This window comes from Nicotiana tabacum, chromosome 1 (genome assembly GCF_000715075.1).
Source record: "Nicotiana tabacum cultivar K326 chromosome 1, ASM71507v2, whole genome shotgun sequence".
NCBI lineage: Eukaryota > Viridiplantae > Streptophyta > Magnoliopsida > Solanales > Solanaceae > Nicotiana > Nicotiana tabacum.
Genome location: NC_134080.1, coordinates 15,851,362 through 15,923,450, shown reverse-complemented (window position 1 = coordinate 15,923,450; position 72,089 = coordinate 15,851,362). Strand labels below are relative to the sequence as shown.

The 72,089-nt window shown below is 39.2% G+C and overlaps 2 protein-coding genes and 1 pseudogene across 5 annotated transcripts; all 3 read left to right on the top strand.

Moving 5' to 3' along the window:
- Nucleotides 1-15,032: 15,032 nt before the first annotated feature.
- On the top strand, nucleotides 15,033-51,233 carry LOC107762325 (uncharacterized). Of its 4 annotated transcripts, none has more exons than XM_075241207.1 (19): nucleotides 15,033-15,487; nucleotides 21,999-22,220; nucleotides 23,375-23,470; nucleotides 24,143-24,195; nucleotides 24,328-24,424; nucleotides 25,518-25,591; nucleotides 26,260-26,374; nucleotides 27,383-27,493; nucleotides 28,467-28,543; nucleotides 29,341-29,407; nucleotides 29,541-29,606; nucleotides 30,166-30,273; nucleotides 30,414-30,544; nucleotides 30,672-30,738; nucleotides 30,824-30,891; nucleotides 30,972-31,053; nucleotides 42,401-42,448; nucleotides 50,320-50,390; nucleotides 50,483-51,233. In XM_075241207.1, exons 1-19 carry the CDS (start codon nucleotides 15,353-15,355, stop codon nucleotides 50,859-50,861), a joined length of 2,067 nt encoding a protein of 688 aa, XP_075097308.1. In that variant the 5' UTR covers nucleotides 15,033-15,352; the 3' UTR covers nucleotides 50,862-51,233. The 4 variants fall into 4 exon arrangements, with proteins under 4 accessions (XP_075097308.1, XP_075097287.1, XP_075097342.1 ...); XM_075241186.1 differs by having other exon boundaries at nucleotides 42,398-42,448; XM_075241241.1 differs by lacking the exon at nucleotides 42,401-42,448.
- Nucleotides 51,234-52,064: 831 nt separating this feature from the next.
- LOC107762329 (subtilisin-like protease) lies at nucleotides 52,065-54,408 on the top strand (annotated as a pseudogene).
- Nucleotides 54,409-55,616: 1,208 nt separating this feature from the next.
- On the top strand, nucleotides 55,617-58,058 carry LOC107762328 (subtilisin-like protease). The gene has a single exon (XM_016580673.2). It carries the CDS (start codon nucleotides 55,651-55,653, stop codon nucleotides 57,880-57,882), a length of 2,232 nt encoding a protein of 743 aa, XP_016436159.2. The 5' UTR covers nucleotides 55,617-55,650; the 3' UTR covers nucleotides 57,883-58,058.
- The last annotated feature ends 14,031 nt before the right edge of the window (nucleotides 58,059-72,089 follow it).

Sequence of the window (72,089 nt, the reverse complement as noted above, 5' to 3'; positions counted from 1 at the left end):
GGAGGTGTGACAGTTATCAAGTACCGGAGTGCGGCATAGTTGGTATGAATAATAACCTTAGCACCCATAAGATACGACAGGAATTTTTCCATTGCGAACACAATAGCCAAAAGTTCTTACTCGGTCACCGTGTAGTTCACTTGAGCATCATTCATTGTCTTGATCGCATAGTACACTGGATAAAATATTTTGTTCACTCTTTGACCCAAAACCGCCCCAACCGCAACATCGCTCGCATCACACATGAGCTCAAAGGGTAAGCTCCAATTAGGTGCAGTAATGATATGAGTAGTGGTCAACTTATGCTTGAGAAGTTCAAAGGCTTGCATACACTTTTCATCAAATATTAATTTAGCATCTTTTTCCAACAACTTGCACAAGGGATTCACTACCTTCGAAAAGTCTTTGATAAATCTCCGGTAGAACCCCATATGCCCAAGAAAACTTTGAACTCCCTTGACGGATGTAGGGGGAGAGAGCCCTGAAATTACATCGATCTTTACTTTATCTACCTCAATACCATGCTTTGAAATTTTATTCCCAAGAACTGTTCCTTCTTCCACCATAAAGTGGCATTTCTCCCAATTGAGGACAAGATTGGTTTCTTCACAATGGGCTAAAACTCTATCAAGATTCTTCAAGCACTCATCAAATGAATCCCCCACAATACTAAAGTCATCCATGAACACCTCCAAAATGTCTTCCACTATATCGGTGAAAATGGCCATCATACACCGCTAAAATGTAGTCGGTGCATTACACAACCCAAAAGGCATCCTAGAAAAGGCAAAAGTGCTATATGGATAAGTGAATGTGGTCTTCTCCTGATCTTCCAGAGCAATCAAGATTTGGTTGTACCAAGAATACCCATCCAAGAAACATAGAAGGCACGCCCAGCAAGTCGATCCAACATCTGATCAAGAAAAGGCAAAGGAAAGTGATCCTTGTGTGTCACTTTATTCAACTTGCGGTAGTCCATGTATAACCTCAAACCGGTAATAGTTCTTGTAGGAATCAACTCATTTTGTGAATTTGTAACCACGGTCATGCCACCCATCTTCGGTACACATTGCACCAGTGAAGACCAAGAGCTATCAGAGATGGGGTACACAACCTCGTCATCCAACCACTTGATCACTTCCTTTTTCACAACTTCTTACATTGCCTCGTTCAACCTCCTTTGATGCTCCAAGGAGGGCTTTACATCATCTTCCAGAATAATCTTGTGCATACGGAAAGCAGGGCTTATTCCCCGAATATCAGTTAAAGTCTTTTTCCTCTTTTGAAGCACCGCCAAAGTGGCATAAACCTGCATGTTAGTAAGGCAAGAAGAAAGAATAACTGGCAAAGTAGAATTTGAGCCTAAGAACTCATACCTGAGGTGTGGAGGCAACGGTTTCAACTCCAACACCGAAGGCTCCTCAATTGAAGGTTTTGTTGGTGGAGTCTTTCTATTCTCGAGATCCAAAGATAATTTCCTAGGCTCATAAGAGTAAGAACCCATTCCATGTAAAGCATTCACGCACTTCACTCGGCTTGCATCCTCATTGACATTAAGATTCAACAATACGGCCTCCAATGGGTCCTTCATATTGATCATTGCACTGGTATCATCAATTATCACTGCTGTGACGAGGTCCATAAAAGAGCACACCTCGGTGTTGTTGGGCTGCTTCATTGATTTGCACACATGAAAGACCACTTTTTCATCACCCTCCCCCCGAAAGGTGAGTTCCCCTGCTTCCACATCAATTAAGACCTTCCCCGTATCTAGGAAAGGTCTTCCCAATATGATAGGAACTTAATAGTCCACCTCGCAGTCCAATATCACAAAGTTAGCTGGCCAGATAAATTTGTCCACTCGGACAAGCACATCATCAATAATACCCAATGGTCTCTTCATCATTCTATCTGTCATTTGTAATCTCATGGAAGTCGGCCTTGGCTTCCCAATATCCAAAGTCTTGAAAACAGAATAGGGCATCAAATTAATACTAGCCCCCAAATCACATAGAGCTTTATCAAAATCCTCACTCCCAATGGTGCAAGGAATGGTGAATGTACCGGGATCTTCAAGCTTCGGGGCCATTGAATGCACTATTGTACTAACTTGGTGAGTCATCTTTATAGGAATGGTGAATGCACCGGGACCTCCACCAAAGGCATATTGATGGATAAACTCTTCATCATGTCAATGAACTTTTTAAACTGATTTTTATTTTTCTAATTCGCGAGCCTTTAAAGATAAGGCGAAGGTGGCCTTGGCAAAGGAGACTTGGCTTTAGGCACAACCAGCTCCGGCATGTCTATTATGTGTTATCGAGACGGGTTCATATCATTTTGAGTTTCCACCTCGACATCTTGAATATCAATCCTCACTTCTTCATTCACATTTTCATCAATCACATTTTCAACCACCAATGGAACTTCATCTTCTTGCAACTCAACATCATCATCCACAATCTGCTTTTGTTTGGAGGCATGCACATCACCGCCTCTCCCCCTTCTTGTTGTTACCTCCATAACATGATTGTTCCCACCCTTCAGGTTCACTACCATATCACTTGGTAGCGCACCCTTAGGGCGAGTATTTAAAGATTATGAGATTTGGCCTAACTGCACCTCCAAGTTCCTGATAGAGGTATTGTGGGAAGCCAACTGAGCATCCGAGTTCGCATTCTTCTTCATCATCTGTTCGAACATCATTTCAATTCTACCCATATCATTGAAAGAAGAACTGGGACCTTGAGATGGAAATGGGGGTGGATTGTTCGGTTATTGGTACATTGAGGGCCTTTGAAAGCCTTGCCCCCGGTTTCCTTGGTTTCCATTGTTCCATCCACCTTGTTATTACCACCCCAATTGTTGTTATTACCATTCCAATTTCATTGGTTGCTTTGATTGTTGTGCTGATTTCCCTAGTTGTTGTTTTAGTTGTTGTTCCCTCAATTACCATTGCTTTGTTGTTGATTGCCCCAATTGCCTTGGGGTCTCCATTGTTGTTGGTTAGAAGAATTGCCTCTTTGGCCTTGATAATTATTCACGTATTGCACCTCTTCACTTTGTTCATCATAATCATCATTTTAAAATCCACCACAATTATTATCAAATTACTTCAAAATCTCTTGGTTATGTTGCCCTCTTTGTCTTCTTTTGTTGACAAGCATGTTAACACCCTCCATGGCATTCACTTGACGTGGATTTTGAACTTGTTACAACTATGCCTTTGCTAGTTAGTTCATTGTAGTTGTCAACTCAGCTATAGCCTGCCCATGATCATGTATTTCCTTGTGTAAATGGATAACTGTGGGGTCACCCTGGGGCACATTGGCTCTACTTTGCCAAGCAGAAAAAGTGTCAGCCATCTCGTCAAGAATGTCACAAGCCTCATCATACGACAACTTCATGAAGTTGCCCCCAGCAAGTTGGTTCACTATGCATTGGTTTGTTGTATTAATGCCCCGGTAGAAGGTTTGTTGGATCATCACCTCAGTCATATCATTGTTGGGTCATTCCCACACCATTATTCTATAATGCTCCCAAATCTCATGCAAAGGTTCCGTGGGCTCTTGCTTGAACGTCAAGATCTCATCTCTCAATGTAGCCATATGCCCCGGTGAGAAATTTTTTGCAATGAACTTGTTCGCCAACTCATCCCAAGTAGTGATGGAATGGTTGGGAAGTCGCTCGAGCCAATCAATGCCCTCTATGTGAGAATGGGAAGAGTCTCAACCTAAGAGCATCCTCGGACATATTAGTTTGCTTGCTCCCCTAACATGTATCCACGAACCCCTTGAGATGTTTGTAAGCATTTTGATTTGCAGCGCCCATGAAGTACCCGTGTTGCTCTGGTAAGGTCAACATCACATTGGTTATTTGAAAATTACTCGCCCGGATTTGGGGTGGGACAATAGCACTTGCATAGCCTTGGTTCGGAAGCACTCTTGGAGGTAGCAGAGGAAGGTCTGGAATATTATCATTAACATTAGCATTAGCCTAGCAGCCTCTACGTTGTCCTTGAGGTACAAGAGGCACCTCATCATCTCCGATATCATCTATCTCCTCCCTTGCAATCACATTTCCAAGAGGGTCATTTGCGTTGTTCGCTGCCATTTGGTACCTGAGTTGTGACACAAACAAATTAGTAACAAAGATGGAAAGAAGAACAATACACAAAACTATTTAAATAGATAGCCAAAATCGTTAGCTCCCCGGCAACGGTGCCAAAAAGTGATCGAAGCCTACCCTACACTACTATTGAGTAGAGAGAGAGGGTCAAAGCAGCTTTTACCCGATTTAGGGTTGGGATCGATTTCCACAAAGAGCTAGATGTTGGAGTCGGGTATCTATCTAATTTAGAGTTGGGTATGTGTTCCAAATTACACTTCTAAACACTTTTGGGTTTTTGTTTTACTTCTACATTTATCAAACTACAACGGTAAATAAAACTAGAATAAGCTAAGAGTAAAATGTTACGGGTTAGGCACTAGGGTAGTGACTTTTGCCTAGGTGGTCAATTGATGGATACTTGATTCCAAGGCATGATTGACATATTTGGAGAGTATGATATAACCTTTGCACGATTTTACCCACTCTACACCTCTCGGTGGTTCAAGTGATTTTGCCCAAATTGACTTTCTCAAGACCAATTGGGTATGCAAATTTGCACAAACAATCAAGGTTCAAGTCGGGTATTACTCTCTCGAGGTTTAACCCTTTAATTGGGGCTATCAATCTCTTGAGTACACCCAAATTCCTTGTTGGACCAATTTCAGAGACTCAAGCTCTCTTTCTCAAGAAGGGCTCAAGTCAACTAAACACAAACTAGTGTTTGCAACCACTCATTCAGCAATTAAACATGAAATTAGCCTAAATATCAAACACTCGTAGTCAATCGAGCCCTAGAACACAAGACTTATCAATTACCCACACTAGGGTTGAGCCACAACTCTAGCTTATAGGTTTGGCTACTCATAATTAAAGAAGAAAAGAAAGAAATAGATGAAGAAAAACTCATATAAATTAATTACTAAATGAAACAAGAAGATTCAATGTTGAAATGTAGCTAAAAATACTCAAAACAGCTAAAACTATGAAGTCACGAGCACAGCTCTGAAGAGAAAACTATCTGATGACCTAAAAATGGAAAAAGAAGCTATTTATACTAAGCTAAAAAATCTGGACAACAATACCCCAATGGGGCTAGTACGGACCGCACAAAATCACGTGCGGCCGCACTAAGGCTCTTGACATAAAAATAGATCTCCTTGAACTCAGGCAATGCAGACTGCACAGAATAGAGTGTGACCGCGGAGGCTTCTAAAGCGGTCCGCATGAAATGGAGCGCGGACTGCACTAAATCGAGTGCGGACGCATTGATCCCAGTGCGGCCTCATTGCCCTTTTTCCTGAATATCATACACTCTGAACCTCACTTGTGCGGACCGCACAAAATGGTGTGCGGCCGTATTGGCCTTGCTTTGTCTGAGCTTTGTCTTGTTTTGATACTTGTGCAAGTTTCACTCCTTTTGAGCTGATCTTTGACATCTTGTCACCTTGTTGATCAAACCTACAATTAAACACAACTTATGAGCCTTTGGGACTATTTTGTACATATTTCTAATCAAAACTTAAGCAAGAAGGAGTATAAAATGTAGCAAAATCTCTAGTTATCAAACACTTCCCTTGTCGCGTGTTGTTCCCCGTAGATGGTTTTAACCCCATCCTCTATTGAAAATTTCATCATTTTGTGGAGGGTGGACGATGCCGCTCTCATACAGTGTATCCTTGGTTGCCCGAATAAGGCATTATACCTCATGTCTCCTTCAATGACATGGAATTTGGCATTTTGGGTCGTGCCGACCACGGTGACCGGGAGGATGATTTCTACTTTTGTTGTTTCACTTCCCATGTTGAATCCGTTGAGGACTCGAGTGGTGGGCACGATTTGGTCGAGCAATCCGAGCTGCTCTATCACCCTCGACCTACTAATATTGGCCGAGCTACCTGGGTCCACAAGTACACGTTTTATTTGAATAAAATTTACAAGGAAAGAGATTACCAGTGCGTCGTTATGAGGTTGAGACAAGGTCTCGGTGTCCTCTTTGCTGAATGTGAGGGCGTCCTGGGGAATATATCCCCGGGTCCGCTTTTCTCTGGTGATGGATATTTTTGTCATTCTCATTACGGATTCCTGCGGGGCATCGATACCTTTCATGATCATGTGGATGTCATGTTGTGGCTCGTTTGCCTCGTTCTTCTTGGTCACCTCTATTTCCCGAAACTAATTTTTGGCTCGATCGCTAAGGAATTCCCAGAGATACTCTTTGCTAAGTAGTCGGACTACCTCTTCTCGGAGTTGGTGGAAATCTTCGGTCATGTGGCCGTGTGTGTTGTGAAACTCGTACACTAAGTTGTGATTTCTTTGTGAGGGATCCAATTGTATAGGTCTGGGCCACTTGGCGTCTCTGATTTCACTGATGGAAAACACGATGTCCGATACATCGATGTTGAAGTTGTATTCCGACAAGTGAGGTGCACCTGTTGGCCCTGCGTTCTTATCGAATCTGGCTCTGTTGATGAGTCCTCGAGGATCCTGTCCTCGATCTATTCTCCGATCGTTGTGAGGTAGGTTGCGCCTCGGGGCATTCCTCCCATTTTCGATGTACGTCTGATATCTTTCTTTGTTTGGTTTTGGTTCCTTTGCTAGGAGCCTGTTTGGGTATACTAAGCCCGAGGGGGCTCCCAGCTGGTCATCCTCAACCCTAATCTTTGACTAATACTGATTGTGGGCGTCCGACTAAGTTACGGTGGGGTACTCAATCAGATTTTCTTTCAGCTGCCTTGAGGCCACTGAGCTTCATTCATTTAGGCCTTAAGTGAAGGCCTGCACTGCCCAGTCGTCGGAGACTGGGGGTAGTTCTATTCGTTCCATTTGGAAGCGAGATACAAATTCTTGCAGAATTTCATTCTCCCTCTGCTTAATCTTGAATACGTCGGACTTCCTTGTTACTACTTTGATGACACCGGCATGTGCCTTTATGAAGGAGTCTGCTAGTATGGCAAATGAGTCTATGGAGTTCAGAGCTAGGTTGTGATACCACATCATGGCCCCCTTCGAGAGTGTTTCTCCGAACTTCTTCAGTAAGACAGACTCGATCATGTCATTTTTTATACCGTTGCCCTTTACTACGCACGTATAGGCAGTGGCGTGTTCGTTGGGATCTGAGGTCCCGTTGTATTTTGGTAGTTCTAGAATTCTGAACTTCTTTGGAATGGGTTTCCGAAGCCTCTTCCTCTGGGAATGGACGTTGCACTAACTTTTTCGAATCTACACCTTTTAGGACCGAGGGTGCGCCCGGGATTTGGTCGACCCTGAAGTTATAGGTTTTGACCTTCTTATCGTTGGTTGCTATCATTTTCTCGCCCGACTCAATCCTTTTGGTGAAGTCCTCAAGCATTTTTATGATGGCAGGATCGACTACCGATCCGTTGTTGCTCGATCTCTCCGGTACCTGTTCGGCCGGGGGAGTACTTTCTGGTGCTATTGTGCTGGGAGTCTTCGGGTGGCTTTGCAGCTGAGCGATAGCCAGTTGTTGTGCCTGCAACATTTTAAAAATAACATGAAGACTAACTTTTCGTTCTTCCCGAGCTGGGTTTTTTGGGCTTCCTGTTGGTCGCCATGTTGTATACTCTTGTTGGTGTGTGAGGTTTCGTCGACCTGCTGTGTATCTTGCGAACCCGCGTCCACTGGAATCGGTCCAGGTGCGTTATCAGGCTTCTGTGGTGGTGCACCAACTATTGGAACAACCATACCATTTTCTCCGTGGTTTTCAAGGTTGTCGATCTCAACTCTGTTCACTGATCCAGACATTTTGACCTGAAATCGAAGATCTTGGACAAGAAAAAGTGTGAAAGATAACTTGCGTTGTGTAACGAAACCAGCAAGAAAATAATCACTATTATTAAATTTGTTGATGGACTCTAAAAATACATGATCTGTTTTTATGCTAGTTGTTAAGCAACTGATGCTATATATGCGGAGATAAAAGATAAAATGCAAGCTAATGTAGAGTTATAATCGAACCGAGGGGTTGGCGATTCGGGCCTCAGACTAACCGATGAGGGGCCTCGAGGTCGATGCCTGGGCTCGGGCTCGAGCTATCGGGGATAACCGGGAAAGGGCTAACAATTAGGATATAATTAAGGGAGGCTCTTTATGGTCAATGACAAGCAATAAATGGAGAACAAGTATGCAAGCAATAAATACGAGCAATAATACCGAGAGAATATATTAGAAAGAAAGGAGAGAAGGAGTTATTATTTATTTCGTGTAGAATAGTTGGAGTAACAACCAACTACTACAAAATGGTAAGGATCCCATTTATATAGGAGGGGAATCCCAATATAGTACGAAAAGCATTAATTACAAAGATACGGGGATGAGACGGCTAGATGCGGTACCTAATACAGGCTTTGTGTAGGCCGGCTTTGTCAGACTTAGCTGCGTGCCCTGGGAACTCCCCATTTTTACTCTAGCCTCGGTCGATATTCCCTTTAGGCCGGGCCTCGACGAGCTTCGAGGAAGGGAACTCGATCGCAGCTTCGCATCCTCGAGGCCTTGAGGTGTTCTTCTGAAACGAACTAATAGAAAGAAATTGAACCCTCCGATTTTGTCGCGTACATCTGCACTCTTTCTTACTTCTTTGCCTAGAATGTCTAAAATTCTGTCTTGTTCAATGCATGTTCTACACTCTACACTCTTTCCTGCCTACTTCTTTACTTATCATATGTTTAATCATGTTCACGACAGGCAAACTATTATTTATGTCCTAAATATTTGCTGAGTCTCTAAGATCCTAAGTGTTGCATGTAGTTTGTGACTATATGTTTCCTCTATCCCTATCCCGGTACCCTAAGGTGATTCTTATGTGTCACAACCCCTTTATCCCCATGTGAAGATCTGTTTGTTAAGTGTTCTGAATGTCTCTTATGACCAATTGATTGTCTGCTGCTTGGTACTCCTCTCAAACTGTCTTTTACCACTAAGTTATTTCCTGTTTTTGAAAAACTTTTCTACCTCTGAAGTCACCTCTGTACTATTTTCAAAACAAAGCTATGTCATACACTCTCACATTACTCCTAGAATATTAGGTTTTGCCTCCTCTGGCATGTGTACTGCCTTGAGATCCTGGAGATCTCTCTGAACTCTGGCATGTTAGAGCTGACCTTTCCACATTGCACCTAAATCAATCATTGTTTGAGAAAAGGTGTAGGTGTGAGCACTGCCCGGGATCTTTGAGGTCCTTAGGAAATTCTGACATACCTAGACATGATACTGACTATGGAACTTTGGCATTTGAGGCTATTGGAGACTTAAGAAGTCATTTGGGCCTGTTTCAGGCTCCCTATAGTTAACTTCTTCTCTTTTATTTATTTGTTTATGTAATTTATTCAGCTGGTCTGTAATAATTATTTGTAAACAACATTGGGGTGTTTAGTGAAAAGGGGTGGGTAGTTATATATATATATTGGGTAAATCGGGTAGAAACCATGCCTATAGGATCTGTGTTAGTGCATTTGCTATGTTTGCTATACTTTCACAATATTAGAAATCATGCCTATAGGATCTAAATGGCTTCAATAATAGATACCATGCCTATAGGGTTAAAATCAACTTTATAATTAGATAGCATGCCTATAGAGTGTAAAGTGATTGAGTTTCTGCTACATCATGTGTTTATATTCGTCTCACTAGAAATCATGCCTATAAGTTTGAAAATCAGCTCTTAACAATTAGATACCATGCCTATAAGAATTAAAATCAGAAATCCTGCCTGTAGAACTTAAAATCAGTTTAGTTAAACAAATCATCTTAATTCACGTTAGTTCATTCTAAATTGGCTTAATCAACTGTCCGCTTCTTTAAATGAGTTTTCAAATACTACCTTAATTCACTACCACTAGAAAGCATGTCTATAGGATCTCAAGTGTCCGTTTAAAACTGTTCACTATTTTACTGCATCAATGTAGATATCATGATCTTAGGACATCACTATTCTGTGTTTAGGCAAGCTTATAGGGTGATTTAAACTTCGCAACTCTGAAACTGTGCTTTGTTATTTAAAACTGTTCAAATTTTAACAGGTCTAAATCAGTAGGCAAGCTAAATAGGATTTTTACACTTTGTCCTAAGTCAATACTGTATAATCCCTACTCACCTAGATATTATGTTCTAGGATTTTCTCTTAAATACCTGGATGTTGTTTGAAGACGTGCATTTATTTGTTATATTTGTGGAGGTGACTATGAGCCTATAATTTGTTCTCTTTTAAATGCAGTCCTAATAGTTCTTGATTGACGCCTAGACTTTTGCCCTTTAAAGCCTTGAATGGTCAAGAACTGTCCAAAAGTAGAGGTCCTAAAATACCTTCAGGGCCATGAGGAAGGGATGAGTAGTGCACGCATAGGACATTTATCAAGGCTATTAGAATGCTTTAGGCTATGACCAAGGGGAGGGAATTGGGTAGTAAGGATATGATGACTATGCGCTAATGTCACGTGTAGCCCCTCATTGAGGAGTGTTTACCGGGCATTGTGTGGGGTGATCCTGTAAGCTAACCAACCTAGGACCCCTCTTTCCCAAAGTTTAAACTTTACCTTTTTATATATATGCAACTTGTTCAGATATTTTCTTTTTTCTGTCTCATTACTTGAGTACAAAACATACCTTTATTTGCAAGTATGTGTTTAAATCGTTTATTTTGATAAAAGGACTGGTTCATAAGTATAAGTTTGGCTGGGACCCACCATTATGGACCAAGAGGGGTGCCTAACACCATAAACTACATGAAAGCAAGCAGAGGAAGCGGAGAGGTACTTGAGAGAATGGAGGGCAGGGGCCCCTAATCGAACGCAAGGAAGAAGAGTGGGTTCCCCTAAGTAGTTGGAGGCGTCTTCTTTGAACTCAAAAACAATTTCACTTGAATTCTTCCTGTGAGTGAATCCTATCAACTAGACTCTTCCGAAATTGCGTAAGTAAAGAGAAAGAGATTCGCTCCTTCTGTTCCCGACAGGGCATCAACCCTCAAGGTTATCTCGAGCCCATTACCCTAAATCTCTGATAATGCAAACTAGTCTAAGAGTAAATCACTCTAGGTTCCCTAACGCACATAATCCGTTAGGTGGCAACTCTTCAAAAAATCCAAATTCCTAAAAGGAAATGAGTTATTACCCCCCATGAATGTCGAAACCCGAACTTCTCTCTCTCCCTGCAGAGGGAAAGGAAAAAAGAGGGCGCGACACCGAGCACACTTTGTAGAAGCGACAAAGGTCGACCAACAGAAAGGGGAGAGAAAGTGTGTACCCGATAACAAAGGGGTATGCGTAAAATGCGCAGTACCTCGGGCGGTGCAAATGAATAATGTCCTCCCCGCCGTCGGTACTATTTCAATGTGAGGAGAGATTACGCACTTGTCCTTGAGCGCCATAATCGCCGCTTCATCCATTGTAGAAGGAATAGGATCCGGTTCATCTCCGGCAGGGTTGTTAAAATCTGTCCGCGTTTTCCCCGGACGGTGACTATCTCGTCCATTGTCGGAAACCCTTTGTCTTCTACCACCTCCATTCCCTCTTCAAGAAGGGGCACGTCACTTTCCGGTACTGAAGCTTCAATAAATCTATTAGTCTGAGAAGAAATGCCAGCCATTTATCTCTCTCGATCGAAGTGAACAAGAACGGTGAGGGAAAAGAAATAAAGGTCACCCCAAAACTGTCGAAAGCAAAAGTATGAAGGGTAAGAAGAAGTGGAAATTCGCAAAGTTTATTTCTCAGGTAAATTGAAAAACGCAGTAGTCAAGTAAACAATTCCCCCTATTTATAGAAACATATGCCCTGAGCGGGAGACCCAAAGCCGCCAATCAAAAAACTGAAAGGGCACGGGAAACGATACGGTGCCTGGGAAACGTGTGTCATAATGGTGCATAATGGGTATTCATGATACCCAGAATCGATGCACGATTCAGCTCATAACTGATGTAATGCATAACCGATGATACCACTGAAGCGTCACGTCGCCACCTCGCCTTAAGAACCTCATCCAACGCATAATGTTCTGATTTTTCCTAACTCTTGAATCAACAGAGTTCGCCCATCAAGCTCTCCAAGAGGCAACCCCTAGTGACAGAGGGACTAACTGTATGGGTCAAAATACGACCATAAGATGGTTGTTCTTCAAAGGAACAATAAGGGGTCGGCCGAGCCGTAGTCATGTCCACAGGGGGCGACAACAAAGAACACCTCGGCCATTGCCGGGGTCGAACCGTCAGAAAGCTCACATCGCAGGATAGGTGTAATGTGTGGGCAAGTAATGAAGGATACAGTCATGAAAAAGTACGCCGGTTAAAGACCCTTAGACAAAAGTGAAAGTTGTCAATATATATAGAGGGAGGAAAGGCCACCAAGGGGGGATCGAAGTCCGGTCCTAGCTACAACATTTACAATCATCATCATGGAATCAACCAAGAGAGATCTCTAAGTCATCAATAACTTTCTCTCTTCACCTCTTGTGCTCTTACGAGTATGGTGCATGCCCGTCATTAAATGTAAGCTTATCATTTACATTTGACGTATGATAATCATCTTAAGAAATGTTACATGATCTTATTCTCTTCGACTTTGTATTCAATATATTTGGATCTAGAGTTAATTATGTTTGGATAAGATTTATCTTTTATCTCACTATTAATTGGTTTAGCTAAATGGTTTAACACTTTTTTAGTCAAACATAATCTTTTCCATGAAATAAATAATAAGATAATGGGATAATAAAATAGTAGAACATGGGTTGGTGGTTACAAAATATAATCTTTGGTGGGTAATTAGTGGTAGATCACATCATTAGTGGTTTCAAGAGTTACACCAAAGTAATAGCCACTTTCTTACCAATTTATAACTACTACCTCACAAGAAATAATGCACTTTAATATTAAAATGTACTACCACCAACACAATTTTTTAATAATGGAATAGTAAATATTTTAATCTACTGATTTGATAGACTTGTGCGAGTACATGTAAAGCAGAAGAGACCAGAGAGACGTTGAGTTCTTAAGTTTAAGGACTTACTTGTGAGAAAATCGTCATCTAGCTCAATAGTACCCCTGTAAATTTTAAGGATCCTCAATTTAGGAAGTGGGGAGGAGTGATAATGATATTTCTCAAGAATCATCTCCTATTAGAATCGTCAAAATGGGCTTGGCCTGTGAGGCCAGTCCAACCTAGCCCGCTACTTGGGTAGGGCTGGGTTGGAATTTTTTTAGCCCATTTAAAAATGAGGCTTATAAGCCCGACCCAAATCAGCCCGCTAGCCCTTGAGGCTTGACCGAGGCTGAGCCTGGGTCGGCCCGTGGGCCAAAAATTAATTAAATTCAATTTTAAATATTTTAAAAAATTAAAACTAAAAAAAATATTAACTATAATCCCCATTTTCCAAATTTAGATTACTCATTTATCCTTCCATATCAACTAGAATTTATATTTTTGATATGCATGTAGTATGACAAGATTGTTTTTTCTTTTGCTTAATTTACAACGAACTAGAAAAATTTTAAGTGGCTAATAATAATTTTTTTCAAAAGAAAATATTACTTTAAGTGGCCAATGATTAGTTTGGTTACTTTAATATATTATTAATTATTAAATTACTCTTCAGTATAGTAAAAGGTCAAGTTTTAATACCCAAAGAAAATTGACAACACTAGCAAATTTCATGAAATTTAAAAAATTTATGGACTATAATGATGAAATCAATAAATAATGTTTAACCTAAAGTATAAAACCATAACATATAAACTTATTGAAGTAATTCGTGAACCTAAGAAAAGCGAAAGAAAAATACTAAAAAAATATTCATGTAACGTTAGAAAAAGAAGAGATAGCGATATAGAGAATTTGCATTTCAATTACATGATTCCTTGTCAAATATCAAGATTCTTGTACACTCTAAATAAACAGAACTCGTTCATATGATTAAAAAATTGTGTCACGAAAAAATATTTAAAGATTTGAAGAAATATTTTTTCCTAAAAAAATTATAGGGTCGACCCGCCCTAACCTGTGGCCCTCTTAGGGTTGACTGACCATTTTAGGGCCCATATAGATGGAGGGCTGGCCCGCCCTAGCCCACTAAATTTAAAAGCCCACGAGGCTTAGACTGAATTGGGCTAGGCTAGCCCGTTTTGATAGGCGTATCTCCTCTACTAAAATAACAAAGGAGGACCCCATATGAGGGTAACTATGATATCTCGGGATCTCCCCTGAATTTGACACATTTTATTTTGAGGTACATATGAATTATTTTTGGTTCTAATTATCCCCATAACTTGAAAAGTTGACACCTAAGCTTTAGGCGCATGAGAATGTTGAAAAATCAAAAAAATTATCTTTCAAATGTAGTATTTTTCAACCGTTAATACTTCATAATCATGAAATAATGATTTATTTATTTTTATTGTGTATTTCTTCTAATAGCTATTTATTCTAATTGTGATTTTTTTCACGATTATATATTTTAATTGTTTATTTTTCAAATTTTTGGGGAGAAATCTATGTTTTTTCCCTAGAGCTTCAATATTTTTAATTAATAATAAATTTTTAGTTGTATATTTCTTATTATTTGATCTTTAAAGCTTGTTTGGATGATTGTTACCTATTGTATTGAATTATATTGTTACTTTAAATACAATATTTGTTATGTAATGACGAAAAATGTCACTTTATGTAACGATCGATTTTGTATGGTCGCATCGTTACCTTGTCTTTTTTCCCCACCTTGCCCTTTATTATTATTAAATAATCCTTTATCCTACCTTTTTATATAATAATTTTATTGCGTACCATAATTTTTCTTTGTAATACTGCAAGTTTATTATTGGTATTGCATGAAACAACACAAATAATATAATTTATCTAAATATTATATTCATAAAATGATAGATACGCTACTATAATAGGATACATTACCAAACAATACATAACAACCGTCCAAATAAGCTGTTACAAGCAATGACAATTTGTTTCTAAGGTTTATTTCTCCTTTAGCAACAACTTTGTCCGTAAGCGGGGCTGTCTTCCAAGTCTAAAAGTAAAAACTGAAGTCGCAAAGCAAGTTGGGTTTATTTCCTTCCCATCCCAAGCTGTGCAGAGAAGAACAACACCAGCACGATCTTCATCTCTATTCCCATTTACTGATTAGATATCAGCAAAATAGAAAAAATTCTAGTAGCTTCATTAGATTTCTTCTGTTCTCTTCTGGCGTCATATACTGTAGAGCCCTAATTCTAAGAATAGCAGAAATGTCGTGGTTGAAATCGGCGATGAGCAAAGCAGTGGAGGTTGGGAACAACAACCTTACCCGCACCGTAAAGAACTATGCCGACTCTGTCGTTCAACAAGCCGGTCAAGCTGTTGCCGAGCTCCACCACCGCATTGTAATTTCTCCACTTCCCTCTTCTCTTCTTGTATATTTATGTATTTATTTATTTATTACTACTTTTATATAAATAAACTTAGCTCACTATAAATCTGAGTATCTAGAAAAGAATTAAGACCCAAATGGAATCCAATAGAGTTTGCATGATTTTTGGTAGGTGGTGTCAATATTTGAAGAAAATGAACAAATGAATAAATTACTATAATAACAAGCGGTGTCATTTTTATATTTATACCCAATATTTTCATTTTGTATACTATCTATCTATACTTATTTAACAAAAATTTCAACAAAGCGGTGTCACGTGACACCGCATGCCACAAGGTGTATCCGCCTCTGCTACCAACGACAATTCCATCTCACTTCTAAGCACCAATGCACCATTGCTAATGTCATGGTGTTCCTGTTAAAGAAATGAAATTTGAGCCTAAGTCAACCACAAAAGCTAGCTCATAAGGTGTAAATGCTCAAGAGCATATAAGGAGTCTAAGTGCCCATCCTACAAACACGATGTGGGACTCAACACCCCCACACGTACAAGACCGGACATCTGGAGCGTGTACAATATAATATGGGGGCCCAATATCGAATTAAACAAGAAATGGGATGGGCCTGACTTTGGTACCATGGTAAAGAAATGGAATATGGTTATACCTCAACCCGAAAAGCTAGCTCATGAGGTAATGATTGACCAAGACCATATACGGAGTCCAAGTGCCCATCCCACAAACGATATGGGACTCAACACCACTTACCTCAGACAATACCTTCTTCTCGGTACTCTCTTATTTCTTTGCTATCTTGAACAGCTTCTTATGCAAAGCACTCAAACATTACCCAAATTCTCAGCTAAAACAATTGGCCGGACTAACCAGTTTCAACTCACCCAAGAACTTCAATTTAGATGACCCAAATTTGTGCTCCACAGATTTCTTGATTGAGGAACCTAAATTGTGCTAGGTATCGGGCAAGTGAGCATGCGTGATACTGTGATAGAGAATATTGAGTCACGTGAGGGACGGAGAGGATGATGGTTGTAAGTTTGAGGGGTTGAGGTAGAGGAAGAGGAAATCGAATTTAGGCTCCTTAGTCTTGAAATATGTGGAGCACAAATGTTGGTCATCTAAATTGAAGCAGAAGGGTGATTTGGAACTGGTTATTCCAGTGAATTATGTAGTGGAGGTCTTAGAAAAGATGGCTAAAAGGGGTACTGTTTGGGTGCTTTTTGCATAAGAAGCTATTCAAGAGAGTGAAGAAAGAGGAGGATAGCGAGAAGAAAGGTGTTGACTGAGGTGAGACGGAACACCATGGAATTAGCAATAGTGTTTAGAAGTGAGAAGGAATTATTGAGTATTAGCAATGAACGGAGAGCCAGATTGCTAAGCTCAAGTTGAAGCTTGAGGAAACTGAGAGGTGCATCCATGTTTTATGTAATTTGCTTATTGGTAAAACTCTGTTGAAATCCATTTTGGTTTTAATTCTTTCTTGAAAAACTTGAGTTGTTGAATGTTGCTCAAGAATAGTGCTACATTTATCTAAAATTAGGCTTGGTAATTTTTGACGAATTGGGTATTGTGGAATATTCTACTTCACAAAATGCGGGAACCAAATAACCAAGTCCTGATACTAGGGTGATGTACTGACGGGCCAACTCACCTGTGAGAAAAACTATAAAAGAAAGCTTGATTCTTGATCTGAAGTGGGTTTTCTGATAAAGTTAGAGATTTGTACGTCATGCAGGGGTAAAGATCCCTGAACTTCTATTCCTCGATATTGCATTTTGATTCGAGCTCTGTTTATAAGGACTATGGAGTTTTATGCATATCACACCTAGACGATGTCAACATTACAGAGTATAAATTAAATAGCTGGAAAGTAAAATGAAAAAATATCAACACTCGATGAGGGTGCCTAGTGGTAAAAAGTTTGAGTAATAACTCGAGTAAACTAAGGTTCAAATTGTGGGAGAGATGACACTAGGTTAACTCTTTCTATCTGTGTAAGTCTTGGTGAGTGTTTGTGCTTGTGGGAGGTAGCAGTTACTTGGTCGATTAGTTGAGTGTGTGAAGCTGGCCTGGCTCTGCCATGAGGATTCCAACTCAAGGTCTAGACTTGATAGATCCCTGACATCGCCCTCATGGGATAAACTGGTGCCGAATGTGCTGCAGATTCCTTTACCTAGGCTAACTTCGGATCATTTGCCTATTTTGCTAGATGGATGCAGAGGGAGGGGGGTGCGTGCTCTCTTCCGATTCGAAAACATGTGGTTGAAAGTGCCAGAATTCGGTGAAAAGGTGAAAGAATGGTGGACAAGCTACGGGGTATCAGGGACACCTTCATTCCGTCTTTCGAAGAAACTTAAATTGCTCAAGAGAGATATTATTAGGTGGAATAAGGAGGTTTTTGAGAGGGTAGAGGTTAAAATGGGGGAGCTTATGCATGCATTGGGGGAATTAGAAAGAGGGAAGGGGTGAGAGAGTTACATGAATCTGACAAAGCGAGATTGGGGGAGGTTAAGAGGGAAATAGTCGAGTTAGCAATAGCTTAGGTGACTAGTTGGCGGCAAAAATCGAGGGCGCTTTGGTTAAAGGAGGGGGATTCGAATACCAAGTTTTTCCACAAGGTGGCGGTTGCAAATCGAAGGAGAAACTTCATAGAGTCCTTAGTTATGGATGAGGTGAGGATTGAGGGAGATGAGGAGGTAAAATGGGCGATATTGGGGTTTTATGAGAACTTATACAAAGAGGAAGTTAGTTGGATGCCGACTTTGGGGGGAGTAGAGTTCAACCACATAGGGGAGAGAGACAGTGAGTAGCTAGAAAGGGCTTTCGAGGAGGAGGAGGTGCACAAGGCTGTGTCGAGTTGTGCTGGTGATAAGGCCCCCGGGCCTAATGGTTTCTCCTTGGCCTTCTTCTAGCTCTGTTGGGACACCAGCAAGGGGGAGTTGATGGAAGCCATTGAATACTTCCATGTGAATGGTGTTTTCGAGAGGAGTATCAATGCTTCTTTTATTACTATTGTGCCTAAGAAAGAAGGTGCATCTTGTATCAGAAACTACAGGCCTATTAGTCTCGTGGGAGTATCTACAAGATTATTTCCAAAGTGCTTTCCAACAGACTTAAGAAGGTTCTTGACGTGACTGTTTCGTCCTCCCAGAATGCGTTTGTGGAAGGTAGGCAGATCCTGGATGCTGCTTTGGTGGCAAATGAACTTGTAGACTCCAGAAGGAAAAATAGAGAACCCGACTTACTATGCAAGTTGGACCTTGAGAAGGCTTTCGACCATGTCAATTGGGAGTTCTTGGATTTCATTATGATGCGGATGGGGTATGGGGCATGATGGAGGGGATGAATCAAGTTCTGCATTTCCTCAGTCAAATTCTCTGTCTTGGTTAATGGCAGCCCGTGTGGTTTCTTTGGCAGCTCTAGGGGTCTCAGGCAAGGTGACCCCCTGTCCCCCATGCTATTCATTTTAGTGATGGATGCTCTGAGTAAAATGATGGATCGTGCGGCGGGCGGAGGCTTCTTGAGAGGATTCTCAGCTCCGATCGGGGTGCTCAGTGCCCGAAGAGTTTCTCATTTGCTCTTTGCGGATGACATCCTGGTTTTCTGTGATGCCGATATGGATCAGTTGACCTACCTGAAGCAGGTCTTGCAGTGGTTTCAGATAGTATTAGGACTCAAAATCAACCTCGGCAAGTGTGAGATTTTCTCGGCGGATGAGGTTGCTAATATTGATGCTTTGTGCCTTTGTCTTATGTTCTCGAATGTAAGGTGGGTTCCCTCCTCTCTACTTACCTGGGTCTCCCATTGGGCGCGTCGCATAAAGATACTACGGTTTGGAATCCAGTGATCGAAAGGGTTGAAAAAAGATTAGCAGACTAGTGTTGTAAATAGCGCTCGCCTCAGCGCTAATAGCGTGAGGCGATGCGATGCGAGCTGCCGGTGCCATTTTGCTCTGTTGCGTGGCGATTTCAGAAAGGCGAGCGCCTCTGCCTATGTAGCGAGAGGCGCTGCGATGCGCGAGGCGATGTGTAGCGGCGCTTTTTGAAAAAAAAAAGAAAAGAAAGAAAAGGCAGCGACCAAACATCGATTAAAAATTTAAAATACAAATTAGGGCTTGGGTTTTTCACTTCTTTCTCTTTCAACAACCATCACCATTTGTTTTTTCGATCAATAAACTAAATATTAGGGCTTGGGACAGCGACATCATAGCCCAGGTATGTTGTCCATTTCTTATTTCTTCTTCTAGTTTCTGCTGTCCATTTTTTTCTTCTTCGACCATTGCTGTCAATTTCTTTTTCTTTCTTCTTGCTTCTTTCTTCTTTCTTTCTTTCTTCCTTTTTCTTTATTTTTTGGCTCTGTTTTTCGAGCAAGCAGCAGAGAGTTCTTTGAGGTTTGAGCTAGCTTTCTTTCTATCTTTATTTCTTTCTTTCTTCCCTTCCTTTTTTTTCTTCTCTTTTTTTTTTGCTCTGTTTTTTTAATCCTGGATACGGGCAGAGGTAGTCAGACAGAGAGCTACTTCATAGTTCAAATCAAACCTAAAATTTACTCTTTTTTTCGGTTAGTCTTATAGAGCAGAATTAATTACATATAGATGTTGCTTGTTTTAGTTTATGAAACTACTATGACTATCTATTGAGTTTTTAATTTTTGAATTGATATATTTATTAATATATTATTGCTATTGATTTATTAATATATTGTTGCTATTTGAGTTTTTAGTTATATATAGAATATTTTATTTTTTTGTATAAATTGTCGCTTCACAGCAAAAAGGCAAGCGCTTCGCTGCTCGCCTCTCGCCTCAGTGAAGCGGACCCTCGTTGCTATTTATCGCCGCACGCTATCCAAAACACTGCTACACCGAAGTGTTGTGTGTCAAAAGGCGGTAAGGAAGTGCTTATTAAAAGCACTTTATCGAGTATGCCCACCTATTACTTGTCCCTGTTGCAAGCGCCGGTGAGCATCACAGAAAAACTGGAGCGGCTTCAAAGGAATTTTCTTTGGGATGCGGCGGATGGAACTAGAAAGTTTCATCTAGTGAATTGGCAGACAGTCACTTCCCCAAAGAAGTGGGGTGGACTTGGAGTAAAAGATCTTAGGGTATTCAACAGAGCTTTATTGGGGAAGTGGTTGTGGAGATTCGGGGTAGAAGAGCATGCCCTATGGAGGGAGGTCATAGTAGAAAAGTACGATTCCACGGGAGGGGGTTGGAGGACCAAGGCAATCACAACACCTTTCGGGTGTGGCATGTGGAGGAGCATCATGAAGAATTGGGAAGCATTTAGTGGCAACATCACTTACAAGATGGGAGATGGGAGGAGAATCAGCTTTTGGAACCATAGGTGGTGTGGAGAGGATACTCTGAGGGTCTCATTCACTCACGTCTTCAGAGTTTCAAACCAGAAGGAATTGATGGTCCAACAGATTCGTAAGGAGCATGGAAGGGGTAGTATGAGACTTCTCATTTAGAAGGAACATGCAAGATTGGGAGATTGCGGAGCTCCAAGATTTGTTGACACTATTATATGGGCAAGACAGGCCCCGACCATCTTGTGATTCTTGGAGATGGGGTTTTCGTGGCGATGGTTTGTTTACCGTAAAGTCCCTTTACCAGAGTATGTTGGTGAGAGAGGAGGCCACTTTTCCATACTCTTCGATCTGGATTTCTAAGGCGTCGACGAAGGTGTTCTTTTTTGCATAGCTGGCGGAGAGGGGAGTGATCTTGACTGCTGAAAATTTTCGAAAGAGAGGAATTACACTTGTTAGTTGGTGCTACATGTGTAAAAGCTCAGGGGAAGAAGTTGATCATCTTTTGTTGCATTGCCCTGTGTCCTTGGCTTTGTGGAGGGCAATCCTGAATCTTTTTGGTGTTCAATGGGTGATGCCAAGCACTGTAACGGAGATGTTACATAGCTGGGTAGAAGAAGAAAGCAAAAGGCGTGGAAGTTCGCCCCGTTAGCTCTCATATGGATAGTTTGGGGGGAGAAAAATAGGAGAGCTTTGAGGGGATTGAGTCTCCTTTTTCACATCTTAAGAATAGTCTTTTATTTTTTATCGCTTTTTGATGCACTCATATAGCCCCTACTTGTATAGAAGATTGGGCGTCTTTTGTAGAGAATCATGTTCTGATGTAAATTCTCTACTTTTTGGTATACTTCCTGTATACGGGAGTTCTCTCCCTTTTGATTAATACAATTTACCTTATCAAAAAAAAAACGGGATGTCCTGAAAGGGAAATGTGTATTGTAGTCCTCGAAAGAAAAGGAAACAAACTTGTTTTATTGTTTAGCATTATGATAGCTGAACTATAACAATAATTTAAAAGTAAGATTTGCTTAAGAAAGGTAAGAAATATAAGCAGCCGAGCTCAAATGGAGCTTAACATAGTTATGGACTTCTGAAACTACAGGAACTGTAAAGTTTTATATTTGGGCTCCCTTGTGCTTGGACTCTATTCTTATTTGTAACTGAAGAGTTAACTAGATGATTTACTGTTTATGCCAGGGGAATAGGAACTTCAAAAGCTTCAAACAGACGGTCAAAAGATTGGAAGAAGCTTCTGTTTCTTGCAGGGGACCAGAGAGAGTTCGATTGCTGAAAATGTGGTTAGCTGTACTTAAAGAAATTGAAAAGAGGATTGAGGTTTCTGCTGAAGATAAGGATAAGATCAACGAGCAGCAGTATCCTTCTGAAGAAGCAAAGGAGAATCCAAGAAAACAATCTCTGGTGAGTAAATTGACCTTCCATGCTCTTTCTCTTTGGCCTTTCCTGTTTTGTGATGAGTAAAAGACCTTTCCTGTTTTGTAATATTCTAGAATTATTCTGTTCTTCAGTTTGGGATTTTATGTGCATTAAGTGAAATAATTGCATGCTTTAGTAGTTTGCCGCAGATTCATTTGTGCTGTTTTATCTCATGGAATAATCTGTTGAGGAATTTGTTCATTGTGTCTAGTATTCTCCTTTTTGATAAGGTGTATCCAGGAGTCCCCTAAATGGCTCTTTTGCTGGTTCTGAAATAAATATCAAGGAGTGTCGGTTGAGTGTATAGATTCCACTCCCTTCAATCCTTTGCTGCTTTTGATCACTAAGAAGCAGCTGGATCTTGTTTTGATTGTGGAACTCCTGACACTATTTTTATTTGCTACGTACTAAAGCTGCTAGTCCACTATTATTAGCTCAATTTCTCTAGAGCGTGATTCATATACCATCTTCAGTCCAGTAATAGTTAATGCAGCAAGTACGCAGTCACGAGAAACCAACATGCCAGAAACCGATGAAGCTGAGCATGTTTGATAAAACTTCTTTTTCCACAAGCTTATTTTGGAAGCAAATCTGAATGGATATCAGATTGCCTTTGGTTGTTTTACAATTCATATCAAGTTTTGCTGATCCTGATCTGTGGATAATTTCTGCTTGTTCTTGAATAGTTTTAGAGAAAACTCCAAGCTTTATATATTATGCTAGTTGTCGTGAAAGCAATCACCACACGTAAAAAAATCAAGGGATTCTTTATATATATATATATATATATATATATATATATATATATGTTAACCCCTCCCCAGTGGAGCTCCCTACTTTGCTCTCTGGTGACTCGGACCCACAACCTCAGGATTGGAGGTGGAGGGTGGTTACCACTGAGCAATCCTCTCTTGTCGACTCTTTTGATTGTGGTCCCCTTGTCTCTCTTATTTAGTTGCAGGTCTTGTACTTGTGTTGCTTAGATGGAGAGTAAACTCAATCACATTGTTGCAGTATTCTTTTCTCCTATGGGTATATATTGTTGATTGGATTCTCATGATTCACCCTTCAGAAAGCTTATAACCTCAATATACTTGTTTCATACAGATAGCTTTATCCCTTATGTCCAATTTTGATAGGTTCTCTATTATGATTCTGAGATGGGTGGTGAACCAATGAACTTCCGTGACGTCTTTCTTTACAGTCAAGCTTTGGAGGGCATATCAATATCTATGGTATGTAAATAAATATCTTTAGGCCGTGCTTGGTTTTGCTAAAGAAGCTACATACATTTTTAGTTTCCTTTACCAATTCTGTTGCTAAGTTTTCATTTTCATTTACTTTGATCTTTTCAAATAAATGCTTCTTAAGAAACATCTTTCGTTAAAGCTCTTAGGTTGAAGAATGAAAGTTTAGATATAGACAACTACTCCATCCGCTTCAGTTTATGTGACGCAGTTTGACTCGATACAGAGTTTAAGTAAAAAAGAAAGACTTGTAAAACTTGTGGTCTCAGACATGCTTATAATATTTGTATGGCTATAAAACATGTGAAACTTGTGGTCTTAAATGTCTCGTAGTGTTTATGTGGCTATAAAAGCTTCTCATTAAAGGTAAAATGGGTAAAGTAGAAAGCTTACAGTTAAATTGTTTCCAAATATAGAAATGTGTCATTCTTTTTTAAACAGAGTAATGAGGAAAGTGTGCCACATAAATTGCGATGGAGGGAGTATTATTTTATTTGAACAAAGACATATATGGAGAATGGATGGTGTTTCAGTTTCATCCTTCCAGATAGTGTAATGTCCTTCTTCTTTTCTCTTATGTATGTAACTTGCCTGATATCTAGCTCTCAAGATTGTTGATTACGAAGGTTAACAGCAGGTTTACTCTTTCCTCTGATTCAGATTCTTGAAGCGCCAAATGAAGAAGAAGTCTCTTTCCTGCTTGAATTGTTTGGGTGAGTTTAGTCAGTATCACTGGCCATGAGTTTGTGCTTTAGTAACTTTGGTATTCATTATGTTCTGGCTTATGTTGTATCTGTTGGCTAGGCATTGATTGTCAAGATATAACTGTATTTGGTTACTTGCAGACTCTGTCTCACTGGAGGAAAAGAGGTTCACTATGCAATAGTCAGCAGTATCCAGGATCTGGCAAAAGCTTTCTCAAGCTACCAAGATGAAGTATTGGTAAAGTCAAAACAGTCCTTACTGTATTTTATCAGTAGACAACCATAATTGGAACTCTGTACTTTTGTACTCTCCGTCCAATAGTTTTCACTGCAGGATTATGTTTCACTGAGGCTGAAAAGTGTTGTGAAGTTCAGTTGTGAGACATCCTTTATGTAATAATTTCTAAAATTTTACATCTGGTTGGTTAACTAAACTAGACCACCAACTAAATCAGAGGCCATTTTATCTTAAAGTGTACTGACATCTGCATTTGGTCTGATAACTAATTGTATCTCCTTAAAAACATCTCAACTAGCTTTAGGTCCAGTTCACCAAATACTCAACCTGTGGAAAAGGAAAATTCTGTCTCCTTGAAATCATTGTGTATTAATTTCTGGATTATAGATGCCCCACAATACTTATAAGATCTATTTGCGGATGCCCTTGACCAGCCACGTTGTGAACCACTTTACTTGAAATGTTGTAGTTTGCCCAATGGCTTGGTGTCTGAAGTTCGTCTCTAAGGTTGCCTACATTCTCCTTGTCTTTGTTTGTTCTGAATGTTTTTATCTGTATTCCATCTAGACCCAATGAGATTCACATTTTCCGCCTGTTCCGTCTGTGGATCAAATTTGACCGGGGTGGGAACACTAGGAAAACCTTCAGACGTTGTCATAATTTGTTTTACCATCTGCTTGTGCTCAGGTGAAAATGTATTTATGTGCTGTCGAGTCTTGACGATCTCAAGGAATTAATGCAGTTCTATTCGCTCCACTCCTTTCCATTTTTCAGAAGCTAATTTTGCACTTGTTTTCCAATGCCCTCTTTCACCTAATCTATTTTTCTAACCTGTTTAACTTTTTAGGTAATATCCCCCTTTGTTATCACACAATACATAACAGAGGGGGATATTAGCTAAAAAGTTAAATAGGTTAGAAAAATAGATTCGGTAACACTACATACATAAGACCCAACATGGTCCAGCCCTTCCCTAGACCCTGCGCATAGCGAGAGCTTAGTGTACCAGGCTGCCCAATAAAAAAATATTACCTAAAGACTAAAACTTGTTGTCATGCTTTCCATCCGTGAAAACATAATTTTCTTTTGGCAGGTAAAGCGAGAGGAGCTGCTCCAGTTTGCAGAAAGTGCTATCACAGGTTTGAAAATTAATGCAGATCTTGGGAGGTAATTTCTTGCTAGGACACTTCACGTTCTTGAGATCTTTGTGTATTTTAAAGCCTGGCTGTCTGGAGCCAAATATTTTTGAGACGGAGCTGCCATGTATTATGAGCTTTGACTGATGCAATTTGGTATCTTTAGGCGATCTTATTTAGGTGAGAGGGGAAGTTTTGTGCTACTTGTTCTCTATGATAGAGAAAATGATAATGTGTTTAAAAACAAAACTTTAAGTTATTGCCTTTTTTCTTTTTGTCCTCTTCCTTTTTCCGTTAATGCAAATGAAATCATAATTGTAGCCTTTCTTCTTCCATTTTGTGTTTTTTGTGGAGTAACTATCAGTACTTATACCAAAATAAATGGCAGTATCAGTGTTCAATTTGTGAATTGTCCCAGAAGGAAGGAAAATTTTAATTTGTGGAGTATTGTAAATAAGGGTCATTGTCAAGTTCCTGAATCATGAGCAAGGAACCATACAATATTTTTCTGATTTTTCATAGGTTTGTGGTCTACTTAAGTCCGAAAAATACAGCACTTGTAAATTCACAGCTGAAGCTCAGTTTTAGAACCAGTTCTTGTTAAATCTTTTTATAAGCACAGAATACATTGTGAAAAATGTTTAAACTTGTCCGGAAGAGGTTATAAGTTGACGCATCATTCATCTTTCTTTCTTGCAGAATTGATGCTGAGGTCTCATTGTTGAAGAAAAAACTTGATGAAATAAAAGCAGCAAAGGACCCAAATGGTGAGGGTCATGAAATGATGTCTCAAGAGACTGTTGCTTCAATAGAGGTGACCTTATTGCTTATTTATCCAGGAAAAAAGGAGTGAACCTTATTGCTGTTCCGTTGTTTCCTTTTTGCTCCATCTGCATTTTATGTGGCATAATGAAACTGAGCATGCCATTAAGAAGTTTATTCGAATTGCACGTTCTTGTAATTGCATGCTTTATAAAGAAACTATCATTTTAAAATTATTTGACATGAATGGTTAATTGCGTTTACATTATTGAAACATGTGAATGTATTTCATAGATTTGGATTGGTTATTTTATTTTCATCTGTATTTGAAGAATGTAACTGGACTATATATGAAAATGACATGATTTTGAAGGAGAGCGAAGAATCAATATTCAGGTGTTATTGTCCATTTTTGTTCTGGTTCTTGCCAGTCTGTTAACTCCCTATTCTGGAATATTCAGGAAATAATTCCTCTTTCGGATTTCTAAATATGTTCTGTGACTGTCTCCTAAGATGATAGAATAGATGGTTTACATGCATGATATCTACTGTCTAACTCTATTTGAGTTCACTTTTCTAGTTTTCAGATTTAACTCCTTTTCAGGTATCAGATTTAACTCTATTTTAGCTCACTTTTCTGGTTTTCATGAAAAAAAATTCATGGTCCTGGTCTTACTCTTATTAAAAAGTTCTTATGGTTCTAGTTTTACTTGTTAAAAAAACTTTCTTGTTGTAATTGTAGACCTTTGTAAGGTCTCATAAATTTTGTATGAGGTTACTGCACGAGAGAGCTTTCCCGTTTGCATCAACAATGGTCATTTGCACTTAAAATGGTTGGTATGTTACTGTGCCTCACCTATCAACATCACCACAAATAGAATTCTCTCTGGGCCTTACTTTCAGGAGTTTTGGTTTTATCTTGCGGACATGATAAGAAACTGAAAGATTGTTAAAAAAAAGTCTCTTAGCACTTCATAAATTAGGCTAAAACTTTCTTTTTTGTTTTGTCGTTAGAAATAGAAAACTTGATTGAACGCGACAGTTTTCATTTTATTGATAGGCTCTGAAAGGAGCACTTGCACATATTCGGGTCTGCTCTAAATTAGAAGGGCTTCTACTGAAGAAAAAAGCTCTGAAATATGGGGACTCCCCTGAAGTCCATGTTCAGAAGGTACACCACTCCTTTTACCTATTACTTTAAAATGTTGTTTTCTGAAAACAGGAACTTTGGTTCCCCGTTTGGGAAATTGCATTTTGCTCATCTTTTCATTTGATGTATTGTTTGTTAAGGCTGCATCAGGTGGGCAACAAACACTGAATAATATGTATGTCCATATTGTTACTGTCTAGATTCCATTAAAATCATTACTCCTGACCTACTTTGTGAAGTTCTCTACCATTGGTGTGTATGCCATATTTTAAATTTGTTCTCACTTCTCTCATGATAAGTTTCAGTGTCATAGAAATCTTAATCATTTCCCAGTCCTAACCATTCTTTGTTTTCAGTGGGGCATATGTTCTGCTTACACATCTACATTTTGTCAACTAGCTGCTTTTATTTCTATCCTTTCTACTCCTCTGTTAGAATGAAGGGGATTGGAGTTTGAAGGTCGTAGCATTTAATTTGCTGTCTCAATTCAGACATGATCTCCTAATTATTGAACAGTAATTTTAAACTATGGTAACTACATAAAAAGTATTATAGGTCATGAATTTTTATAAATTAAATTTTTTATCAAATGTATATAAAGTTTTCGTCAAATGAAAAATATTTGACTCTCCAAAAAATAACAGTGTAATATAAAAGGAAACATAGGGAATATCTGTTAGGAAATATTTTGTTACTGGTAGCTATCAAGCATCTCTTTTCAGTGTCAACTTATATTTGTAGGTTGTTTGCCACCTTTTGTATTATATTCCAATTTTGACAGACAAATTTGGTCAGCATGTCCTAGTTCCTTTAAAGTTCTAGAAATGCTTCATCCAATTTGTTTTGGTATAGAAATTTGTTTATGGAAAGAACAGGTGGATCGTTATACATTAACGAGTAATGAGGCCCAGTATTTTCGGCAAAGTTCATCCTTTCTTCTACATCAATTGTTCGTTGCATCTTTCATAAGATTATGCTACATGACTGTTTGCAGGTTGATAAGTTGAAAGTCTTATCTGAATCTCTTGCTAGCTCCACCTGCAAAGCTGAAAAGAAGATCTCCGACCACAGGTTGGAAGTGCATATTTCAGTTGCTATGTCCTCGTGTTTTGTTAATCCCCTTGTAAAGTGGCAAACCTTATCCCCAAAAAGAAAAAAAAAACATTTGTAAAGTCGCAAATTGTTCGCTTCATCACTAAATAAGCACCATTATGCAATCTCCATTTTTATTTGTGTTGCCATTTGGTGAGAAAGAGCTGCCTCTATAAACTGTATTCGTTTTGCCTCTAACTTAGCTTAATCTCATTTCTCACATAGAGTTGTTTCCACAAACCATATATATGCTAAATATCTGTTTTGCATGTGTTTTAAGTTTTATACACCAAGAGCTTACTTGGTTTGCAAACAAGAATTTTTTTGGGGGTGAGGGTGGGGGATAATGTATCATAATGTTTTTTGATAACCATGGTGTTCGGGGTAGCTTGTGTGCACCTCGATTAATTCGACGAGATGCTTGGTACCTCCCATAGCACAAGTATTGGTAAATCTATCTACCAAGGCTTGAATAGATGAGAATAAATTTTTTGCCTCCGTGGGAATTTAAACTTGAGACCTCATGGTTCTCCTCCCATTTTATTGACCACTAGGCCACACCCTTGGGTGCGGGATAATGCATCATATTTGCGAGGGGTTGTAGATGATAATTTCTGTCCCATGTTTGGTCATGTGATTAAAGATTATTAAAATGGGATCTGATATTTGAATGATGGCATCACTTAATAATGAATTGTGTGATTTTTGCTGCTACTTGATTCTTAATGTGTATCTACATAGCTAGCTGATTTATTATCATTATTTGTTGTTGACAGAATTCAGAAAGAGGAGGCACTAAAATTCCGTGTGACCAAGACTAGCGAAGTTGGTGAAATAGAGAAGGTAACATGCTTGCACGATGTTACATTATAGGCGAAGTGCTTTTGCACCAATCGTGGTTGAAGAGTAAATAAATATAGATTTCTGGGATTGCTTGGCCTAAAGAGGGTTTGGGGTTCATTTGCTTGGTTTTCAGGACTTAGCGACTGAGGTTTCTGCACTGGAGAAACTAAGAGATGAGATTGAAGCTCAGTTGAAACAGGTACTCTGTTGTTGATGGAAGGCATTCCCTTGGTGACTTCTTTAAATGCAAAATATAGTAAAGAAGTTTCTCTGGTTTAAGGAACATGGGATAGAGAATTTGAAACATCTTTTTTGATTCTTTTGACTTAATGATGTCAAAGATGTAGCGGAGTAATTGTAATGATCTTTTGTACTCTTTTGCAGAACCTTCTTGCTATTAGCTTGAATAATATTACCTTTACGTTATCCCAAAAAAAACAATTCGAATTATCTCTGTGCTGTGGTAACCTTCTATATAATGTTTGAGGTTAAGATGATGCATCCCTTTACCATTTTTATAATTTTATTGACTTAGATGATTAGTGACTGCACCATCTCCATGTTGATGCAAAATTTAAAATAATTTATTGTTCTCTATCTGTCAAGTTGAGATTTCTTTGAGAAGGGGTTCAAGATTAGTTTTGAATGATCAAATTGTTCGAGTTTGCATTTTGATTGGATTTTGATTTTTTTTTTTCCCGGAAAAATTGTGCTAGTTGTCAAGTTATTGGCTCTGGCTAATGGGTTTCTTCTTTCAGGTTAATATCTCATTGGCTGCGGCTAATGCACGCCTTCAAAATGTCCGAGAAGAGAGGGACCAGTTCTATGAAGCTAATGATCAGATTGTTGCTCATTTAAAAACTAGGGTTCGTCTTTTATTTAAATGTCTGTTCTTGCGTACTAATTCCCTATGCATTGATTCTAGTTCCAGCTCCTGCTATGCCTGTTATGTGTCTCCTATCCTTACTTCTTGCACTGGCCATCACCTATCTCTTCATGCTCATAGGAAGACGAGCTGACAAAATCCATTGGCTCATGTAAAGTTGAAGCAAATATCCTTAGTACATGGATTAACTTTTTGGAAGATACTTGGACCCTTCAGTCTTCATTTACAGAGAGTAAAGACAAGGAGGTCAGGTATGTTACTTGATTTACTGCATAATCATTCTTCCAGATTTTAGCCGGAAGGACGTTGAAGTATATCTCTGTTTTAGTTTGTTCAGTGTTATGCTGAATGGATTCTTGGTATTGCTTACTTTTGTAGTGTTGAACTCGAAAAGCATGAGGATTATTTTGTAAACTTGGTGATGCAACTCCTCTCTGTTTATGAGGTACTTGATTGGTAAATGATCATAGTTTCTTTTTACTGTGCTTAGCACAGCACATCTTTCTAAACCATATCTTTGGCTTGCACAGAAAGAGTTGAGGCCTTCTATTGATCGCATTTCTAAATTTGTTGAGAACTTGAAGACTTTAGGTGAAGGGTAAGGCCCTTTTTTTTCATGTGTTTGTTAGCATATAATGCAGTGCAGAGTCTCATGGTTGTTTTGCTTTTGTCTGACAGCTCAGCTGTGGGATCTGGTGTCTCAAAATCGTTGAGCCCCAGGAAAAGTCTGGAGGAGGAATACTTGGACTATGAAGCCAAGGTAGAAAAACAGAACTATATATTATACATGTTGTTGCCTGCTATCCAGAGAGTTATGCTAGAGACGTCAAAGGTTTTTTTATAAACCAACTAAACCAATCAGACTGAACCGGTTCAGTCTGATAAGTTATTTTCTTTTAAAAGTAGGTCTAGTTTCAAGTGTATGACCGTAACGAACAATTAGGAGTGATTTATGATTTTATACAAAAACTAAAAAAGTATCAAAAGCCTAATAAAAATATTATATGTATCAAAAATATTATCAGACAAAATATTAGTATCTAAGTTGAGAAGTATTATGTTTTTGATAGTTAACCAAGGAGTGTGCTTCTATTTTATGAGGTTCTCTCGTTATCAAATGAAGGAACCAGAGAGGGTAGGACATTTAAAATATTGAGTATGTTATAAGTAAGATAATAATGATTTAATCCTGTATAACTTTATGATACTGTTTCAATTTATTAGTTTTACTTAATTACTAAAATTACAGATTTTTCAATTCGTCCCCGGCAATGGCGCCAAAAACTTATTGCTCCCAAATGCATACGCAAGTATACGTGGTCGACAAGTAATATAGGATTGTAAGTCCAGATATCGTACCCACAGGGACTTGTGATTAACTATCAACTAAATTAAACCAAACAATTAATCTATTCAAGCGAATCCTAAAGTATGAATATTTTACTAAAATTTAATCTAGAGTAACAAACAAGGAGATCAAAGAAAATAGCGACAAGCTTAACGACGAATTCAATGTGGGTGAATATTCTAGAGCTATGGGTTAGCTAACAATCCCGTTGAATTTTTCACTTAAATCGTCTAATTAATTTATCTGGTTTATTGGTTGACAAGGTTAATATTGCTCGTAGCCTTCTCCCGAAGTACAACTCGCCTATTCAAGCTAACCTAATGCCTATATTCCTATGGAATTAGAATTAACAAGAACACATTAATAATTCTCGTATAGTAACCAAGCAAGGCGATTAGGTATATTCCTATCCTAACCGCAAATCCGCCCCCCTCAGAGTTAAGATCTTGCTCTACTCAATCTTATATGCAATCTAAAATTCCCTCTCCCGAGTTCAATCCTAGATTCGTAGATAGTATTCAATTGGTGATCAATCAATTAAATAATTAAGCGCAAGATTGAATAAATAAACCAATATGATAAAATAATAAGAGCAATTCAAGCTTCAAACTACAACGTTCATGTAGCACCCAAAACTCTAGAACTAATGAACTATGAAATTAAAAGAAGAAAAGAGAAGAAAAACTAGTTAGAAGCCTCCTCCAAGCGTGATGTGTGTTCCTCCACGTCAATTCTCTCCAAAATAGTCTCCCTAGGTCTCAGATCTGTCCAAAGTCGTCAAAATAGCGTTTTATATGTATTTATACCAAGTAGGGTTGGGCCCAGACGAAAACACCTTCTCCCGCGCGAAATAGGACTCTGGCTCTATAAATTTTGTATAGCCGCGCCGCACCCTGCGCCGCGCCATGCGGCGCGCTAATGGAGTTGATCAGCAGCCTCAACTTTTCGCATCATGCAACATTTTACACTGCTGCGCCGCGCCTTGCGGCGTCCCATGCGGCGCGACAGTGTAATTTTCTCAGAGTGAACTTATTTCGTCCTCTTTTAACATCCGGATTTGGTACCCGACCTCTGAACACGATCCCGACTTAATGTCTTGGTCTTTTACTCAGACTTCAAAGCTCCAAATCACTTGAATTCATTTCATAACGCCTACATAGATCGGAATCATTCCTACAAGGCATAAAACACATATTTAGTGCAAAACACTAGCGATTGAAGCTCAAACTCAATTAAAGTACAGTAACTTAGAGTGTAATAAGCGACTAAAATACACAATTATAGCCTATCATCAACACCCCACACTTAAACCATTGCTCGTCCTCGAGCAATCAAGCTACACTTTATATAGACACAACCTTTTTAAGCAATTCTCCTAATTCATCACACCAAGAATATTTAAAATAGACTAAGCACAAGAGTGTAACATCTTAACCTCAAGATTTGACTCACAAGTACCACACATTATTCACAACTCACTCACTTACTCTAATATTGAGGTCAATGACATTACCTTTACTTCAGGAATCAAGTGCCCTCACACAACAAAAGAGAATAGTTCCACACAATAAAATTTAAGAACATTTAGGAACTTAAGATAGAAAGAATTCACTCATTCTCAGAACTAACATTCATATGCCACAAAAGATGTACCATAGGCTTGCCCGTAGTGTACTACTCTGCTAATCGAGCTCATTCAGTCTAGGATCAAGTAGGACTTTAATTGGCTATAATATAGGTTGTGGGACATATAGGATACATTTGGATATAAGAGTGACTACATCTCCCTAAGCACTTTAATACATACATTTTACTTTTCAAAACCCCACACTTATGTCAAACTATAACTCCACCTTCACATCAATATACATTAACTCCCCACTTCTTTAAGCACAAGTATATCACTAGCCACCACTATCTAGAATTATTTTTCACAACAATACAACTAATTTTTTTTTCTTTTCAATTCATATGGCTCTTACTTTTTCAAAACAATGAACCTTTCTCCTTATTTCACTAGTTCCACTCAAAAACCAACTCAACCACCCCACACTTTAACTTTTACACAGTTCATAACAATTCAAGTGCTCATGAGAGGTGAAAATGTTCAAATATATGGTTAATTCAAACAAATTGGTAAGACTTGTAATGTGGTTGCCAAAGAAACCGGATTACAGGCTCAAAGGGGTTAACTATGATACATAACAATTAAGCGGGTAAAATATTTATATGACTCAACAAAGAAACGCCTATATCACTTCCAAGACTGAACAAAACTACTATTTCGCTTTGCAAACACACGGGGCAAGTTCTAGACATCAAAAGTAATGCACATAATAACACAAAACCTTACACACACATGGCACATAAGTCACTCAGGATTGGACTCATCAAGACACTCTAGTCAAAGAAGTTAAGCAACGTCACGATCATAAAATTTAAGGTACTTATATAAGAGGCAAAAACTGAGCCTAAGCGTCACAACTAAAGTACTCACTATTCTCAAGGCATGACAAGGTTAAAAGAGATTGCTTCAATTCAAAACATAGCACAAGGCTTCCTATTTCTAAAAAATAAAAACTAACTATACCCGGTTCAAACAAAACCCTTGGAGAAGAACCGCGACACAAAGAAAAACCAAGGGGAAATTGCTACACTACCTACAAAGAATTTTTTTTTTTCTTTTTCTTTAGACTTAAATCCCTCAAGAAAACTGCCTTGGAGATCCATCGTCGGGAAAAGTCCAATTTTCTATTTATTTTTTTTCAATTTTTTTTTCTAGCTACTAAAATGCTACACAATTCAACATCCTACTACTCATCTAGAGAATTCTCCCACCCCACACTTAAAAGAGTGTAGTGTCCTCAATGCACAAATAAAGCATAACAATAACAAGGGTGGACAAGAAACTCCCTGAAAGGCCAAAGGCCGAAACAATAGCGGCTCATGAGGTACTCAGACTTCCCCCAGGTATCGTCCTTTGTGTGGCACCCCATACTTAGTTCTCACCATCTAATTCGCTTTTGCACTCTTCCAATGGTTGCACTTCCTATTCTTATAATCCTACAAAATAAAAACAAATACTACAACAATAATAATAAGAAAAAAATAAAAAATAAAACTAAAAGAAAACAGTAAAGATGGGTTGCCTACCAACAAGCGCTTGATTTAATGTCGCGGCACGACGCCATCACTTTCACCACTTTTCCTTCCACTTTGAAGATATGAATTGTGCCCCCAATTTTGCATCAATTTTTCTGTCACGTTCCTGGGGCGATGGTGTAAAAATAAAGGAACCAAGCAATAGATATCGCATCTTGCACTTCTTGGCCTTTAAGTGAGGGATGTCGTTTTGTCTCCTTGGCATCACAAATTTCAGAATATAAACACTTTGTTCCTCATCCATTGACTCCTCCATATGCTCGACTGGATCAATTCCCATGTCACCAACCAAACACAATGTTGAAAAGTGTTTAGAATGAGGTCCAACACACTTCATTCTCAAAATTGCATTATTTTTGACATCCTCAATTTTGCACTCTTCGTCAACCTTGGTATCATAAATAATTTGGTCGAATAGTTGGGATTCCTCTTTTTGCTCCATAAGTTGACCAGTATCCACAACAATTTGTTGTAGGGCATCATACGCCTCAACCTTTTTATTCAATTGAGCATGCATGTCATGGATATCTGAGCCAAATTGGTCTATCTCTTGCCTGAGCTCAGTTCTTCCTTCTATCAGTTGTTCTGTCATATTTGAAAGGCCATCACAGAGAAACTCATGAGATTTTATCAGTTGAGCTTGTTCCTCTAGCCAAGATTCGCTCACCATATCTGCTTCTTCAAAATTATTTTCTGGTGGGAACTCGCTCTCTTCATCCGCTTCCTCCGCCTCGGCCTTCATTCTCATGATTGTTGCACTAATTCTTTGTGTAGCCTTTCGATTTTCATCTTGTTGCTCGGCTACTTGCCTCATCATCATGTCATGTTGCTCGACTACTTGCCTCATCATGTCCATAATACGAGCCATGCTTTCTATATCCTCCACTTCCTTGCTCCTATCAAACTAATAAACATTATTATAATCATTATAATAAGAACTCTGAGAGGAATAATAAAAATTAGGACAACCATCCCAATGACCACCATGACCACCACACATATTACAAAAATTCCACACATCAGATTGAGATGCACAATTTTGCTCTAAGTATGGTGCTCCACAATATAGACAAGGATCACCATAATAAGAATAACACAACAACTAAGAGCGCTGACAGAGGAGGAATCAGTGAGGAAAACAGCTACTCTAATGGAGATTGAGGAACAACTCAAGAATGAAGAAATTGTATGGAGACAAAAATCAAGAGCTCTGTGGCTCAAAGAAGGGGACGGGAATGCAAAAATTTTCCATCGCACTGCAAATGCACACAAGAGAAACAACAACATTGATCAACTAATGATTCGACATGAAGTAGTCGAGGATCCAGATAGAATAGAGATCGAGATAACTGAATTCTACAAGGAGTTATACAAAGAGCCTGAAGAGTGGAAACCAACTGTCAATTTCGAAAATAGCTCAAGAATTTCTGAATCAGAAAGGGAGCTTTTACAGAGTAACTTTGAGGAACAAGAAGTTTTGACCTGTCTGAAGATGTGTGCAAGTGACAAGGCCCCAGGTCCGGATGGATACACAATGGGTTTTTTCAGAAAGTGCTGGGACATTTTGAAGGAAGACATCATGGCGGCCTTCAACAACTTCCATTCTCAGGAGATGTTTGAGAAAAGCTTCAATGCAACATATATAGCTTTGATTCCAAAGAAGACAGATGCGAAAGAATTGAGAGATTTCAGACCGATCAGTCTGATAAGGAGCTTCTACAAATTGCTCTCAAAAGTCTTAACCGAAAGACTTAAGAGGGTGGTAGGGAAAATTATCGATGCTCAACAAATGGCTTTCATCAAAGGAAGACAAATAATAGATGCAGTGTTGATTGCCAACGAAGCTGTAGATTCAAGAATAAAAAAGAACGAACCTGGAATCTTATGCAAATTAGATATTGAGAAGGCCTATGATCATGTAAATTGGAGCTTCATACTCAGAATGTTAGAACTAATGGGTTTTGGGCAGAAATGGAATAGATGGATGAAATTTTGCATATCTACCGTAAAATACTCCATTCTCATAAATGGATCTCCTAAAGGTTTTTTCCATTCACACAGAGGTATAAGACAAGGTGATCCTTTATCTCCCTTTCTATTCATTATAGCCATGGAAGGATTGAACAACATGATCAAAACGGCTAAAGTCAGCGGATGGGTTAAAGGTTTTGAGGTAAACAGGAGTGGGGCAGACAATCTAGAGATCACACATCTCCAATATGCTGATGATACTCTAGTCTTCTGTGATGCCGAAAAGGAACAACTTAGATTGCTAAGAATCATTTTGGTCTTATTTGAGGGAGTCTCAGGATTACACATCAACTGGAGAAAGAACAATATTTTTCCCATTAATGAAGTTAACAACATGGAGCAACTGACACAGATATTGGGAGGAGAAGTTGGGTCCCTACCAACTGTTTACCTTGGGATGCCTCTTGGTGCAAGATCCAAATCAAAAGAAATCTGGAATTCAGTCATAGAAAAGTGTGAGAAGAAGCTGTCAAGATGGAAATCACAATACCTATCATTGGGGGGCAGGCTAGTTCTAATCAACTCAGTATTAGACTCACTTCCTACTTATATGATGTCTTTGTTCCCAATTCCAGCAGGCATTTTACAGAGATTGGACAAACTCCGACATGCCAATTGGAAGAGTTGGTGGAAAGAGTTGGTGTGGATGCTAGGAGGAAGCTTCCTCCTTTGTGTCACCCATGACATCAAGAGGAGGTAGTTTGATGTCACCAATGACATCAAGAGGAGGTCTTTACCTCTATAAATAGATGCACTCCTTCACTTGTAGAAATCATCCCAAAATAATACAATACAATACATTGTAGTGAGTAGAGAGTTAAGAGAGAAATTCTCTTAAGTGTAATTGGGAAATCTCCCCTTCCTTTGTTAATATTAAAAAGGGCAATTGTTCTCTGGTGGACGTAGGATTATTTTGATCCGAACCACGTTAAATCTTGTATTCTTTCTTTTATGTTTCCGCTAACAATTAGTATCAGAGCGACAGGATTCTTTAACGATCCAAGGAGAAAGAACAAGCAAATATGAGTTCCATGAAGTTTGAAATTGATAGATTCAATGGACGCAACAACTTCAATATCTGGAAGATCCAGATGATGGCGTTACTGCGGAGGGAAGGTTCAATCCATGCTATTGACGGAAAGTATCCTACGGATATATCAGCTCCCGACAAGGAGAAGATTGAAGGGGATGCATTGAGTGCAATCCAACTATCCCTTGCACCTAACGTGCTTTGTGAAGTGAGTACGGGTACCGAAGAGACGGCCAAACAGTTGTGGGAAAAGCTAGAAGGGCTATACCAAGACCGATCAGTGACAACAAGAATGTTGTTACAACGGCGTCTTCACACATTTAAGATGGGGTCAGGTACTTCGTTACAAGATCATTTAGATGCGTTTAATAAACTTGTCATGGACTTACAGATTGCAGGAATTAAAAGGGAGGAGGAGACGCTTGCATGTGCTTTGCTATTTTCATTGACTTCAGGATATCGTGATATTGAGAATTCAATGATGTATAGCAAGGAGCCTATCAAGCTTGAGCAAGTGCGGCAGGCACTTAACTCTAGTGATGTGCGGAGGCACATTGAAGGAGATAGAGATGACCAGGCAAGTGGCCTCTTTGTAAGAGGCCGGACTAGCCAACAGGGAAAGACCAAATCAAAGCACAGATCAAAGTCTCGTGTGAACAAGAAGAATACAGAGTGTTGGGGTTGTGGCAAGAAGGGGCACTTTGAACGAGATTGCCCAATGTCAAAGTCCAAGGAAAAGGCGAGTGCATCTACAGTTGAACAGGTACATAATTTTGATAATGATTATGTACTAACAACATCGTGTAATAATAATAGTAGTTATGAAAACAAATGGGTGTTAGACTCTGCTTGTACTCTGCATATGACGTTCCGAAAAGACTGGTTTAGCAGCTACGAGAAAAGTGGAGGAACCGTAGTAATGGGCAATAATGCAACTTGTGCAATAGTTGGCATTGGCTCAGTTCGGGTTCGCTGCCATGATGGAATCGTGAGGACTATTACACAAGTCCGTCATGTTCCTGATCTGAAGAAGAATTTGATCTCCTTGGGTACTCTGGATGAACAAGGCTACAGGTACATGAGCGAAGCAGGAACTATGAAGGTGACTAAAGGTTCTTTAGTCATGCTGAAAGGCAAGCTGGAGAACGGCCTTTACACATTGGCCGGAAGCACCATTGTTGGCTCTGCAAATGCATCTACAGTGCAGTTATCTAATGATGACAAGGCAAGACTATGGCACATGAGACTAGGTCATATGAGCGCACGTGGACTGGAGATGTTGAGCAATCGTAAACTTTTGGAAGGTGAGAAGATCAGCACGCTTGACTTCTGTGAGCACTGCGTTCTAGGGAAGCAGAAGAAGGTCAGCTTCAGCACTGGCAAACACAAGACAAGAGGAGTGCTAGACTACATCCATTCAGATTTATGGGGTCCTTCTAAACTTCCATCGAAGGGCGGAAAGAGGTATCTTCTCATTTTTATTGATGATTTCTCACGAAAGGTTTGGGTGTATTTTTTGAAGGCAAAAAGTGATGCTTTTGAAGCATTTAAAGAGTGGAAGATTTTGATTGAAAATCAAATGGAGCGGAAAATCAAGTATCTTCGCACAGACAATGGCTTGGAGTTTTGCAATGAAGAGTTTAATGAATTCTGCAAGGTTCATGGGATCTCAAGACATAGGACTGTCAGGTATACCCCACAGCAGAATGGAGTTGCCGAGAGAATGAACAGAACTCTTCTTGAAAAGGCTCGTTGTATGCTCCTACAAGCCAAAATGTCCAAAGTATTTTGGGCTGAAGCAGTTCACACTGCTGCTCATATTGTCAATCGATCTCCAGCATCGGCAATTGACTTTAAGACTCCGAATGAGGTATGGTCAGGTGAACCCTCTAACTATTCATACTTACGAGTATTTGGGTGTCCAGCTTATTATCACGTTAATGAAGGAAAGCTTGAACCAAGGGCTAAGAAGGCCATATTCTTAGGGTATGTGGATGGAGTAAAAGGGTACAAACTTTGGTGTTTGTCTTTACTCAAATTTATAGTTAGTAGAGATGTCACCTTCGATGAATCCTCTATACTTGATCCCCGTAAAGTTTCCGTGGAGTTTTCAGGAAACAAGAACAACGAGCAGGTGGAGCTTCCGGTGGAGCTTGCCAAGGAAAAGGATCAAGAGACTCAGGTTAAAGATGAGTCAGAAGATGTAGGGGTTGAAGAACTTGCTGTCAATGAACCATACACAATTGCGAAGGGGAGGGAGAAGAGGCAGACACGAGAACCGAAACGCCTTATAAATCAAGCAAACTTGATTGCATATGCGTTCGTAGCTGCACAAGAAGAGATTAAAGATCTGGAGCCCTCCTCGTATATTGAAGCAACTTCTTGCAAGGATGCCGCACAATGGCGGTTAGCCATGACTGAAGAGATGGAGTCTCTTCACAAGAATCAGACATGGGTCTTAGTGAAAAGACAAAAGGGGAAGAGGACAGTTGGATGCAAGTGGGTCTACCGAAAGAAAGAGGGAATTCCTGAAGTGGAAGATGCTAGGTTCAAGGCGAGATTGGTTGCAAAAGGTTTCAGCCAAAAGGAGGGAATTGACTACAATGAGATTTTCTCTCCGGTCGTGAAGCATAGCTCAATTCGCGTGCTACTAGCATTGGTTGCACAATTTGACTTGGAGCTTCAACAGCTTGATGTCAAAACTGCTTTCTTACACGGTGATCTAGAAGAGACAATCTATATGGATCAACCTGAAGGTTTCCCAGCTGAGGGAAAAGAAGATCACGTATGCCAACTAAAGAAGTCTTTGTATGGTTTGAAGCAATCCCCTAGACAGTGGTACAAGAGGTATGATGCATTCATGACTACACATGAATTCTCAAGGAGTGCATTTGATAGTTGTGTGTATCACAAGAAGATGTCTGGTAACTCAATGATTTATTTACTGTTGTATGTTGATGATATGCTTATTGCTGCTAACAACATTACAGAGATAAATGCTTTGAAGAAACTATTGAGTAAGGAATTTGACATGAAGGATTTAGGAGCTGCAAAGAAAATCTTTGGTATGGAGATTTCAAGAGAAGACGATGTTGTACATCTTTCTCAGAAGAGGTATATTGAAAGGGTTCTCGAGAGATTCAATATGCAAACGTGCAAGCCTGTAAGTACACCATTAGCTCCTCATTTTAAACTTTCAGAGTCACAAATGCCTCAGTCTGAGGATGAGGTGGAGCATATGTCAAAGATTCCTTATGCCAGTGCAGTTGGTAGTATTATGTATGCTATGGTATGCACACGTCCAGATATTGCTCAATCTGTAAGTGTGGTAAGTAGATACATGTCCAACCCAGGAAAGAGGCATTGGGAAGCTGTCAAGTGGATATTGAGATATCTCAAAGGAGCTTCTGGTGTTGGTCTTACCTTTCGAAAAAGTGGTACAGGTATTTCAATTCTCGGTTATGTGGATTCTGACTATGCAGGAGATCTTGACAGAAGAAGGTCCACAACTGGATACATCTTTACCCTCGTTGGCAGTGCCGTCAGTTGGAAGTCGACTTTGCAGTCGATTGTCGCTTTGTCTACGACAGAAGCAGAATACATGGCAGCAGCGGAGGCGGTAAAGGAAGCTATCTGGTTGAAAAGTTTAGTAGCGAAATTGAGTTTGGTTCAGCTGGAATCAACTTTTAGATGTGATAGTCAGAGTGCTATTCATCTAATGAAAAATCAGAGATTTCATGAGCGCACTAAACACATTGATGTCAGATTTCATTTTATTCGAGATGTTATTGATGAGGGAACTATCAAGGTCGTGAAGGTTATCACAGACGATAATGCTGCAGACATGTTGACCAAGATAGTCCCGCTCGCTAAGTTTGCACACTGCAAGGACTTGGCGGGGGTGTGCATCAACTGATGCAACTCCGAAGAGAACAGTTGCTAGGTGGAGGTGGTATGTTCAACAATGGTTTGATTCTTCTTGTTTCTTACAACGGGGTTGCCCAGTAAGCTTAGAAGTTTTGGCCAGAGTTGTTCACACGCTCGAAACGCAAACCAAGGTGGAGATTGAAAATGTTGGTTTATGTTTAGTTAACAATGACATGCTGAAAATGTTGGTTTATGTTTAGTCAACAATGGCATGCCAATTGGAAGAGTTGGTGGAAAGAGTTGGTGTGGATGCTAGGAGGAAGCTTCCTCCTTTGATGTCACCATGACATCAAAGGAGGAGGTAGTTTGATGTCACCAATGACATCAAGAGGAGGTCTTTACCTCTATAAATAGATGCACTCCTTCACTTGTAGAAATCATCCCAAAATAATACAATACAATACATTGTAGTGAGTAGAGAGTTAAGAGAGAAATTCTCTTAAGTGTAATTGGGAAATCTCCCCTTCCTTTGTTAATATTAAAAAGGGCAATTGTTCTCTGGTGGACGTAGGATTATTTTGATCCGAACCACGTTAAATCTTGTGTTTTTTCTTTTACGTTTCCGCTAACATCCTACTTATATGATGTCTTTGTTCCCAATTCCAGCAGGCATTTTACAGAGATTGGACAAACTCCGAAGATCATTCCTTTGGCAAGGTAATAAGGAGAAAAAGGTCTTTCATTTAGTTAAATGGAAGACACTCACAATGGATAAAAAACAAGGTGGTTTAGGAATAAGGAATTTGAAGAATCATAGCAAGACTCTTAGAATGAAATGGTTATGGAAGTACTCTCAAGAACCCCAATCTTTATGGGGCAAAGTGATCAAAGCAAAGTATAGTGAGGAAAATAACTGGGTGTCAAAAAAAGTCAGAACATCATATGGAGTAAGTGTGTGGAAATCCATCAGAGAACTTTGGCCTATAATGAAGAATCACTCCTCTATAAGAGTGAACAACGGAAGGAACACATCATTCTGGAATGATAATTGGTTAGGAAACGAAAGCTTAAAGGAAAGATACCCCGACATGTTTGGTTTAGCACAAAACCAGCATAAGACAGTAGCTGATATGAGGAGTCATCAAGGATGAGAAATCGCTCTAAGAAGACAGTTGAATGACTGGGAGATAACAAGATTAGTTGACATTTACAAAGAGCTGGAAGCATTTAAAGGATTACAGGAAGGTTTTGATTCACTTTGGTGGAAGAGGCACAACAGAGGGGTATACCGGGTGAAGGATGCATATAAGATTTTGAATCATAATAATCAACAGGTGGACCCATGGCCTTGGAAACATATATGGAAAACAAAGATTCCATACAAGGTAGCTTGCTTCACTTGGCTACTAGCAAAGGAGACGGTATTAACCCAGGATAATCTCATATAAAGGAGAATTTCTCTGTGCTCAAGATGTTTTCTGTGCGGGGAAAATGCTGAAACTGTCACACATTTGTTTCTACATTGCAAGATTACGGACCAGCTATGGAAAATCTTTATTAGTCTTAGGGGTATTTCATGGTCAATGCCATACAGGCTTAAAGATGTCCTTTATAGCTGGGAAGAAGCTGGAGCTGAAGCAACTAGTAGAGATAGATGGAGGACTGTCCCGGCTTGTATCTGGTGGACAGTTTGGAGGGAAAGGAACGCTAGATGTTTTGAAGATAGAAGCAATCCAGTGCAGAAGATCAAACTCGATTGTATTCTTCTTTTTTGTTTTTGGTGCAAACAGATTTACATAGAAGATACATTGACAATCATAGACATACTAGGATCTTGCTAGGTCTTGAATTAGAACATCTACTAATCCTCTCCATGTAAATTTGGTTTTCAGTGCAAGCTATGTACTGATGTTTTTAATATATACAATAGTTACCAATTCGAAAAAAAGAATAACCAATATTGGACCAATTATCATTCCAAGATACCATGTCAACAAAGATAGTAAATATTAACCTAAGATAAAAATTTAAAAAAACTTGAATAGACAAAGAGTAAAATCTAATCTAGACCAAAAAAAAACTAGCAAGGAAGAAGGGTGAATAGTAAATCCGTTACTATTCATCGGCCATAACTTCGGAATCTAGCAGTGGATTTTCGCAAACTTGGTATCAAAAGATTCATTTTCTCTTTGCGCACAATCCCCAATTGGTTTCACCCTCAAATCCATAGCCAATTGTTACAGATCTACAAATTGGTTCGTCCATTACTGTAGCAAAACAGTGTATCTGGGCAACTTCTTCTTTTCTGTGCGATGTAGTGTTGAAACTTTTGCGTAATAAAGCCTTTCCATGGCAGCCAACGTCTCTCCCCAGCCTTTGGCTGTGGGAGAGCAGAATCCAAACTCAAATGAAGTTACTCCAAACATCAACAACTTTGTTACATATGCAGCAAGTTTGAATCAAAAGCAATCTGCCACATCTCTCACAAAAACGAGTTTGAAACCTTTTGAAATTGTTCATGGAGTTCCTACGATTCAATTTTCCATGGATGAACGTGAAGAATTTGCAAAGGAGGAAGGATTACATCAAGCAGTGATGATAAAACTGTCCAGCGACGCACCAAATTTACAGATTTTAAGGAGTATTCTGCCGAAAATCTTTGGTATCAAAGGTAATTGCTTGTTCGGTTCTTTGGCTCCACGACAAATTTTAATTCGTTGTGATCAACATGAAGATTATGTTGCTTGTTTGGCAAGAGCTGTAAACTATTTTCAACATAATGGAAGGGAGCATCAATATAGAGTTTTCCCATGGAGTGTTGGATATAATCCAAACCAGGAAACTTCGAAGGTGGCTATTTGGATTTCTTTGCCGAATTTGTCGCCTGAACTGTTTGCTCGTAAGCCTTTATTGTCCATTGCGGCTGCTATTGGAAAACCAATCGCAATTGATAAGGCAACACAAGTTAGATCTCGTCCTAGCACGGCAAGAGTCAAGGTTATCATTGATTTACTTGACAAACTTCCTGAAAAGATTAGGCTTCAATATCTTGATGTTAAAACTGGTAAGATTGTTGAGGAGTACCAGGAAATTATCTATGATAATTTGCCTTCGTATTGTGGCCATTGTAAGCATCAAGGACACGAAGAAAATCAATGTCGGCGCTTAAAAGGAAAGGCAGTTCAAGCAACTCGTGTTTGTGATGAGAATGAGCATCAAATAGTTGAAAAATTGCAGGGTGATGCAAGAGATTTTTTGAATGCTTAGAGAGCTGGGCAACAACTTACAGAAGGATCAGAAAATGATAAGAATGCTAGGCAGCAGGTGTGTGATGATTTGAGTAAAAAGGCAGATGCAACAGGTGTTAAAGGTGCTGTGCAAGTAGAAAAACTGATGTTAATATCCCTGATGGTGCACAGATTCTCAGCAATTCTGGGATCTCAAAGAGTGTCGCTATTGTTCCTGTCGATCGTGCCTTAGCTAGGAATCGAGGGAATGGCAGTAGTATAGGGACAATAACGGGAGGTGATCGACCTATTAATGGTACAGGTGAACAAGCTGATAATGCAGCAGGATACAAAGTGAGGAGGGGCAGGAACATGTAAGTACTGAGGCCTTGGAGTGTGCTGATGCTACAGCCTGTAAGGCTGTGAATATGGAAAATTCAGCTGCAGGTGTACAGGCTAATATTGGAGCTTTGAAACCTACAGCTCCTTTGAAACATACTGCTGGGACTCTGGAAAATAGTAATGATCGAGCTGTTACTTCAAAAAAAACTGGTGTGGAAACTACTGTTGAGGTAAACCATGTAGATGTTATGGAGTTGGAATATGCACAGCTTCAACAGGTTATAAAGTGGTGAATGTACAAACTAAACAACTTCAAGTCTCAGCTGCGGGGATGACTAATACTACTGTTGATCGAGAAACCAAGGCCACAAATAATGCAACAGATGTAGTAGTAGGACATGTTGTACAATCTGGAATTGAAGCAGTTGCTATATGTTCAACGTTGGAGTCTACTGTTGTATTGACTGCATCGGGGGAGCGACATTTGGTTGGGGCTCCTAAAACTACAGCTGCATTTGTTAATTTGGTTGAAAAACCAATAGGTAACGTGCAGAAAGAAAGGTATATGGCTGGGCAACAGGAAAACCAAGGAACTTCTACACAAAATAATATGCAACAGGAGTTTTTGAATCAAGCAAACATTGCTAATAACCAACTAAAGGTAGCAGGGGCAGGACATAGTGGTGTAGGTGCACATTCGAAGTCTACTACTGCATTGAAAACAACTGTTGATCATGTTGTTGCACTGGTTGAACCAGTTGAGAAATCAGCAGCAACAGGTACAACTCCTGTAGATGTATCTACTGCTGTTTTAGTTCCAGCTGAAATTGTTTCAACACCTACTGATGCTGGACAAGATACAAAGGAAGCTGGGCAGCAAATTAGTAAGAATAACTGGACAACGGTTTCCAGCAAAAAAGGCACTCCAAATAGAAAAAAAATGATGCAGGTTGAGCAGATTTCGAGAAATTGTGCGAATCCTTTCAATGCACTAGCCAACGTGAATGACTACCATGAGAAGATTGGGAACACAATATCCTTAAATGATGGTCCTTTTAACCAACAAATAGTCCCAATTTCAAGCATTAACAAGGGAGGCAGAACCAGCAACCAGTTGGCTAAGGTTTCCGGAGAGCGACAAAATGCTATAAATAGCAGTGTAGCAGAAGTGTCAAAGGGCGAGCTTGTACCAAGGTCTAGCACTCCTACGATTCTTTTTTCCAGTTCACAAGTGGAAAACATTATCAAACAGGCCCAAGCAGAAATGGTAATGAACACCACCTTGGTTAAACAACCAATGGTGACTTTGAACACATCCGTGTTTGATGTCCCTTCTCAGTCAGTAGAGTCTTTTGGGGAGTTCAAAGGTGAATCTGGGCAGCTTGTCATGTCAACTGGGAACAACAATGAGGTTATCCAACAAAAGGTAAAGGAAATGGCTATCAATTCTAAGCTGTGGTGTGAACAACGAGAGGAGGATGATGAAGAGGATTGGGGTGATGGGTTTGCTGGCTATTCATCTGAAGAAGGTGAGCAGGAGGTTGATCAGGAGAGTGCAGGTGAGGAGATCGATCCTCCAGTAAAGCCAAAGCCTCATGAGGCAACAACATCAAGTCCCACGACCAAATTGAACATTCATGCTCCTATTTTCATCCCCAGAAACTCTCCTACTGCTGCTATGCCAGATGCAGCAGCTGGAAGGTTGGTTAGCGCAGCGGAAACATGTGCCAAACAGGCCACTCCAGGTGTTAATACAAGTCAAATTGTGATTACACCAACACTTAAAATGCAGCAGCAACAAAATGATCTGCACACCTCAACTAGTATGCATACTGGTGATCGCACAGCAGCAACAAAACCAAATTCTGGGCAGCAGCAACTCACAACAACTACTCCAATTATTTCGGTTGAGGAGAGACAACTACTGGATGCAATTGTAAGTACTGCTCCTCTACTTTCTTTAAGTCATACAGTCTCTTGCACTGGTCGTGGGAATGTGAGCAGGAACAAATCACAAAAACAACAACAAAGTACGGCAAATATGGTTCCTGCACAAGCTGGAAATACATTGATGACTCAAGGTGTTTCTCAACAAATGCCAAATCCAATTTTGGTAGATGCCGGGCAGAGGCATCAAGAAAAGGTGACCTATCACCTATGCATAGTGGAAAAATAAAAAAGGCACATACAAGGAAAAATAGTTGGGACGACAAGGTCAGTGATTTTTTAAATGTTAGGCGACCTCCAATGAGAGTTGCCAAACAAAAGAAGGCTGCCCCAACTACCTCAACGAGGTCCAACCGTTCAAAAAAGAAATGATGATTTTTGAATACTTTTTGAACACGGTTGAGGAAAACAACAAAGAACTGCAAATTGAAGATTTTACATGTTTGGAAAAGAAGGGACATGAACCAAATTGGTACTTCATTCTATTATACCACTTTATTAGTATTCTCATTTGTAATATCATCACAGAGTATGTTATAAATTCTGTGATGATCATTGAATATTTGGTACTCTCCAGTTCTTATTTTTTACATGCGTGCTAGTAGGTGAGGCCTTTTCATTGCCTCAATAGGATTAGTAAGGTAAGTTTTAGCCCGGTTTGAGTTGCCTTGGTCCTATGCCTTTGGAAAAATATCCACACGGCTATGAGATTATATGCCCTCACGAGACATTGCCGGCAGCTACACCATGAATCCTCTACATGAGGCTGCCATCATAACGCAATGTGAGGCGCAGAGGGGTGATTATATAGCCAAGGCATATAGGTAACAATACCGGTGCTATTGTCCCCCTTATTTGTACTGTTCCTAATTGTTGTATTTTCTGTTCTTTTTTTTTTTAATTAATAAAAAAAAAATAGCCCTAGGCGATTGCCTAGCGGATTGCTGAAAAAAAAAATCTAATCTAGCAGTCTAGTTAATTTCTAAGTCCCCGGCAACAATGCCAAAAACTTGTTGCTCCCAAACGCACACGCAAATATACGTGGTCGACAAGTAATATAGGATTGTAAGTTCAGATATCGTACCCACGAGGACTTGTGATTAACTATCAACTAAATTAAACCAAACAATTATTCTATTCAAGCGATCCTAAAGTATGAATATTTTACTAAAATTTAATCTAGAATAACAAACAAGGAGAACAAAGAAAAGAACGACAAGCTTAACGACGAATTCAATATGGGTGAATATTCTAGAGAATCCCGTTGAATTTTTCACTTAAATCGTCTAATTAATTTATCTGGTTTATTGGTTGACAGAGTTAGTATTGCTCGTAGGCTTCTCCCGAAGTACAACTCGCCTATTCAAGCTAACCTAATGCCTATATTCCTATGGAATTAGAATTAACAAGAACGCATTAATAATTCCCGTATGGTAACCAAGCAAGGTGATTAGGTATATTCCTATCCTAACCACAAATCCGCCCCCCCTCCTCCTCAGAGTTAATCTTGCTCTACTCAATCTTATATGCAATCTAGAATTCCCTCTCCCAAGTTCAATCCTAGATTCGTAGATAGTATTCAATTGGTGATCAAGCATATGATAAAATAATAAGAACAATTCAAGCTTCAAACTACAACGTTCATGTAGCACCCAAAACTCTAGCACAAATAAACTATGAAACTAAAAGAAGAAAAGAGAAGAAAAACTAGTTAGAAGCCTCCTCCAAGCGTGGTGTGTGTTTCTCCACGTCAATTCTCTCCAAAATAGTCTCCCTTGGTCTCAGGTCTGTCCAAAGTCGTCAAAATAGCGTTTTTATATGTATTTATACCAAGTAGGGTTGGACCCAGACGAAAACACCTTCTCCCGTGCGAAATAGGACTCTGGCTCTATAAATTTTGTACAGCCGCGCCGCACCCTGCGCCGCGCCATGCGGCGCGCTAATGGAGTTTATCAGCAGCCTCAACCTTTCGCATCAGGCATCATTTTACACTGCTACGCCGCGCCTTGCGGCGTCCCATGCGGCGCGGCAGTGTAATTTTCTCATAGTGAACTTATTTCGTCCTCTTTTAACATCCGGACTTGGTACACGACCTCCGAACACGGTCCCGGCTTAATGTCTTGGGCTTTTACTCAGACTTCAAAGCTCCAAATCACTTGAATTCATTCCATAACGCCTACATAGATCGGAATCACTCCTACAAGGCATAAAACACATATTTAGTGCAAAACACTAGCGATTAAAGCTCAAACTCAATTAAAGTACAGTAACTTAGAGTGTAATAAGCGACTAAAATACACAATTATAGTCTATCATCAACGAGAATCTTTTTAACGAGGTGGCGAATAGAGTTAATTAATATGGATAAGATCCATCACGCCTTTAATTATATTCAATACTTCTTTTCTTGATCTATCTAATTTTAGTTTTTATTTATTTAACAGTTTGTATTTTGTTACAACAATCTAATATATAGACTATAATAGAACAATATTGAATGGTGTATCTAATGATCACACAACAAAGTATATCACACTTTTGAGAAAATCAAAAAATGCTTCAAAAGCTAGTGTTTCTCATTTGATCCACTAGTTTTAACGTATTTTCGTACTAATTTCATATTTTTATAGGGGACATTTATAAGTTTTATTATTTTGATAAAAAATTTCATTGTTTCATATAAAATGTAGTATCATTGACATTCGTATTTATCTTTTTAAATATATTGTACCGTAATTAGCCGAGATGAAAATAATCTGAAGAAAAAACTGATACATTCAGATGGTTTGGGAAATTTACTTGTGGTGGTTATGTACAATATATTAAGTGAAAATAGGTATAATAAAATTTTTCTGATTCAAACCGTATCATTGAACCTCTAACCTACCCTACATTTGTTTATTCATGCTTCTCATTTTTCCTCTTCCATCTAGGAGTAATAAGTATACCTTCTAAAGATAAGTTCAAAAGCATCTTCGAGTGAATTGGTCTTGCGGTCTTGCCTTTACTTTGTTCCATATGCCTTGTAAAATCACTCAAGATTTCTCAAAGGTATATGTCTTCTAAGTGCAGATTATAACCACATTTAGTGTAGTCGACAACATGAGGGAGCAGTTCTACTCTCAACAAGAGAAAATCTCCAGGTTTGGTTGTGCATTATAGTGTTTTCTTTGTTATTATATCCTTTTTTAGGTGTGATGGTTCATAAAGTAAATTACTTGTCCCGTTTCTTTAGGAAAGATGATCCAGATATGAAAAAGCTGTTTGAAAACATTGAGAAGCTAAGACAGGAATTTGAATCTATTGAACGACCAAATTTAGAAATGGAAATCCCTGTCCAAGAGGGAGACGATTCTTCCGATGAAATGGTAGATGATAATATTTCACATCCTACAAAGCAGGCCATAGAAATTGCCGTAGCTGGGGAAAGCAAGAAAAATGAACCACCATCTGCCAAAACGGAGCAGGCCTTGGACCCTGAAGCAGAGTTGGCAAAGTTAGAATCTGAATTTGGTAAGATTACTCGTGATTACTCTGCAGAAGAGATAGGTGATTGGGAATTTGATGAGCTGGAGAAAGAGTTGAAATCTGGGGACTCAGCGACTAGTAAATAGATACAAACACCTGTTCAAACATATTTGGTCCATTTCTAATAATGTATAAGTAGTCATGTAGGTACGCAGGTTAAGCAACTCTGAAATTTAAGCTCCTAAATACTCTGAATGTTCTTTGTAAGTTGTATCACTATATGCTGTTCCATGCATTAATTCATTCTGTAAATTGTCAAAGTTGTGGATGTACAACTGCAGTTCACTGAACAAACCTGTAGGAAATTAGTTTAGCTACAGATTGTAAACATGCAAATGCATATCCAAGATACATTTGCAGATGTGAAAATGACTTTCTTTGTGGGCAATGTGATCGTGGTTTGCAATGAATGATGAGTTATTTGGATCTTCAGTGGTGTTAAGCTTATATTTTTGGACTTTGTTCCTTGGATTTTGGTTACGCTTCTTCTAATATGTACAAAATTTCTACGTTATTATTGTTTTTATCCTTTTGGCATAATTAGTAGTCAGATATATCTGATTTATTTGAGAATGTGGATGAAACTGTATAATGATTGACGATCTACTAAAATATGCCATTCCCCTCATAGATTTTGTTGCATTTCAAGTTTGTGAATGAAAAAAAACAAAAGAAATTTAAAGGATTGTATTTCGTCAAATGGGATTGTATATAAGAATACCAGTAGTCTAGTACTATCAAACAGCATCAGATTTTACTAAAATTCTGTTAAAAGTTCAAGGATTTTCAATTTAGAAAGTAGTGGGAGAGTGATAATATATTTTGCCAAGAATCATCTCCTATACCACAATAACAAAGCTGTTATCAAAACAGGATCCCCGTATAAGTGTACTCATAATTTTTTAACGTCGTATTTTTAAATTTAACATAAAATACCAGCAGCTATCAGATAGTGACAAACCCATATTTTATCTTAGTTACTGCTTTTAGATGATTAGGATTGAGCTAATAATGAATCAACCGTTGAAACAAATAATTATATTTTCGTCTCCTAAAAAATACTACATTCTGGTTTAATTTACTTCCTATCTTGTTATGATGATTTTTCCTTTATCCTAAAGTATAACAACTTATGTTAGTAGGCCGGCTGTTACAGAAATCTGTGTGTTTGTTTTCCTACGTTTGTTTATCATATCCTTCTTCCCTCAACTCATACTATAAATGTCCTGTTCCTTATTTTCAGTCATCATCCATAATTAAACTTTTGAATAATGTTAGAAAAAATAACTATGACTTGCATTTTTATCTTGTCTATTGCTTTCTTATTGAGTTTCAGTTTGACTATTGCTCAACGTGAAAACGGTTTACAAACTTACCTTGTCCATGTAAATAAGCCTGATGACCAAGTTGTGTCTAATTCAGATGATCTAGAAAGCTACTATAACTCCTTTTTACCAGTAGCGATTGCTGGTTCAGAGGAGCCATCGCGCATTATTCACTCATATCACCATGTGGCTACTGGCTTTGCAGCTAGATTGTCAGCTGGGGAGGTAAAAGAAATGGAAAAGAAAGATGGCTTTGTGTCGGCGAGGGTTGAGAAGATTTTGGCTTTGCATACAACACATACTCCAAACTTCTTGGGTTTGTACCAAAATATGGGATTTTGGCAAGAGTCAAATTATGGTAAGGGTGTGATCATTGGGCTTCTGGACACTGGGATTAATCCAGGACATCCATCTTTTAGTGATGATAACATGTCACCTCCACCAAAAAAGTGGAAAGGGAAATGTGAATTTACAGGAAACATGACGTGTAACAAGAAGCTCATTGGTGCGAGGAATTTTGTGAGCAGTTCAATTGATCCACCATATGAAGAAGGAGGCCATGGAACACTTACTTCAAGTGTAGCTGCTGGAAAATTTGTTGATGATGCAAATGTGTTTGGCAATGCCAATGGCACAGCAGCTGGCATTGCCCCTCTTGCCCACATTGCCATGTGCAAGGTGTGTTCAAACAATGGTTGTTCAGATGTTGACACATTGGCTGCAATGGATGCTGCAATAGACGGTGTTGATGTGCTTTCTCTCTCAATTGGTGGATACAATGCTCCTTTTAATGATGATGGTATGGCCATAGGCGCTTTTGCTGCAATCCAAAAGGGTATCTTCATGAGCGCTTCAGCCGGTAACGATGGTCCACTCAGTGCTACATTATCGAATGAGGCCCCTTGGATTCTCACAGTTGGCGCTAGCTCCCATGATAGAAAGATAGTGTCAACAGCTGTGCTAGGGAATGGATAAGAATATGACGGTGAATCAGTTTTGCAGCCCATAGACTTTCCTCATGATATCCTATTTCCCTTGGTATACCCTGGCTTGTTAGATCAAGAGGCTGCATTATGTTTATCAGGATCATTGAATAATACTGTTGTCAAAGGCAAGGTTGTGGTGTGTGACAAAAGTGGAGGTAGTGCAGCAAGACTTGAGAAAGGGCAAACAGTAAAGGATGCAGGTGGTGTTGCCATGATTCTTGTCAATCGAGAGATTGATGGAGATGGCACGTTAGCTTATGGTGATGTCCTTCCTACAACAAATGTGGGTTATAATGCAGGGGAAATGATCAACGCCTACATAAACTCAACCTCAACACCTTCGGCAAGAATCCATTTCAAAGGCACAAAGATAGGCTTCAAGATTGCACCATCTGTAATATCTTTTTCCTCAAGGGGACCGAGCTTGGCAAGTCCAGGCATAGTAAAACCAGACATTATCGGTCCTGGAGTGAACGTCCTTGCAGCAATGCACGTGTCAGTAGAGAACAAAACTGGCAATGTTTTGACATTTAACATCGTCTCAGGTACCTCAATCTCCTGTCCTCACCTTAGTGGCATCGCGGCTTTGCTTAAAAGTGCACATCCTGATTGGTCCCCCGCTGCTATTAAATCTGCAATAATGACTACAGCCGATCAATCCAATCTTGAAGGTCAGCCCATCCTTGATCAGAGGGATTTACCTGCTGATATTTTTGCCACTGGTGCCAGCCATGTAAACCCATCAAAATCGAGTAATCCAGGACTTCTTTATGACATCCAACCGCATAACTACATCCAGTATCTATGCGGTCTTGGCTACACAGATAAAGAGATTGGGCTCATTGTTCAACAAACTGTGAACTGCTCGCTACAATCAAGCATACCTGAGGCAGAACTGAACTATCCTTCTTTCTCTATTATACTTGGACCACAGACACAAAACTATACACGAACAGTTACAAATGTTGGTTATGCAAGCTCAACTTACGTTGTTAACATCACTCGAATTCAAGGAGTCTATATAGTTGTCGAGCCTAACACTCTTGTCTTCACCAAGGTGAACCAACAGGCAAGTTATTCAGTTTCCTTTTCCCAAACAGGTGGCATCACCGGCCGTTCTGTTCAAGGAGCTATATCATGGATCTCTAACAAACATGTTGTTAGAAGCCCAATCTCTGTTAAATTGGAATAAGGAGCTACCGGAAGATACTTTCATAAGCCTAATTAGAATTAGCTCGACTATGTCATCAAAATTGCTTTTGCCTTTTTGATTGAATTTTCTTCTTCTTCTTTCAAACAACTAAATATCAGAAAATACCTTACTTTACGAAAATCATTTCTCAGGAAAGTATTTCCGTCATAGTAAACACACATGTTTTCCATAGCCGCAGGGGCGGATTTAGCCTTTAGGCTATGGTTTCAACTGAACCCGTAACTTTCGACACGGAGTATGAATTTATATGTAAAAACTTACTTAAATTTTAACAAGTACTAGATTTGAACCTATAATTTTATTAGTACAATGAGTTGAATGCTAAAAATCTTAAAAACTGAACCAATTAAATTTAGATTTGAATCCACCTATAGTGGCAGGTCATGTCAACCCGTCAAAAGCAATTGACCTCGGACTTATCTATGACCTTGGTCCAATTACTGATTATTGGCGTTATCTGTCCGGTTCAAATTATAGGTAAATTAGGAAGATTATGCAAACTAGAGTTAACTGTTAAGAGGAATAAAAGTATCCACGAAGCAAAACTTAGATAGCCCCGTCCCCCTTAATTAATTTGTTTAATAGAGTAATAAAGATCTTAGTATTACTTTAGTATACTTATGTTTGAGTACAGTACTGTAAAGCAGTAGAGAGAGACTTAAAGAGTTCTTTGCAAATATCAAAACAGAACTGCAGTTGAGTTACTGCTTTCAGATGATTACAATTGAGTTAATAATTTAATCAACCTAAAAGACAGCCCGGTGCACTAAGCTCCCGCTATGCGTGGGGTCCAGGGAAGGGCCGGACCACAAGGGTCTATTGTACGCAGCCTTACCCTATATTTCTACAAGAGGCTGTTTACACGGCTCGAACCCGTGACCTCCTGGTCACACCGCAACAACTTTACCACGCCATTCATAGGTTGATTAATAATTTAATCAACCTATGAAATAAATAATCCATAATCTATGCATAACAAACCATGAATACAGCAATTAGAAAATAATACGGCTGGAGTTTATTGGAGTTGAGAAATATGCGATATTCTTTTTACAATAATGTATATCTTCCAAAAACACCAGAATTATCGCCTTCAGCAACAATATCAATTTTTGTTTCCTAGAAATCCAGCATTCTTGTTTACTTCCTATCTTCTTATGATGTTTCTCCCTTAATTATTACTTATTAAATACAAGAATATTATTTGTAAGCCGGCTCTCTTGGAAATTACCTATGTTTTTGTTTTCCTACATTAGTTTATCACATTCTTCTTTCCTCAGCTCATAGTACATATAGCCTGTTCCTTAACTAAGGTCAGATCATCAATAACTGAACCTCCTCTAGGTGTTGTATGATGATACAAATTAGACCAGCCATGACTTGCATTTTTATCTTCTCTGTTGCTTTCTTGTTGAGTTTCCAATTGACTATTGCTCAACGTTCGACTGGTTTGCATACTTACCTTGTCCGTGTAAATAAGCCAACTGCAAAAGTTCTTGCTAATTCAGCTGATCTACAAAGCTACTATAACTCCTTTTTACCGGAAGAGTTTGAAGCTTTGGAGGTGCCATCGCGCATTATTCACTCCTATCACCATGTGGCGATTGGCTTTGCAGCTAGATTGTCAGCTCAGGAGGTAAAAGAAATGGAAAAGAAAGATGGTTTTGTGTCGGCGAGGGTTGAGAAGATTTTGGCTTTGCATACAACACATACTCCAAATTTCTTGGGGTTGTACCAGAATATGGGGTTTTGGCAAGAATCAAATTATGGTAAGGGTGTGATCATTGGGGTTCTGGACACTGGAATTACTCCAGGACATCCATCTTTTTGTGATCATAACATGCCACCTCCACCGGCAAAATGGAAAGGGAAATGCGAGTTCACGGGAAATGTGACTTGTAACAAGAAGCTCATTGGTGCGAGGAATTTTGTGAGTGGTTCAAGTGATCCACCATTTGATGAGGAAGGCCATGGCACGCATACTTCAAGTACAGCAGCTGGTAACTTTGTTGATGATGCAAATGTGTTTGGTAATGCCAATGGTACAGCAGCCGGTATGGCGCCTCTTGCCCACATTGCCATGTACAAGGTGTGTACAGATGGTTGTTCAGATGTTGATATACTGGCTGCATTGGATGCTGCAATAGACGATGGCGTTGACGTGCTCTCTCTTTCCATTGGCGGATTTTCTGCTCCTTTTTATGATGATAATATTGCCACTGGTGCTTTTGCAGCAATCCAGAAGGGTATCTTTGTGAGCGCTTCTGCTGGTAACGATGGTCCATTAAATTCTACATTATCAAATGAGGCCCCTTGGATTCTCACAGTTGGCGCTAGCACTCATGATAGGAAGATAGTGGCAACAGCTGTGCTAGGGAATGGAAATGAATATGACGGTGAATCGGCTTTTCAGCCCACAGATTTTCCTCATACTTTATTGCCCTTGGTATACCCTGGCCTGTCCGATCAAGAGGCTGCATTTTGTTCATCAGGATCACTGAATAACACTGATGTCAAAGGGAAAGTTGTCTTGTGTGACAGAGGTGGCGATGTTCCAAGACTTGAAAAAAGTCAAACAGTAAAGGATGCAGGTGGTGCTGCCATGATTCTTGTCAATCTAGAGATTGACGGAGATGGCACTTTTGCTGATGCTCATGTCCTTCCCGCGACACATGTGAATTATAATGCTGGAGAAAAGATTAAAGTGTACATTAACTCAACCTCCACACCTTCGGCCGGAATCCTTTTCAAAGGCACAAGCATAGGCTTTAAGAGTGCACCTTCTGTATCATCTTTTTCCTCTAGGGGTCCTAACCTGGCAAGTCCAGGCATTGTCAAACCCGACATTATTGGTCCTGGAGTGAACATCCTTGCTGCATGGCCCGTCTCAGTGGAGAACAGAACTGGCACTGATTTGACATTTAACATCATCTCCGGAACCTCTATGTCCTGTCCTCACCTTAGTGGCATTGCGGCTTTGCTTAAAAGTGCACACCCTGATTGGTCGCCAGCTGCAATTAAATCTGCAATAATGACCACAGCTGATCAATCCAATCTTGAAGGTCAACCCATCCTTGATCAGAGGGATTTACCTGCTGATATTTTTGCCATTGGCGCCGGCCATGTAAATCCATCAAAAGCGAGTAATCCAGGACTTGTTTATGATATCCAAGTGGAGAACTACATCCAGTATCTATGTGGTCTTGGCTACAAAGAAAATGATATCGGGCTTATTGTGCAACAAAGTGTCAAGTGCTCGCTACAATCAAGCATATCTGAGGCTGAACTGAACTATCCTTCTTTCTCCATTATACTTGGACCTGAGACTCAGAATTATACAAGAACAATTACAAATGTTGGCGATGCAAGATCAACTTACGTCGTTAACATCACTCAAATTCAAGGACTCGATATAGTTGTCGAGCCTGCTACGCTTGTCTTCACACAGGTGAACCAAAAGGCAACATATTCAATATCCTTTGCACAAACAGGTGGAATTAGCGACCGCTTTGTTCAAGGAGCTATATCATGGATCTCTAACAAATATGCTGTTAGAAGCCCAATATCTGTTAAATTGGAATAAAGGGGCTACAAGGAGATGCGCTGGAAGCGTACTTGTGATTTCCATTTCCCACATTAGAAATCTTTATGTTTATTTCTGTAATAATAGTAGGTTGCAGCTTTTCTGAATAGCTGAAAACTACAAAAATGATGTTTTTAGTGAGACTTTACTGTATTTAATATGATATCCTTTGCATTTTTCCATAGAATGGTTGAGGAGATTCCAATAATTCTGTGTGCCAAAGCAGGAAAATAGTCTTCAATTGAGGGGAAAAACCTATGTTACTCTTCCCTAATCATGATCAGGCTATTGCTTCTGCTCAATGCTCACACAAGTTATATTTTGTAGTCCATGTCAAGATTTTAGCAGAAAAAAAGAAAAAAAACAGGTAAGTTGTAATACCCCAGACTTGAGACAGAGTCCCACATCGGCAAAAAATAAGAGGGATGCTAGTTACATAAGTTAACAAGCTGTAACGACCCAACTGGTCATTTTAATTTTTAGAATCTCGTTCCCCTAAATAAGACTTCCCGTACTTGCTTTAACTGGTTTATGACTTGCGGGGATGGTTGGTTCGGGACTTGAAAGAGTTTGGGTTAAAATTGGAACACTTGGTTCCTTAAGGTTGGCTTAAAAGACCAAGTTTGACTTCGGTCGACATTTTTAGTGAACGGATTCGAACTCGTGTTTTGACGATCCCGGAGAGTCCGTAGTAAAATATGGGATTGGGCGTATTCCCGGAATCGAATTCCGAGGTCCCTAGTCCGAGTAATGAATTTTTATTAAAAATTATTTAACTGAAAATCTAAGGATTTAAAGAAATTGAATAATGTTTGATCATGTTGGTATCGGGCCCGTATATTGGTTCCGGAGCCCATTACAGGTTCAATATAACATTTAAGTCATGCCTGTAAAATTTGGTGAGAAATGAGACTGATTTGACGTGATTCGGACGTCCGGTTGTAAAAATAGGAATTTCAGATGTTCTTAAGGATTTTATGCGTTTTGGTGTTAAATCCATAGTTTATATGTTACTTCGGCGATTTGATTGCACGAGCAAGTTTTTATGATGTTGTTAGACTTGTGTGAGTATTCGGTGTGGAGCCTCGAAGGCTCGGGTGAGTTTCGGACGTATGTTTGGAGTGAAAACACTCCAGTTTTTCTGGTGTTTCTGGGCAGTGTTGCAGGTCTCGCAAATGCGAGGAATTATCTGCATTTGCGATGACCGCATTTGCGAGGAAGGCTTCGCAATTGCGAAGGAGCCTGAGCTGGGTAGTCGTCGCATTTGCGACATTTTGTTTGCATTTGAAAACCCAGCAGGGTCCGCATTTGCGACCCTTTTGTCGCATTTGCAAACCCAGCAGGGTCCGCATTTGTGATCCTTTTTTCGCATTTGCGACCCTTGCAGAGGGATGCCCAGGTTCGTATTTTCGATGGTTTTGTCACAATTGCGACCTTCGTATTTGCGAACCTGATGTTGCAAATACGACATCAGAGACCTGGACACATCTTTAAAAACGGAACTTAGGCCATTTATTTCATTTCACTTCTACATTTGGGCGATCTGGGAGCTTCCAAAGAGGGGATTTCAACCTAACATTGTGAGGTAAGTTTTTCCATTTAATGTGAGTTTAATACTTGAGTTTTGGGTAGATTAACACATAAAAATTAGCGAAAAACATTGGATTAGAGTAAAACTTAGGGTTTTAATAAAAACAAGATCTAACCACGAAATTTATTATGGAATAGAGTAAAAATCATATATTCTTGATCCTTAGGTTATGAGAAACAACATTCTTCAAAAATTCCGGAATTAGGGCACGTGGGCCCTGGGATGAATTTTTGGAACTTTGTATTTAGGGTTGGAAAATTACTCTAATAGCTAGAATATGAATTTGTAAACCTATAATAATAGATTTTTACACTATTTGAATAGTTTCGGATTGTGCGGCTCCGGTTTGAGAGTTTGGACGCATTCTTGAGTTGGAAGTAGGCTCGAAACGAGGTAAGTCTCTTTTCTAACTTTGTAGGGGGAAATGTCCTCATAGGTGAACTAATCAATATATGATTAAATATGGGGGCTACGTACGCACGAAGTGACGAAAGTCCGTACGTAGCTACTATTCCTGTTATATCCGGGTAGTTCTAGGATCACATCATGCTTCGTGGTCTCTATTAATTGCTTATATATGCTAATGCTATGAAAGGAAGTGACTTGAAGGAAATCTAAAGAATTACGGCCTTCAAGTGAATTGTATTCATTTTCTTTTATAAAAAGAAAGTTAAAGAATTGTTGTGTTTAAATGATGAATATTATATTTACCGCGTCGCACGTATAATTCGCGAGCGAGATTATGCTTTTACCACGTCACATGTATGATTCGTGAGCAAGGTGAATAGATTCCTCTATGGTTCGTGCCGTTTTTCGACCCTTGGCAATGCACATTTTACTTTTATGTTAGATCGGGCCGATTGTCATCGATGATATTTCTGTGTGATAATAGAACTGTAACCCTTATAATTTGTATGGCTTATTGCTGGAAAGGTCACTAATTTAAATGAGAGGAAAATGCTTAGTTTTATTAATTGGATGAAAGGATTTTCAATAATTATTCTTTTTTGAGCTTGTTGTTATCTACATACACTGTGAATTAAAAATGTTGAACTTCATATTATTATATTTGCTGGCCTAGTAAGTGTCGAAGTCGACCCCTCGTCACTACTTCTGTGAGGTTAGGCGGGATACTTACTGGGTACATATTTTTATGTACTCATGCTACACTTCTGTACTTGATTGTACAGGCTTTCAGGCAGGTGCATCTGGCTATCAGTCCGACGCATAGGGTGGTCATCTCAGTCCGAGAATTTTCAGTGAGCTACCCTTCCCAGCCGATCTGCAGCAGCTGGAGTCTCTCTTTTGTCTTTATGTTCCTGTCTATTTCTTTTCCAGACAGTTGGATAATATAGTTTTGTATATTCTACTAGATTGCCCACACACTTGTGACACCAAGTCTTGGCACACATTAGTAGAATTCGATGTTTTGGCTTGTCTTCATGATTGAAATTCCCTTTTATTCCATTCACTTAAATATGCTTAAGCTTTTAATACCATAATCTTCTTAAATCTATAATGGGAGTTATCACGTACTAACTACATAAATGAGGATTTACTATATGATCAGTGTTGGTTTGCCTAACAATGGCGTTGGGCACCATCACGTCCTACTATGGAATTTGGGTCGTGAAAACCTGGTATCATAGCTCTAGGTTCACGTAGGTCTCACAAGTTATGGGCAAACTTGTTAGAGTCTTGTGGATCGGTACGAAGACGTCTGTACTTATCTTCGAGAGGCTATAGGGTGTTAGGAAACTACTCTTTATTCATCTCCTATCGCAGTTGATGATGTACTAAATTCCCTTATTCTATTCTCTCACAGATGGTGAGGACGCATATGGCAGACGTTCCAAGCCTGGGAGGAGATACTCCCCCTATTGCTAGAGGCCGAGGTAGAGGCTGGGGGAGGTCACCTGCCCGAGGTAGGGTACGAGGGCGTCCCAGAGCTGCCCTAGTTGCACCACCGGAAGACCCTGCGGGGGATCCCATTATCGAGGAGCAGGGCGAAGTGTAGTAGAGCCTGCCCCGGTAGATGTCATAACAACACTGGGCTTCCAGGAGGTCATGCGTTGTATGCTATGGTTCATGGATTCGATGACTCAGGCTGGTTTATTTCCAGCAGACCCGGTCATATCTCAGGCAGGAGGGGGAGCACAAACCCCTACTTCTCAGGCTCTTGGGCACACGACCGCCCTATATCAGACTCCAGGTACACTACCCACGGGCGGTGCTCAACCAGTTGCAGTAATGGCACCTGAGCTCAGACCAGCTGCGGACGGCGATTCGCAGAAGTAATTGGACAGATGGATCAGGCTACACCCTCCTATCTTTGGAGGTGAGCGTCATGAGGATGCCCAGGACTTTATTGATAGGTGCAGGGATAGATTGCACAACACAAGGATATTGAAGTCTCATGGAGTGGATTGCATCGTCTTCCAGTTAGAGGGCGGGGCCCGTAAATGGTGGCAGTCTTACCTTCTCTGCAGACCAGTAGGTTCTCCTACCATGACTTGGGACCAATTTACACGGCTTTATTGGACAGGTATATTCCACCCACCCAGAGGGAAGAGTTACGGTGTAAGTTGGAGCAGCTCGAGCAGGGGCAGATGTCTGTGTCATGACCCAAACCGAAGGGCCGCGACGGGCACCCAGTGCCTTACTCAACCGAGTACCAACATAACATATCTTTCTTATTATACTATCTTGAGTAAATGAGGCAGAAACCAGTCATAAGATAACAAGAATAAAACGTAAGGGAATACTCAACATATGACGACCCAACATGATATACAAACTTATACATGAGACATACGGGCCTATAAGGCCGACATGACTATTTGTAAACTCAACACATAGGCCAACAAGTCCATATAAGTATCCATAAACCTGACATCTGTCTACAAGCCTCTAAGAGTACATAAAATCATAAAGGTCGAGATAGGGCCCGCCATACCAATCAATACATATCCAAAGCATACTGATCAAATAGGCAACTCCGGAGCAAGCGGAGTGCACCAACACCTCTGCTGAGCTGATAGCCTACTAGGAAGACTGTCAACCTATCAATCGGGACCTGCGGGCATGAAACGCAACGTCCCTAGGAAAAAGGGACGTCAATACAAATAAAGTACCGAGTATGTAAGGCATGAGAGCATAAACAAGAACATTAATGTAAAGAGAGATAGAGGAGATACAACCTGTAACATCTGAGTGCCTCTAGGGGATACTGACATGAAATGCATAATACATATATATACATAAACTTTTAAAAACATACGCCTCTGTGGGCATCATCATCATCATCATATCGTACCCGGCCTCAAAGAGGACTCGGTAAAAACGTACACGGCTAGTATAAGGCTCGGTAGAATCGTACCCGGCCATATGGAGCTCGGTAAACCCAACTGATCAGTGGTTTCACAATAGGTGTAGTATCCGGCCTACTATAGCACAGCTTGGTAGAGTAAAATATATACTATATATAATGCATGCTAGACTCATGGATCACGTTCTAAACCTTTCGGAGTGACTTAAGGTCGTTGCACCTTCGATTAACATTATGAACATCCATACCCTCAATATGAACCTCAGTAGGATTCAAGGATCATACACACTTTCTTAGAATAACTTTATAAGGAAAGAACAACATGGACAACCTTAGTTCCTAGGAGTACATCCGTTATGAATTAGCGTAACGTTTATGTTCATGTCACGTTAGATCATGCCACAAAAAAGAAGCAAGTACCTTAACATATCTTAACCACGTTGAGTCCTTAATACCTCCCAAGCAACTCTTCAAACAACTCAATTCAATCTACCATTGCATAAGGAGATTCAAAATCAATATTGAATAAAGGCTAAGTCTGCAACATAAACTTGTAGCTCGTTTATATAAATTCGGGAAGCATATCCCCTGTAACAAGAGCCTACTCCAATACCATATACCAACAACAATTACCAGATAAATCCAGCAATACATAATTATCAATAACAAGACACCATAAAACAACAACAAGTCACAACTACTTTACGACGAGCGGCAAGCTCCAATTAGAATTCGTATATCCCATATCACTCCTTATAGACTTTTTACTTTAACTTAATAGTATCTTTAATATGATAATAAAGTCATTAATCAATAATTCAAGCCTCATACCATATATCCATAACAAAGAAGATGATCCACAACTCCAATTATTCTTAATTAGCAACTTTATTCACTAGTTCATATCTAGTTCATCCATTTAACTTAACCAATGCCAAGATTACCTTAAGAACCTGTATGAACACAATATAATTACCTCATACAGTAGATTCAAGTCTAAATCCATATTATATTTAGCTTACAACAGCCCAATACACCCCTATCAATTCATATCCAAAACGACGACTATAGTAGTGTCAAACATAATGACTAATCCATGATTTTGCCATTATGTGGTGTTTATCCACACAATTTATCCTCAAAAAACTCCATTTAGCAGCAACAAAATAGAAAGCCCAAAAGCTACACGAAACAGCCCAAAAACAGTCCATTACAAGTCAAATAACTCGAACTCACGGCTTCCGATCACCGTCCCATGAGTTCTAACTATTATGAAATCAATTAATCAACCTTCCTTGATATTTAATAGCTTAAAACCAGAAATTAGGAATTTTTATTAACTTCAAAATACCTTCTAAACTCAAACTATAAATAAAAAAAGTGATATAGCGATACTTACGTCGCAAGGATCATTTTGATGTTATCGCTACTTGATTTCGTGCCCCGGATGATAGTGTCGTTGAAAATCCTTGTAGAGAGATTAAGGGTGATGTTAGGGGTCTTGTTTGGTCGTGCTCTCTGGAAATATGCAGAAAGAGACGAGATAAAGGAGATAAATCTCCATTTTGTTAAAAAGTCAAAAGGTGCTACTTGGCACCCTATAATTGGCTCGTCTTCCAATGCTTATAACTTTTTATCCAGGCATCGTATAAGCAAACGGTTAAGACCTTTGGAAACTAAATTCAAAGACCTTCAATTTGGTATATAATATGTCCCAAAAAACATCATATAGCACACGAAATATATTTCTCAAAAAAACTCAGTTACAAGGCAAATCCTTAGTCGGTTTTTCCGCAACATAGATCCGATTTTTCTCAAACTTTATACTTCATATACAAACATCATATATAGTTATATCATGGATTTAAACTCATTTAAATCATGGTTAATAAGTCTCATATTCATCTTAACTTACTTAACACTTCGGCAAACCTTTCTTATCCTTGTAGAAGGATTTCATCCTTTTTGAGTTTACATTAGATAATCCTACAGTGATAGTAACGTCTGAAGTACGGGGTGTAACAACATGTACCCTTATAAGCATTTATCCTTGAATATTAACTCTCAAAGGGTTGAAAAAAAATATGGAACGTAAAATCACTTTATATACTTTCCAAGAGGATCTTATTTCTGAGCTTACATCAACGGACTTACGACGTACTTTCACGTACAAAAACATGGGTTGTAACATTATACCCCCATTTGGAACATTCATCCTCGAATGTTGACTGATGCGCTTCTCATTCTCATACCATATGGCTCTTATGAATACTTATATATTGTCCTTTGTTATCTAGGCATTGTTCTGTAAATAAATTTAAAAACCAGGGCATTCCCCCCTTTAGTCCTATTCTCACCTCGCGAATTATGGCTGGAGTTCTTCCAATCTCGTAATTTCGACTACCTTCTATGTTGTATCCTATATGACTATGTCCTTTTATGCACGACTCTTCTCTCCTTTTTTTTCCTCCAGCTTTTTGCCAATCTTTTGGCTTCACTTTGTGAATACATATATAGAACTATGACATGATGTCCCTCTGGGCATATATAGGTATATTTAAGCTCTTCACTTGGTACTTTGCTGAATGTACGACTATTGCTATATTTAGTTTTATAGCCTAGGTATTATTACTGAGGTGTGCTACACAACTCTAGGTTACTTTCTCATTGCTTGTCCCATAACCTGTCGGCCCAACCCTGACACATTAGGAACATATAATCGACCTCGATATCTGAGTACTCCATCTCACCCTGCCACATTAGGAACATATAATCGACCTCAATATCTGAGGACTCCATCTCCTGTAATCTCAAATAGTGTCTTCTCCTTTTGAGGGGTTGTATCTCTTTAATGATCTAGCACATGATCTTCATACTGGCATTCCTTCACTTCAGTTACTAAAGAGGAGGTTTCCATGTCCTAAGTAGTAACTCTGGTACAACCTGCATCTAGTAATCGAATTCCAAGATTAGCTAGCAGATGAATCTCACAAGCTATCTCACTCTTCTATGCTTGTAAATATGATAGGCTATACATAGATCTACGATTGAGGGCATTGACTACTACATTCGCCTTCCTGGATGATATAAAATATAAACATCATAGTCTTTCACTAAGTCCAACCATCGCCTCAGATGTAATACATTGTCACTAAGGCTCACGTCTCATCGGGGAACATCTGAAGTGATTTTCTTAATGCACCTAGGGACGGTACTATACTTCAATAACTGCATTTTTATAACATCCCAACGTATTCATCTTATAGGGGAATTCTAATACCGTGCCATCCATGAAATCCCTTTTCTTTAAATCATTACTCAATTGAAGGCCCAAACATCATTCTCTTAACTATCACAATTACACCTTTATTCTACTACCAGGGCAGTATTCCATATCTTTTAATTGCTCCTATTCTTAGACTCCTATGAGTTCATTCAGAGTGTACCGAGCTTTCTATAGCTCATGGAAAGTATCAACTCTCTTGTTTTGACGGGTTTAATCCTGAGGCCTTGCCTATTATTGTCACCTTCTCACTCACATTTACCATACTTACCTTTAAATCTCGCACCGTATCTTCTATTGATTTCATAACCTCCCTTATACATTGGTGGAATTCACATCCATACCTTAAAGCTCTACTATAATACTTGCAACCCTGGTGTATACATAATCTGGTGGGAGCTTCGTATTAATGTCTTATGAGACTGGTACTCTTCTAATTGCTTTATCGTAGAGCTTTTATAGAATATGATTGTTGTACTATCTCTCTTATACCTCTGCTATTAAAAGTGCTCCTGCTATGGTTTGAGTCACGATTTCTATAATCATCTGGGTCGAACAATCGGACTCGTGATGTAACTTTCGAGCTTCCTCTTCCTTATCAGCCTTTAATTAAGATTAGGCTATCTTCCAATATTCAACTTAGGGTATTAGCTATTACAATAGCCTTTCATGGACTCTATGTAGCATCCATGATATAATCTTCTAACAATTCAAGTATTTGCCGAAGATGTGGACTTAATTCTTTCTTTTACTTATACTAGAGTCTCCTATAGTTATATGAATGTCATGGATATAAATCTGAAATCTTAAGTGCATTCACAACGTAATTAACTCTGGATCATTGATTGAATAATTCCTTTCGTGCCTTCTCAACGTTCTTTAAATGTAAGGAATCACTTTTCCTGGTTGTTATGCCACTTGTTGCATGGATACTTGGCTTATCTTATTGCCCATCAATACTTGAATTTCCTATAACTCATATGATCTCAAATATTACTTTTGACTTCCCGTTCATTAGTCATGATAGGTGCCATTTTCTTATGGAGTGTATACCATATTGTAGCGAGACTGTTGTTACAAGACCATTTCTTATTTATATTGTTATGCTTAAGTTGAAGCCTTCTTCCTTATTTCCTCAGCTAGTCTTTCTTTGTAGTACTTAAGGAGACCTTCTAGATCTTGTAAAGTTACAATCTTGTTATACTGTATACCCGAAGGAATTTTTGATGTTCTTACTTGGCTACAAACATCCTTAGCTACATACCTGCATGCCCTTGTGCTCGTAGGGTTACTTCTAAACTCAGATTTTGATTGTCTTCTTAGTGGAAGTCTCCATTATTTTCATAACACTTATACGATACCTTTAGTAACCCAACTCCTATATAAATGTTTCTCAAGGTTACGACATCATATCTGTGAGACTGAATTTACTAAATTAGGATTCACTATGTTTATCTTGCATGATCTGCTGATTTGCTTATAACCTCTTGTATAGCCATAACTTGGCTCTTCCTGAATCAACTACAAACCACTCATTGGTCCATTCTTATATCTATATTCCGTGTAATCTCTCTTTAGTTATTTATTTTGTCTTAAGTTACCTCTCGCACTGGCTCCTTATGTATCAAATGTTCATTTGCACTTATTTATCAATATCATCGGGTGCGTAACCCTTACTGCTTCTCTCCGGCATCATGCTTGCATAATGTTCAAGAGACATATCATATCTATGGGATCTGAATAGATGCAGTCTCATTCCTTTCACCCTTTTACCGGTTCCTCATTTACTATTCCATAGTTACCTCTTCATCTTGGCATTTTTTCACATCTTTACTAACATCTTACTCGCCTTGCGGTAACCTCTCTATACTAGGGATAATTGAATTTATTACGCAAAAGGGTGACACTTAGTGTAACTGAAACACTTAGTCCTTTAAGCTTAACTCTGCTCCACGTGATTGCTTTATGGAAGCATCTTCCTAAATGAACCTTAAAGGTGTCACACCTCCTTTTTACCGCCCCGCGAAGGGGTGGAGGAGTTTTTTCCAATTAAAGGACAATCGAACGGGATTTGTTTATTTATTTCAGAGTCGCCACTTGGGAGATTTAGGGTGTCCCAAGTCACCGGTTTTAATCCCGAATCGAGGAAAAGAATGACTCTAAATTACAGTCTGCGTACCAGAAATCTGGACAAGGAATTCTGTTAACCCGGGAGAAGGTGTTAGGCATTCCCAAGTTCCGTGGTTCTAGCACGGTTGCTCAACTGTTATATTCGGCTTATTTATCTGATTTTAACAATTATGTACTTAGTGCGAATTATGACTTTTTTTTGCCGCTTTTATTATTATTGTTGTTATTTTTAGCAAAGAATTGCAACGTCGTGAAAACGTATCTCGGACCTCGTCACAATCAATGTACCCATGGTCATAGACACGTTTCGACTCCGTTGAGATTTAGATTTGGGTTGCATAAATGCACACCCGTACTTAAAGAAGTAATTTTATTAAAGACGCGCCCTAAGCGACTAGCATAGTGTTATTTTGGGCAAGACCGTGAAATTTTGCTAAACGGCCCGTCCCGGAGTCTAAGCAACTTTACAAACACGTATAGAGGGCCCTGCAGCTTGTGATTTACTTGGCGAGGCACGTCTCATTTTTGTTTTAAAAGGATATTCTAAAGCGACTATGTTTTTCTATTTTTCCGTTTTTCGTCCGTCTCTAAAAATGAAAGAAGAAAAGGTCCTACTTTATTTGCATGCTTACGAGTTAATTATAGTTGGGTTCCGAATATGATTCGTAGAATCTGAAAATGATGCAATCAGGGCAGTCCGTTGCCAACGCGGGCCCAGGCCCAACATGTATGGTACAAAACTGGACCTGGGCCATCTCATTCACATGTTACTACCTAGTTACATTATACTACACATGCTCACAGTTTGCCAAATTAAAGAACTTGGCAATCTAATTTTAATCCTAAACCATTTACATGCTGAAATTAACCAATAGTATCTAGCTAAACAATATTCCTATAAGTTCCGAAACGGGCTATTTGTTTAATGAGCTAACTATTGAATGTTCAAGAATAGTCCAAATCAGCTAACATGCTTTTTGAGACATGATAATCATCAAACAATAACGAACTAACTGAACAGAGCTACTAAACCATTAGTCTTTTTAACTAGCATACATAGACAGTTCGTCCACTAAGCTACTGTCAGATGTTCCATTAAATATATCAAACAACTACATGATTCTAATTAGAGGAAGCTAAATAATGTACATATACAACTAGAATTCAGAATATAACTAAGATAAATTCAGAATTTCAACTCTTCATTTCATATTCATGCTTCAGTTTCCATTCTACAAGAACCAGTGTATCAATTTGTGTACCTGGTACTTGGAAAGCAAAGAAGAGGAAGATCAGTAGAAGTAGCAGTAGCACACACACAACAACACAACAGGTTCAGCAACACAGCAAAACCAGTGAAACCAGTAATAACAGTAGCAGAAATCCCAGGAGCAGATTAAAAACAAGAGAAGTGCCCAGTAGCTCAATAAAACAGTGCTTGAAAACCAACAGAAATCCCAAGAAATACCAAATTCAAACCAAGCAGTACCACAAAGAAATTACAGTCAAAGTAGAAGAGAGGCAGATGCAAGAAAACTGTGGCTTTCTGATCGTGAACCCTCAAAGAAGAAAACAAACTGAAGCTCTTTGATGTAAAGCTTAGCCTTAAACACTCACTCTATCACTGACTTAGCAAGATAATAGCACAACCTATATGCACTCTATTTCTCTAGAGTTTCAGGTTAAATCTCCAGCCTCAACACTCTTGTTTTTCTCTGGCTTATGAGGATCAAAGAACCAGCCTTAACACTTAAACTATTTTCTGGACTTTTTTTTTCTTCTTTTTTTCCTTAATTACTGAACTTTTAGGTGTTAAAAATTCAGCCTATTCAACTCTAAAAATTACTGAATTCTGATGATAAAATCCAGCAGGTTTTAACTTGAACTATGAATATTTTTCCTTTCTTCAAAGTTCAGCTTCCATTCACTCTTAAACTCTCCAAGAGAAACTGAGTATTTTAGCTTTCAAAATGCTGTCCAAGACTGCCTGAAGAACTGATTTCCTTTTTAGTATTTTTCAGAAGATGTTTTTTTTTCTTAGTCCTTTCTATATCTCCTCTCCTTCTCTACAGACCTCATCCCCCTCTTATACAAGTCTGCCTTACTTTCAAACCTACTGCCCGGCACCCTTTTTCCACTAAATCTGAAATTTTCCACTTCAAATCCACTAAGGAATACTTTTCCTTATTTTCAGCTCCCCATTCCCTTTTGTTCCCCATTACCAAATTAATTAATATCCCACTAACAAAACACTAACACTAAAATATTATCCTAACTGTTTCATTCCTAAATCACCCCTGAAACCCTACTGTTATCACTTCATTACCCTAAGCTTTACAAGTCTGAAGTTACATTTATGTAAGTTCAAACCTGAAACTCATTTGGTTAAATACCTAAATAACTACAGCTATATCCAATTGACAATCCTATTCAGACACAAAGATTTAGGGCAGAAGAACAGAAGAAAATCGAAATGGTATTAATCAGGGCAATGATATAAATGAGTAATCTGGTTAAAATAAACAAGACTGAAAATAACATGTTCAATTCATAACACATTTAACATAGAAGACAAAAGAAATGGTAAACCTACTGGAAAACAAACAGGAACTACTATCATGTTTTCTCTAATGTTTCAAGCAAATTACTTGACGACACTTGAAATCGATTATACAGGCCATAATGTACAACAATTATCGACAATCAATCAGAAAAAACAACAACATGTGATTCAAGTAGCATTTGACAGAAACAGTGAGTTGTAATACAACCAACTAATCGACGAAACTAATCATATTGATTATACAAATTATAACACATAACAATTATAGCAAACAGAAGCAATGATAGAGTTGGACCAAATAAAAGGTCTACTGAAGATGAATAGAATTAATTAAAATAAAAGTAGAAAAATCACACAAACTACTAAAACATGCAAAGAGATACAAATAGAACACATGAACAGAAGGAAGGAAAGGAAAAATACCTCTGAATCTTAAGAACAAAAATGACCCAGTCTCGAATCAGACTCGACCTCTTTGAGGTCGAACAGACTTTAATCGAAGTGTTCTCAACTGAGAACACCTCGATTAAGGTCTATTAGACCCCAACCCTTCGTTTAATTGGACAGACCCCAAGGTTTTGGATTTCTAGGGTTCATACAGTCGATTTGGGGCTTGAAGGTTTCTGGTTAGATTTGAACCAAACCAAGCTTGGTTTGGTTACGAGTGAGGTCAGGGGAGTAACTGGTATGAATTTGGGGTGGTTTGGCATAGATTGGGTTTTGGCTCGAATCTTCAAATGAAGATTCGAGAAGATGGGGATTGATTCGAGCCAAGGGAGTAGTGGATTCATAACCAGGGTGTTAAGGTGGATCTATGGTGTTAAGTTAGTGGCCGGCGACGTAGTTGCCGCCGGGTTTCAGGCGAGGGGGAGCTATGGCGGCTAGGGTTTGACCTAGGTTCCATCTCTGAAATGAGAGAGACGAAGTGAGGAAGGGGGGGTGCGTTTGGCTATGGGGGCGTGGGGTAAGATATGGGGTCTTATATACGAAGGGGAGGGATGGATCCTGGCCGTTGGATCAGGTGAGATTGATGGCCAGGATCTCTTCACTTAAGGGAACGGTGCCGTTTTGATTGAGTGGGGATTGGGTCGGTCTCAGACGGGAGTGGGTCGGGTCATGAGGGAAAGCTTGGGAGCCGTTAGATCAAAAGTAATGAACGGTCCCTATCAAATACAACCATACGACGTCGTTTGGTTTAATGAAAGAACTGAACTGGACCGTTAGATCTGTTTGATCAACGGTCCAGATGGAAAGTGCCAATACGGCGTCGTTTCCTTTGTCTGAGAGACCAGCTAACCGGACTGGGTCAAAT

Bases quoted from the DNA above. Each gene is read 5' to 3' on its own strand.
- LOC107762325 (XM_075241186.1), top strand. From the start codon at position 15,353: ATGTCGTGGTTGAAATCGGCGATGAGCAAAGCAGTGGAGGTTGGGAAC. The intron at 23,471-24,142 runs GTATGTAAATAA...CCTCTGATTCAG, and splicing joins AGGGCATATCAATATCTATG to ATTCTTGAAGCGCCAAATGA. The intron at 30,545-30,671 runs GTATGTTACTTG...TTACTTTTGTAG, and splicing joins AGTAAAGACAAGGAGGTCAG to TGTTGAACTCGAAAAGCATG.
- LOC107762328 (XM_016580673.2), top strand. From the start codon at position 55,651: ATGATGATACAAATTAGACCAGCCATGACTTGCATTTTTATCTTCTCT.